The 72089-nt window shown below is 41.5% G+C and overlaps 1 protein-coding gene and 1 long non-coding RNA gene across 3 annotated transcripts; one reads left to right on the top strand and one right to left on the bottom strand.

Annotated features, from left to right (window-relative positions):
• Positions 1 to 39546: 39546 nt before the first annotated feature.
• LOC138793860 (uncharacterized) lies at positions 39547 to 56170 on the bottom strand. The gene is made up of 3 exons (XR_011363365.1): positions 56012 to 56170; positions 47859 to 48126; positions 39547 to 40200 (listed from the first exon to the last, which is right to left on the bottom strand). It is a non-coding gene; the product is annotated as an uncharacterized lncRNA (long non-coding RNA).
• Positions 47496 to 71176, top strand: LHX1 (LIM homeobox 1). Of its 2 annotated transcripts, none has more exons than XM_069972578.1 (5): positions 47496 to 48204; positions 51021 to 51253; positions 52493 to 52728; positions 67506 to 67671; positions 70244 to 71176. In XM_069972578.1, the coding sequence occupies exons 1-5, from the start codon at positions 48035 to 48037 to the stop codon at positions 70621 to 70623; spliced, it is 1185 nt and encodes a 394-aa protein (XP_069828679.1). In that variant the 5' UTR covers positions 47496 to 48034; the 3' UTR covers positions 70624 to 71176. The 2 variants fall into 2 exon arrangements, with proteins under 2 accessions (XP_069828679.1, XP_069828678.1); XM_069972577.1 differs by having other exon boundaries at positions 52454 to 52728.
• Positions 71177 to 72089: the final 913 nt, after the last annotated feature.

The following is a 72089-nucleotide window of genomic DNA, read 5'->3' as shown; positions in this document are numbered from 1 at the left end:
AAAACCTCCCAAATAAAAAGAATCGCATTTTATTTTCAATTTCACCCCACATTTAATTTCTTTCTGGTTTCGCATTGTACTTTATGCAAAAATTCAGCCTGTCATTGCAAAGTACAATTAGTGACGCAAAAAATAAGGGCTCATGTGGGTTTCTAGGTGAAAAATGCAAGTGCTATGGCCTTTTGAGGACAAGGAAGAAAAAACTAAAGCGCAAAAATGAAAATGAGTTCTGTCCTTAAGGAGTTAAAAGGAAAGAAGGAAAAAATGCAAACATTGAAATTACTAGGGTACTAGGGACATATTTGTATATGCGCAATCAAGGTACCGATAGTAAAGTAAACATCATGGCGCAAAAAATGACACCTCACACAGCCCCATAGACCAAAGGATAAAAGCGCTATAAGCCTGGGAATAGAGCGATTTTTAAGGAACATATATTTGTTAACAATGGTTTGATATTTTTACAGGCCATCAGATAAAAGAAAAGTTATACATGTTATATATCGTTGTAATCGAAACGACTTGAGGAACATATATAACAAGTCAGTTTTACCCCAGGGCGAATGGCGTAAAAACAAATACCCCCTAAAAAAAAGAAATGCTTTTTTTGTTCAATTTCACCACACATTGAATTTTTTTCTGGTTTCGCAATGTACTTTATGCAAAAATTCAGCCTGTCATTGCAAAGTACAATTAGTGACGCAAAAAAGAAGGGCTCATGTGGGTTTCTAGGTGGAAAAATGCAAGTGCTATGGCCTTTTAAACACAAGGAGGAAAAAACGAAACCGCAAAAACGAAAATTGGCTCCATCCTCAAGAGGTTAATATTAAAAAAAATTCCCTCCCATATTAAAAGTCATCCCACTTTTTCCATTTCTCATATAACAAAAGGTAAGCCAAAAAAATATATATTTTTTATTGCCACATGTAGTATTATCAGTCACACATTTGCAATATTCAGGGCTCCAGATGGCGACCAAAATGGTCGCCAATGCGACTGACATTTTGCAAATGGCGCCCAGATTTATTAATCTGGGCGCCATTTGCGACTGGCCCCGGCGGCGGCGCGCTGTCTCTTTAAGTCCGGGCCCCCGGCTGATGCGCGGCTGCCGGGGGTGTCCCGTCCTATCCCCGGCAGCAGGGCCGGTTTTAGACTAAATGTGGCCCTGGGCAAAGTTGAAGGTGGGGCCCCATATGCTGAAATATTGTAGCAACAATTTAAGGTCCCCATACATTTTACACTTTTGTTGGTGGTAACTGCTGCTCGTGGTGGGTTCGGCCATCAGTGTAAGGTGTATGGGGCTCTCTGGACAGTCTGACAGATGACATCAGTGGACATAGGGGGTCGGACTTGATGGAAAATCAACACCCAACCTCTTTGTTGTCAGAGAGATAAGCCACCATCAGATCTGTCTGGCTATAGCTTATCCCTCTTATAGAGGACACAGGAACACTTATCTGTGCCGAACATTCCTGTGTATGGGGAGGACGGGGCCGGATGGGAGAGAGAATTGTCAGCTGAAGGATTGTTCAGCCAGCAGCTACTGAAAGTGTACGGACAGTATAAGGGCCGTACTACACGGCCTGATATTCCGGAGAAGTGAGCGCCAATCTAGTAGAATGGAGCTCGCTTACAGAGCCAACCACATGGCTCAATTATTGTGCAGCAAAGGCTGTATATATATAATCTATCATTAGTGATGTCTGTGCAGCCCTTGCTGTATATAGTAAATAATTAAGATATATATATACTACCTGATCACGTTCCCTGGTGTCCTCAGGCCTTGTCTGTGGGATCCTCCAGTCACCGCAGCTGCAGCTCTCACTTCTAGTCCCCTCTCTGAGGTGACAGGCCGCTCAGGCAATCACTGGCCGTAACAAACAGACAAAGCCTGAGGACACCAGGAACATGATCAGGTAAGCAACAGCTTTATTATTTTATATGCACATCAGCCAATGATTTTTAAACTTGCCAAAAGAAAACGATCAGTTGATGATTGTTATCTTTATTACACAGAGCGATATCGTCCAGATTCGAACAATTTTCGCTCCTTGTATTAGGGCCCTTATTCACATTGAGTCAGTTCAGAAGGTTACATGCCAGGACTGCCGCTAGTGTACATGCCGGGACTGCCGCTACTGTACATGCCGGGACTGCCGCTACATGCCGAGACTGCCGCTACTGTACATGCCAGGACTGCCGCTACTGTACATGCCAGGACTGCCGCTAGTGTTGTAAACACAAGAACTATTTATATGAATTGTTTTAAAAAATAAATTAAAAAAAATCACTATATCAGGACCAAATATTACCTCCAAACTGTTATTGAAGAAAACACACTATATACAGGCCAATATTACTACCATAGAGTGACCACAGCGTAATGACTCTATATACAGACCAATATTAGAACCATACCATGACGCCACATAAAGACTCTATATACAGACCAATATTACCACCATAGACTGACCACCACATAATGACTCTATATACACTATATACAGACCAATATTACCGCCATAGACTGACCACCACATAATGACTCTATATACACTATATACAATCCAATATTACCGCCATAGACTGACCACCACATGACTCTATATACAGACCAATATTACCACCATAGACTGACCACCACATGACTCTATATACAGACCAATATTACCACCATAGACTGACCACTGCATTATGACTCTATATACACTATATACAGACCAATATTACCACTATAGACTGACCGCCACATAATGACTCTATATACAGACCAATATTACCACCATAGACTGACCACCACATAATGACTCTACAGTATATACAGACCAATATTAGCACCACACCATAACCACCACATAATGACACTATACATTCTATATACAGACCAATATTACTGCCATAGACTGACCACCACCTAATATAGTTCTGTATATAATGCATACATACGAGTCATTATGTGGCGGTCAGTCTATGGCAGTAATATTGGTCTGTATATAGAATGTATAGTGTCATTATGTGGCGGTTATGGTGTGGTGCTAATATTGGTCTGTATATACTGTAGAGTCATTATGTGGTGGTCAGTCTATGGTGGTAATATTGGTCTGTATATAGAGTCATTATGTGGCAGTCACTCTATGGCAGTAATGACTGTATATAAACACTATATACAGACCAATATTACCACCATAGACTGACCACTGCATAATGACTCTATATACAGACCAATATTACCACCATAGACTGACCACCACATAATGACACTATACATTCTATATACAGACCAATATTACTGCCATAGAGTGACCGCCACATAATGACTCTATGTATGCATTATATACAGAACTATATTATGTGGTGGTCAGTCTATGGCAGTAATGACTCTATATACACTATATACAGACTAATATTACCCCCATACAGTGACCACCACCAGTGACTGAATACCACCTTATTTTTTTCTCAATAAAACACACCGCATTGCCTTAGTGACATCATCATACACTATACATAGGAGCTGCAGCCAATCACTGGCCTCAGTGGTCACCTGCAGCAATTACATAGGACGGATGAGGCCGGACAATGGCTGCAGCTCCTATATACAGTCTATTCACTTCTACACCTCTGTTGGATAGTGGAGTCAGCAATGCTAATACACACACACACACACTATACAATATATATATATATATATATATATATATATATATATATATATACACACACACACTAACACATCCATGAAAACACATACAAATCAAAACCATACAGTCCATACAGTACACAGACATGTAACACACACTAGATTCATCCCTCATACACCTACATTTATACACACTACACACTACATATACAGTATACTTACTACCACTAGCAGCATGCTGGAAGTAATGGTGCATCCTCTAATGTCCATGCAGCAGCAGCAGGCTGGGATCCTCACACTGCAGCCTGCAGCCCTCTCCTCCATGTCCCGACTACTGTAATATTACACCATGTGACACAGAGGAAGTCACAAGGTGCAGTGAAGCTGGAGGGAAGGGGAGGGGGAAGCTACACACTCCGGAGCAGAGCGGGTCCTGCAGCCTCTATGTGACCCCTGATATCAGCCATCAGCTGTAGCCAGGGATCACTGCCAGAGCCTGCAGGACGCTGTCTGTGCACTCCTGCCCCTGACACATACTGTAACTGCCGTAGGGGGCCCCCAGGGCATGGGGGCCCTGGGCTTTTGCCCTGTCTGCCCCCCCCTAACGCCGGCCCTGCCCGGCAGCGCGGCGCATCAGTGAGCTGCCTGGGGCCCTGACTTCCGGCACAGGAAGCGCACGTCAGAGACGCTTCCTGTGTCAGAAGTCACAGCCCCGGCGTACAGGGAGCTCACTGACGCGCCGCGCTGCCGGGGATAGGACGGGACACCCCCGGCAGCCGCGCATCAGCCGGGGACAGCGCCTGAAGAAGAAGAGGATCGCCGGGGGAGCGGGTTGTCAGGTGAGTTTGTGTGTTTGTTTTTTTTAAATACTGCTTAGCATAGAGGAAAGGGGGGGCATCTATAATGGGGGGAGAAGAGGGGCCATCTTCAAGGGGGGGGAGAGGGGGCCATCTATAATGGGGGGAAGAGAAGGGGGGGCATCTATAAGGGGGGGAGAAGAGGGGGCATCTATAATGGGGGGGGGAGAGGGGGTATCTATAAGGGGGGGAGAAGAGGGGGCATCTATAATGGGGGGGAGGAGGGGGCATCTATAATGGGGGAAGAGGGGGTCATCTATAAGGGGAGGGGGCCATCTATAAGTGTAGGGCAAACTGGCTGCAGACACTGGGAGATAGATATATGCACAATTATTATTATCAGGGCCCCTCAGGTGTCTGTATTGTAGGGGGTCACTTGCATTAGTCACTAGGTGAGAGATATATCTATTTATATACACATCTTGTGGGGGGTCACTATGGCTGCAGTCATAAGTCTAGCTCAGTATGTATAGACTGTTGCAAGCTTTTAAAGGGAACCTGTCACCCCCGGTGACGGGGTGACAGGCTCCCAACCCCCCGTTAGAACCTATACTCACCTCATCGCGCCGGGTCCCGCTTCTGAAGATGGTCGGGTCACGGAGATCTCAGCCGCTGCAGCCCGACGCGCACACTGAGAGATGAGTCCAATGCTCATAGAGAATGACGGAGCGCTGGACTCTCCCGTCATTCTCTATGAGCGTTGGACTCATCTCTCAGTGTGCGCGCCGGGCTGCAGCGGCTGAGATCTCCGTGACCCGACCATCTTCAGAAGCGGGACCCGGCGCGATGAGGTGAGTATAGGGGGTTCTAACGGGGGGTTGGGAGCCTGTCACCCCGGCACGGGGGTCGACAGGTTCCCTTTAAGTTCAAGTTCAGAAGAGTAAGCCTCATTAAAAGGCTAACCAAGTGAAGCTGAAGTACTGAGTCAGACTGTAAATGGTTGTCAAGTTGCAAGTTTCCATGTTGAACGTTTTCAAACTAAGAAAAGAAAGAATCTAAAGGAGGAGGATGCTGCCGTGGCCTCTGCACACAGTAAGTCCCATTTAACATAACATTAATTTTACATGGTTTAAAATGTTGGCGACCAAATATTCTATTTGGCGCCTAAATTTTTCAGGTTAGGAGCCAATGGCTCCCAGGTAAATTTTTTAGTCTGGAGCCCTGATATTGCATTTTTTTTCCAGTTTCCCAGTATATTTTATGAAAAAATATACAATAAATACAGGTGTCATTACAAAGAAAAAAAAATTTAATTAAAAAACTAAAATTGTCCTTAAGGGGTTAAGATATACAAATAGCATTATAAAGGCTACAAATAATACACTTCCCCCTGGTTTAGAAAGTACCCCATGCTGACGTATTATACCCCCCCCAGGCAATTAGCTTTATGTTGCCCTTTTATCATTACACACATGTGAAATCTGTTTGTACATTTCTTATCCTACACAAGTGTGATCCGTGGCTTCTTTGTTACAGGAGATGACATCTATTTACAAATAATCTTCTCCATATGCGTCTGTTATAATCACTAGAATGTGAAAGTATATCAGATGTAAAAAGGCCGAGATAATATAAGGAGTTATTTAAGCTTCTTCTCATTCTAGTCACATTTCCACCTTTTAACAAACACTGAAAGGTTACAGGGCAACATTCACACCCATCATACGTGTGTTTGTTCCCGGATGATATATAGCAATGTCATGTTTGCTGTCAACTCCGTCCCCCTATTTCTTCTATATGACATTTACACATAAATACATGTTATATTTTAATTATTCCTTGTATCAAACATTTTCTACAAAGAGTTAAAGAAGGATATTCCTACTATCAAACAGTGAAAGAAAATCCACATTAGATATTTATATGTTTTCCTAAGTGCACATAGAAATTAGTCCCAATTTAGGTGGGGGTCAGCGGCTGGGGTCCTCAGTGTTGCCCTTACTGCCCTATTTTTTTCACAGTTAGCAACTGAAGAACCTATGTTTTCAACCATACACCTTGGGGGACAATTATGAAGACTCTTCGGCTCTATGGCTGCCCGTCGTCCATCTTCGGCTGTGCGGCTCCCCGTTGTCTAACTTCGGCTGTTCGGCTCCAGGTTTATGTTACTGCCCCCTAGTGGCTGATCAGTGTATAATGTACACTAATCAGTAACTGGGGTTAGCAGTTAGGTTTTCTTTTTCTCTTTTTTTTTTAAGGTGCTCTACCGCCGATGAGTGCTGATCAACGCAGCACATAAGTGCAACGCTGATCAGCAACTCCTCCTTTTTGGCGTAAAAGTTTTTGCCCTCTCCTGGTTAAAAAATGGAGTCTTCCTTTGAAGTTCAGGAGGGACTCATCTACTGAGATGTATTTCTCTGGAATATACATCTCAGTAAATTTAGATGAGAAATGATCTATTACCGGCCTTACTTTGTACAGGCAGTCATAAGAGGGATCATCTTGTGGGGGGGCACCTTGCATTGTCGTTATAATGCAAGAATTTTAGGAGGGCTTTGAATCAATACTGTCCCATGGCAATACTGTAAAGTGGGGTATTAAATATAATATCACCACTCCAGTATTGCCGCATTGTGTTTTTTTTTTAACGAGGCCCATGTGCAGCAGGAGCCCCCCAAATTTTCTTATTTTGGCTGCATCAACAGGGGTCCATGCCATGGGCCTAGCAAAAGAAGAGGAGGGTTTCTGGGCTAGAAACTGGTGCGCGTACAAGTTTGTTTGCGCCACCATCAAATTTATAAGGTCATCAGAGAAATAGAGCTTGAAAAAGTCTATTTCTCTGAGACCTGTGAAGTTAATTTTTATTCCCGCTCGTGCTACAAAGCCAGGATTCTGGAGCTCATGATTTTGCGGGTCTGGGGTCCAGATGGGGTCACCTGTCTGGGGGCTGAGGGGCGGGATGGGGTCACCTGTCTGGGGGGCAGGGGGCAGGATGGGGTCAACTGTTTGAGGATCAGGCGGCAGGATGAGATGATATGTCTGGGGGGCAGCTCGAGGCGTCCTCCTTTGACGCCTACGTGGGTATTCATCATCACTGGATGATGATGATGAATAGAGGGAAGAAGGATTGCCCGGAGGCAATAAGAGTGTATGTCTCCTCTGCCGAAAACACCCTGTGGGCCATTTTTATATGGGGATTGGTATGGGGGGTATGTAAATGTGTAGTGTAGTGGTGTAGTGTAAAACTTTATTTCAAGTAGTGTAGTGTAATGTGTAATATAGTGTAATATAGTGTTTTTTACGTGTTTTTTTTTCACAGTAAGAAAAAACCTACGCCAAAAAAGGAGTTGCTGATAAATGCTGCACTTATGTGCGGTACTTATCAGCAGACAGTGGCGGTAGGATATGGGGAAAAAAACTGTTTTTCCGCCAGTACCTTCCCAATAAAAGATCACGGTATGGCGTGAAATTATTCAAACTCTGTGAGAGTACCTCAGGGTACACTTACAGATTTAGGCTGGGTTCACACTATGTATATTTCAGTCAGTATTGTGGTCCTCATATTGCAACCAAAACCAGGAGTGGATTAAAAACACAGAAAGGATCTGTTCACACAATGGTGAAATTGAGTGGATGGCCGCCATATAACAGTAAATAACTGCCATTATTTCAATATAACAGCCGTTGTTTTAAAATTACAGCAAATATTTGCCATTAAATGGCGGCCATCCACTCAATTTCAACATTGTGTGGACAGAGCCTTTCTGTGTTTTCAATCCACTCCTGTTTTTGGTTGCAATATGAGGATCACAATACTGACTGAAATATACGTAGTGTGAACCCAGCCTTAGAGTATATGAGGGTAGGGACACCCAAATGCAGCCCCCAGATGCCCCCCTATCCTCGGAGTTAGTGGGAAGATCGTTTGGGAACTGATCTTCCCACTGCTGGATAAAGGTTATCACCTGTACGTTGATAACTTTTATACCAGCATCCCCCTGTTTCCGTCCCTCGCTGCAAGAGCTACTGTAGCTTGCGGCACGATCCAAAAATATCAAAGAGGCCTCCCAGGTCATCCGGTAAGACAACTGATGCAAAGGGGGGAGAGCAGGGCCTATGCCTGTGAAAATATGTTGTTGGTCAAATATAAGGATAAATGTCATGTCCTTATTTTGACCACAATTCACAGGAATAGCACCACCCCTGTCCCTGTGCGAGGTGGTGCACAAACCTGATTGTGTTCTAGACTACAATCAGTATATGGGAGAAGTTGATCTCTCACATAAAGCCCTCAAACCATATAACAGAAAGTGGTACAAAAATGTGGCCGTACATCTGGTCCAAAAAGCGCTATACAATGCTTTTGTGCTCTACCGATGTGCCGGCCACCCGGGGAAATACCTTGAATTTCAGGAAGCAGTAATTAGAACCCTAATATTCAGCAGCCATGGAGAGGGCCCCAGTGCTTCTGGATATGAAGGACCCCCTATCATACAGGGACAGCATTTTCCAGGTGAATTACCCCACACTGGAAAAAAGAGAGATCCCAAAAGAAGTGCAGAATGTGCCACAAAAGGGGGACCAGGAAGGACACCCCGGCCTCTGCATAAAGGATTGCTTCAAGACGTACCACACGTCATTGGAGTTCTAAATTTTCTTAATCCTTTCCCTTATTCCTATTTCAGGGGTCACGTTGATCCGGGGACTATTTTAATTGTCATTATGGAGTCGGGAAGGAATTTTCTCCCTGTGATGAGGCTACTGTCGTCTGCCTTACGAGGGTTTCTTGCCTTCCTTTGGATCAACACAGGTTGAATTTGATGGACACCTGTCCTTTTCAACCTTATAAACTGGCATAATACCCCCAAATAAATTAAAATTGTCCCTTTTTCCCAACTAAATAGGCATGGCCGCCATTCCCATTAGAAGCTTGCCATGATGCATTTACAAAGCCTCTGTGCTGCCAGGACAGTAGAAACCCCCCACAAGTGGAAACTACACCACTTAAGGAATCTAACAAGGGGGGCAGCGGGGATATGGCCCCCTGGTGACGGCCACATTTGTGCCGTGAAAATGAAAAAAATTGTATTTTTCATCTTCACAGCACATGTTTTTACATATGTGCCCATCACCAGTGGGGTTTATATGCTCACTGCACCCCTTGTTACATTCCTTGAGGGGTGTAGTTTCTACTGGGGAGTTTCTACTGTCAGCACAGGAGCTTTGTAAATGTGACATGGCCTCCATCCTCCCTTCCAGCCTCTAATTGGCGCTCTGTCCCTTTGGTGGCTTGCTCTGTGCCCATATGGCCCATTATGTCCACATGTGGGGTATTTTTGTACTACCCTACACGTTTTGTGTTTTTTTTTCTCTTTTAACCCCTTGTGGAAATGAAAAAAAATCAAGGCTAGAGCAACATTTAGTGTAAAAAAAACAAACATTTCACACTAAATCATTGATCTAGTCTTTATTTTTTCATTTTCACAAGGGGTTAAAAGATAAAAAAAAAAACACGAAATGTGTAGCGCAAGTACAGAAATACCCCATATGTGGACATAAAGCGCCATGCAGGTGCAGGGTAAGCCTCCAAAGGGAAGGAGCGCTATTTGGCTAGAATGGATGGTTAATGCCATGTCGCATTTACAAAGGCCCTGTGTTGCCAAGAAAATGGAAACCCCCCAAAAGTGACCCCATTCTGGAAACTACACCCCTCAAGGAATATAATAAGGGGTGCAGTGAGAATATGGACCCCTTGATGACAGGCACATTTGTGCCGTGAAAATAAAAAAACTCAATTTTTCACTTTCACGTCACATTGTTCCACATTTGTGCCCGTCACCAGTGGGGTCCCTATGCTTACTGCACCCCTTGTCAGATTCCTTAAGGGGTGTAGTTTCCAGAATGTAGTCTCTTGTGGGGGGTTTCCACTGTCCTGGAAGCATAGGATCTTTGTAAATGCAACATGGCCCTCAAAATCCATTCCAGCCAAATCCAGACTCCAAAAACCAATTGGCGCTCCTTCCCTTTGGAGGCTCGTCCTGCGCCCGCTTGGCACTTTATGTCCACATGTGGGGTATTTCCGTACTAGGGAGAAGCTGCGCTACATGTTTTGTGTTTTTTTGCCTTTCATCCCTTTGTGAAATTGAAAAATGAAGGCTAGAACGTTTTAGTGTAAAAAATAAATTTTTCCTTTTTCACGCCACATTGTTCTGAAAATCTGTTAAGCACCTGTAGGGTCCAAATGCTCACCGCACCCCTTGTTACATTCCTTGAGGGGTGTAGTTTTCTAAATGGTGTCCCTTTAGGGGTGTTTTTTATGTTTTGGCACCCCAGAGCCTCTGCCAACCTGAAGTGGTACGGTCAAAAATAACCAAATATAACGTAGACGTTGAAATTTACGAGGCGCTCCTTTAAATCTGAGGCTTGTGGTTGCGTCAAATAGCGCAATAGGGCCACATATGGGGTATTTCTATAAACTGCAGAAACGGGGCAATAAATATTGAGGTGCATTTCTCTGTTAATAGTTTTATAATTATGAAAGATATTGGATTACAATAAAATTTTCAATTTTTGTACACACTTAGGTTTTATTTCTGTGACTCACCTAAACGGTTAAAACACTTTCTGGATGTGCTTTTGCGGAGTTTGTGGAATGCAGTTTCTGAAATGGGGTGCTTTGTGGGGCTTTCTAACATATAGTCCCCTCAAATACACTTGGGAAGGGGTAGTGCGTCGCTAAGAAATTACGGACGCGTCATCAGATGCTCAGCCTCGATTGGCTGAGCACAGTTATGCTCAGCCAATCGCGGCTGAGCAGCCGATGACGCGGCAGAGGGGGCCAGCATCAGGGACGGCTGCAGTGTTTCGGCCGGCCTCCCGAAGATTACGTCGTTGACAAAAGATCGGGGTCGGGGACGACGCGCGTCAGGTATGTATGGTACACTACACTTCCGGGTCCACATGCGGGGGTGGGGGAACACGGGGAAGGGGGCGATTCACATACATAACATACATTACAAAGTTGTATAAGTTTGTAATGTGTGTTATTTTGTGAATAATTTCTTAGCGCTGCACTACCCCTGGTTTTGAAATTTTACTGAAAATTTGGAAAATTGATGCTAATGTTTTAAGCTTCCTATTGTCTAAACAAAATGAAAGATCGTTTAATAAATGCTGCCGACATAAAGTAGACAAGTTGCTAATGCTATTTAATATATAATTTATGTGGCATAACCATTTTCCATATAAGCAGAAAAGTTTCAAAGTTGTTTAACTATTCAGTGAATAGCGGCCACAGAAAACCCTGTCCGTGCACACTATAGAGCGTAACATGTGCAGTGGGGAGTTCTGATGCGGGCGCACACGGATGCGGGCACCCTAAATATCATCCAGACTGGTACTGCAGTACCTTGCCGGGATGATCTTTTCAGAGACCAGTCGTTCCGTGACCCAGCCAGTCTCTTACATTGTGTGAACATAGCCTTAGAGTGGACAGATGTGGCAGATTTATAAGCAGTCTGCATGACATTGATAAATGTGTTGCTTTCTGTCTTGTCTAGAAACATAGAAAGTTTTTGCAGATCAATGAGCCATTGAGCTTGAAACATGTGGCTGTTGCATTTAAAACTTGTGCACATCATTGTTTGCTCTAACATAGACTAAATAAAAGCTACGTTTTTAAGGAACTCAGGAGACACTAGATTTCTCCTTTGTATTTGCGTATAGCCAGATCAGTCCTCTATGGACTATCATTCACAGCAGGGGCATAACTACCACTATAGCAGCCATAGCGGCTGCTACGGGGCCCGCCGTCTCAAGGGGCCCTGTGGCCTGCCTCTGTAATACACTGGGCCTCCTGAGCTGTCATCATTTGGAGCACCAGGCGGCTGAGCAGGGCCTTTCAGGATCTGCAAATGTCCCTTTAACTGAAAGCACTCCTGACCAGCACTTAGTGGTCATTTGGGAGGAGGGGGCCCCTCTCCTGCCCTCAAGTGGCGGAATAAAATTACTTTTTTTCCCTGCTGTAAAGTTACCGCTGACTTTTTTCCCTGCTGTAAAGTTACCGCATGGCTGGTGGCTACAGGGAGCTGTACAGCAGAGCTATACTGTGCAGCCGCGAACCACATCAGCACAATCGTACTGATTGGTTCCCTTTAAATGAGAAGTTTGAAAATCCGGCAGCCGACAGGGGCAGGGGAAATTTGATAATAAGTTGGCACTTACCTCCCCCAGTGCCTGCGGTGAGCGTCAGCAACGGCCTCAGGAGCCCGCCGGAAGTCATTTGCTACTGAGTTGTGATGGGCAAACTGCCCATGACTTACTGAGGGGCCAGTCCATCAGCTGGGTCGTGATGTGTACACCCTGGAGCCTGGCAGGGGTCCCGAGATAAGGTCATATTCATCACTTCACCACAGAAATTCTGCTGTAGAAATAAGAAGCATCTCATTTATCCCTGTTCTAAAAGTGTTTTCCTTAGGGCAGGATGAAGACTAGTGAAGTTCCAAGTCTTACATTGTGTCTAGTTTTCCAAGCAGATATCTCATTTTTCAAAATCCAAAGAGCGATTGTAAATATAGAAATTTGTCTACAATTGCGCCAATCTCTAAATGCAGAGTTCCCCTTCCCGGCCACTAAATTGTCCTCGTACCCTTTGATAGGATTTATATGGTCAGAGGGTCCGGGAGGGCTGGTGTCGTCCTTATATCCCCACCTCATCACAGCGGTGGTAGTGTCCGCTCCTCTGCCAGCATTACATAAAGTCTCTCCTCCCTGACCTCGATGGGGAGGATTGTGAGGCCTTGATAGAGTACCATAGACATGTTTCACCAGCGGCTAATAATAAGTTAACCCAGCTATATTATATTCATCAAGTGTGTACGCTTGTATCGCATGGGCTGTATTTCAGCGTCCTGTTACTTTTGGCACATGGTCTGGATGTGCTCTGCCATCTCTTCCTTTGGGGGAGGGGTGACTCAATTGTTAGCCTTAGTAATTTCTTTTCCTGTGCTGCTTTTACCCTCTGTATGTCTGTTCAGATTGCTGGATTAGGAGGACTGGATGCATCACACGTGTGTGTTCCTGAGAGAGACACTGTTTATGGCAAGAAAGTCAATAGCCATTAGTAAAGATGAGCGGGACTTTCGGACTTACGGTCCGAAAGCCGCTCGCTCCAGTGTGATGCCTGTGATCCCGGGTGCATAGTTGCGCTCCCGGGAATCTGCGGCCAGGATCTTCCAGGGAATTCAAGATACATACCCTGAAAATCCTGGAGATCCTGCCCGCAGATTCCCGGGAGCGCAACTGTGCACCCGGGATCACAGGCATAGTAATTGAGCGAAGATGCTGTCGGACCAAAAGTCCGATGTTCGCTTATCCCTAGCGATTAGGTGGATGGACCCGTGACCTTCCACTCTCCTGATGTGGAAGAAACAGGTTAAGGTCGGGTTCACAGTATGTAAGACACCATTGCACATTGCGCACTTTCCATTGTGTGAACTGACATGTCTGTGTGGCCGCTATTCAATGAATAGTGGCCGCACAAAACTGATTCATTCAAATACAACATATCTTTTGCATAAATCACAACCATTGTTGCAAGTTGCAACAAAGGCCGCAATTTATGCAAAAGATTTGTTGTAGAAACATGGTCTAACACAGTAATATTATATGCAAAAGTTCTTCATTTACATTGCAAATGTCCTTAAAAGTTTACTAAAGTTTGGGGTGCGTGGTGCGATTCTCCCTTGACAACAACCCATTCTACTGAGTCTTAGTTTTTGTTTTCATGTAGTCCTCTTGCCTCTGTGTGTTAGTCTGTGTTCTGTTGAACACATAGGGGGAGATTTATCAAACATGGTGTAAAATGAAACTGGCTCAGTTGTCCCTAGCAACCAATCAGATTCCACCTTTCACTTTCCAAAGAGGCTGTGAGAAATGAAAAGCAGAATCTGATTGGTTGCAAGAGACAACTGAGCCAGTTTTACTTTACACCATGTTTGATAAATCTCCCCTATAGTTTCCGCCATGTTCCTACACCATGAGACACCGGCCCTTCCGTGACCCGGACAGTATCGCCGGATGATCTTTACTGCCGGTGAATTCGGATGCGGGCGCATCAGTGTGCACCCTCATCCGAATTCCCCACTGCATACAATGGAGCGTGTGGCCGGAGACACATGCTCCATTGTGTGCACTGACAGGTTCTCTACGGCTACTATTCAATGAATGAATGAATGTCAGTTTTTTGCGACGCCGCTAGGGATCCCGGCCGGATTGCATACAATGTGTATACGTTCCGTCCGGGATTCCCTCAACCTACAGAACAACATAGGTTCCGTAGTAATCACGGCCGTTGTTGCCGATTTTCAACAACAGCCGTGATTACTACAAAACTTACATTGTGTGAACATAGCCTAAAGTTGATTGATCTCTCACTTCTATGGACGTGTTATGCCCTTCATTTGTATTGTGCCCAGATTTCGGCACTACTGTGCTTGTTATTTTGTTGGTTGTACATGGGTCTATCATGTCTGTATTGTCATTGTGTACATCCTCAATAAAAATGAGTTTAAAAAAAATATAGATATTTGCTGAAAGGAGCAAAAGTCTAAAAAAAAAATCATTTCTTAAACAACTAGTCCTTAGACTACTGGTTTCAGCCTGACCTAAATTTAAAGGATTCTTTGTAAATGTAATGCGTACAGTCTGCTTGTAGTACAATCATTTAGGTTAAAGGTTACATGAAGGTCACAGTTTTTGCAAGTGACAAATCCCCACAGTGATCTAGGTTCAACACACTGGTCATACCGAACAACTGGGTGAAAGTTTTCCAGTCACAGTGTGAACCACTCAAGGGTCAGTATCCCTTTAATTATTTTATGGTCTGTCACTTTTACAGTTACACAGTGACAAAGTGTGGTGGATTTCTGGTAATATAAATAAACATCAATGTCCTTTATGGTCTCCCATGCAGAGCACATGCCTCTTGTAAGGATATGTGTCTTTTATAGGTCTTCGTCATAATAAGCACTGAATGCTCATATATAAGTTGCGTCTTTGGTAAATAGCAATAAATATTATTACTTTATTACCTAAAATTATGTGTTTTTATTGCAATTACAAATTACAAGTAAATAGAAATCCCCAATTACTGCTTCCATCTGCCATCTTTCCACAGACTTTCGGTCATCCCTCATTGTAACAGCCAAGGAGATCCATACTTGTAGTCACCCTCTTTACAGTTTGACCAAATAGAAGCTTCTGAGGCATCTTAAAGTGTAACTCTCAAAAATACAACTAGGTGTTGGGTTGAAAATCTGAGTAAATATAGGCTAGAGAACAGAAGGCTCAAAACCTGCAGTGGCAGTTAAAAAGAATTAAAAAGAAAAAACTCCTGTGTGTTTCCAGCCTCATAGATGTCTGTTATCCCCTTAGCTCTCCGCTTTGAAGGAACACGTTAATGGGGAATCAGCCATCAGAAATATGGCCATTGTCCCATCGTCCGAAACTGGCGAGGTTCGGGTTCGTATGAACCCGAATGCTCGGCAACGATTCCCGCTGTCTGCCCGCTCCGTGCAGCGGGTGGATACAGCGGGAGGACCGCCTGGAAAACTGGGATACAGCCTATGGCTATGGCTGTATCCCAGTTTTCCAGGCGGTCCTCCTGCTGTATCCACCCTCTCCACGGAGAGGGCAGACAGAGGGAATCGTTGCCAAGCGTTCGGGTTCGTACAAACCCGAACCGAACTCGGTTCGGACCATCCCTGCTTTTTATCAATCCATCAACATAGCCATGCAGTGTCGGACTGGCCCACCAAAGGACTGGAGCATCCTCCAGTGGGCGCCCAGGTTTAGAACCTGCACTAACACTGACTGACATGTCGTTTTTCACTGGTTCTTTATTGGTGGGCCCCAAAGATCATTTCCTCTGGTGAGCCCCAGATACCCCAATCCGACACTGTAGCCCTGCAACATATACAACATACACAGGGCACGTTTACTGCAAGACCATTTAAAGATTCTATTTGCTCTGTTTTAGGGTACATATAATATATATAGATTAGGTTGACATAAACAGACTCAACAGGCCAATATTGCCCGCAACCAACCACATTCCCTACCCCTTCTGGGTCACCTGCAAGAGTTCAGGAAAATGTCCTCTTTCTCCCGAAGCCTAGAGAGGACCAATATTGCCCACCGTTCCCACCTGAGGGTCAGCCCAAGTGTGCGCCAATGGGCAAACCATACACAGGGTGGCTATCTCCCAAAGGAGACCCAGGGTTGCTGGGAGGCAAAGAACACATATAGCCTCACCTAGACCTCCAGGGGGACACCCAAAAGGTCGACCGCAACCTGAAAATCCTTGTGATAAACCCAGTCACAAAAGTAATAAATAATAAGATGTGCGTCGTGAAGTACAGCCCAGACATCTGGCCGGATCTATAAAAATTTCTTATAACTCTCAACAGCCAGAATCCGGAAAATTAGAGGTGTGTGTTTAATGGAGTGATAGTGAATTACTCAGGACTTTCACTCAGTGGGATCCCACTCCCAATGAGTTACAGCACCCTGGGGTCACCACTCCCAGAGCACTTCTGGCACCTCGGTTCTCAAGCCACTGGCTTAGATCCAGAGTGTCATAGCATCTTGGGGTGCCTGTCCAGTCCTACAGCCAACCCCTCAACCCTTATTCCCTCTGTGTGGTTCTCTGCTCCCAAAGAACAGTTACTAGCCAAAAGGCTGAAACATACACATTTATTGATATTTTTCCTTTAAAATAGCAAATAGATTTCTACTCTCGAAGCTATACCCCCAGAAAGACATTATACTGCTTCTTCTCCAATCAATGGTGATTACTCGTTTTCTGCTGAGAAACTCAAAGTATAAGTTCAATAAAGCCATCTTATTTCAGATTCACTATACATCCTGTTACATACTCACCAGACATAATCAATAATTTGAGTAAGTAAGGTTTACTTCTCCTGACCTTCACTTACACCTTTTGAACATACCCCCTACAGCCTCCAATGATTTGCATATAAATAAACATCGCAAATCAAAACATGTTGAAGTGATGGCTGTGGTGCTACAGTGATAATGAGATTACAGATCTGAGCAGAAGGTGATTCCCAGTCACAAATCAGTCCTTAAGGGCGCCTTCACACAGTCTCCTTCTTGCCTAAAAATGCTTTTTAAAAGTAAGTTTTTTCAAGCAAGATGAGCTTTTTTTCATGTTATATTTGAAGCATTCCAGAGACATTTATAAATACCAAATGACACACACACCACAAATAAAGCTAAGTGGAAAAACTGACTTTTTTAAAAAATAGACATAAAAAATGATCATGACCATTATTTGGATACATATCTCTCTGAAATAACGGCCGTTTTTTCACTTACATGTTCACACAACATAAAACAATGGCCGTTGTTTCACACGCCCGTTATTTTGAGTGTCAAACAATGGCCATTGTTTAACATATTCCTCTGGCCAATATTGCATTATTTTACACCTATAGAAGTCTGCTGGCTGTATAAGTGTGACTGAAAATCAATGAGCCATTGATTTCCATTCACACTATGGCTGGCAGTACAGCCACGCAGTGTGTGAACAGTCTGTTGTTCGCGAACAACGGCCGTAGAAAATAGACATAATCATTATTTAGAATGGCACAACAATGGCCGTTGTTCTATTGAAATCAATAGAAATCAATGACTTTGGAATCTTACAGCCATTGTGTTCAATGACCACTACGGCCGTAGGTTTCCAAAGTCATTACAGTGTGTGAACATAGCCTAAAAGTCTATGATTAAAATTGCCCTATTTTTACTTCTATAACCCTTTTATTTTTCCACCTGCGGGGCTGGTCGAGGGCTTATTTGTTGCGCCATGATCTATAGTTTATTATGATACCATATTGGTGTAAATTTTTTATCAATTTTCATAAATACAAAAAGTCAGTAATCCTGGCCTTTTTTTTCCTCTTTCTGCTTACTTGCAGGGACAATATTATTATGTGAATTGTGCACGCTTTAATACCACATGTGTTTATTTGAGTTATTTTTACGTATTTTTATTTGTAAATGAGGGGCCTTTTTTTTTTTAGGCTATGTTTACACGTCAAAAATAGAGAAAAGGCGGGCGCATTTGCAATTTAAAATAACATCCGTTTTTGCAGCGATTTAACTGACTGCAATGGCGATGCATTGAAATCAATGGAAAGACGGACATCCAATGCACACAATGTATTGAATAACGTCAATTATTGCCGCGGACGTCATAAAGATGTTCATGTTCATTATTTTCAGACGTCTTTTACGAACTTTTTCAATGGAAAAGTGGAAAAGACGTCCGTTATTCCATAGACTTCAATGCATTTTAGTCAAGCCAATTTAAATGATGTAATAACGGACGTCTTTTAAACACAAAAAGTGGACGCCTTTTTCCTTTTTTGGACGTTGTGTGAACATATCCACAGATTGGTTATGTTCACACATTGTTTTTTTTTAGCTAAGAACGGACGCTGATTGCAATGGCATCGTTTTTTACTGCAGGGGTGCATTGCATTGAAGTGTTCACATAGCGGTACTCTTAACGTCCATTCTTTAGAACGGGTGTTAGAATAATGTACCTGCCAATTATTTACGGACGTTGTTCAGTGAACAGCGTCCAGAAATAACAACAGTCCTCACAATGTAATGTGCAGCGGTGGCCGCACATTACATTGAAGTGAATGGCTAATTGATTTGCGGGCACACCCGACGGTGCCTGCAAATCAATAGTAAAAAAAAGAACGTTCCTGCAGCCTCCCGCATCCAGTCCTATCCCCGGGAAACACAGGTACCAGGCAGCTCAGTGTCCGCACCCAGCCTGTACTTCCGGCACAGGGAGTGCGTGTTAGAGACGCTCCCTGTGCCGGAAGTACTAGCCCCAGTGGACACTGAGCTCGCTACCTGTGCTGCTCGGGAATCCCTGGGACACCCTCCCAGGGGGCCATCTATGGGGGATACTACAGGGGGTCATCTTTATGGGATAATATAGAGGGCATCCATGGGGGATAATACAGGGGGCCATCTATAGGGGATAATACAGGGGGCTATGTATGGGGGATAAAACAAGGGACCATCTATGGGGGATAATACATAGAGCCATCTATAGGGGGATTATACAGGAGGCCATTTATAGGGGGACAACATACGGGGAGCATCTATAGGTATACAACATAAGGGGCCATCTATTGGGGGACAACATAAGGGGGCATTTATAGGGGGACAACACAAGGGGGCCATCTATAGGGGAAAACATGGGGAACATCTATAAGGGGGAGGGACATCCCAGGGGGGTCATTTTTAAGGGGGACAACATGGGGGGCATCTGTAAGGGGGAATAAACAGAGGGGGGGCCTTCTATAAGGGGGACAGATGAGGACAACATGGGGGGCATCTGTAAGGGGGAATACACAGAGGGGGGCCTTCTATAAGAGGGGATAAACAGAGGGGGGACCATCTATAAGAAGGAATACACAAATGGGGCAATCTGTAAGGGAGACTACACAGAGTGGGGCCATATATTTAAGAGAGACTACAAATAGGGGGCCATATATAAGGGGCACTACACAGATGGTGACATTTATAAGAGGGACTACACAGAGGGGGGATATATACTATAAGGGATACACAGATGGGGACCATCTATAAGGGGGACAACAAAGGGGCCATCTTTAAGGGGAACTACACAGGGGTTGCGTATACAATAGGGGATGCACAGTGGGGGGGCATCTACTATAGTGGACTACACAGAGGGACCATCTATAAGGAGGGGCTACAGAGAGGGGAGCATATACTTGGTAATGCACAGAGGATGTCATCTACTATTGGGGGACTACACAGAGGGGGTCTCTCTAGGAGATGCACATGGGGCCATCTATATGGAAGACTCAACAAGGGGCCATCTATAGGGTGGCTACAAAGAGGGGGGCATTTACTATAAGGGGGATCACATAAAGTCAGCCTACCCACTAAATTGGGGTGTAAAGGGGCCAATACAGATGTGCAGTTTGTAGAGACATGAGGATGGTGCCAGAGCGAGGAGCCTAATATGTTTGTCTGGCAGGTTCTGGGAATTTGTGGCTCAGAGAAGTTTTCATAATGGCCCAGGGCAGATGGAGAAGAAGATGAAAAGGGAAAAACTCTGATCAGAGAGGACATCCCCTGTGAGTCACTTTATATAACTGCACTGTAATTTATATGGTGTACAGTACCTGTGTCGAGCTTGGTGTGTTGATGGCATAGTGGTCTCTCGAGGGGCCCAGACATTTCTAGTTACGCCCCTGGTTAATCTATTGCATTTCTTCTTTCAAATTTTTTGTATATTTCTTTTTTTGAAGAGATGTATAAACAAAAAAAACAAAAATTAGAATACGTTACTGCAAGACACATTAGGACTCCAGCGGTATGCCATCTATTTGCACCTTCAAGTAATGAAATATTAAAAAATTTGAATGAAAAAATGCAACAGGTTACTGCAAGGCACATTAGAACTCAATTGACAACATACCTGAATTTCTTTTAATTAAATTTTTCTTCATTTCATCCCTTGAATGGATGTGTAAACAAAATATACAAAATTAGAATTAGTATTTAAATATTTTCTGAGTTCCAAGCATCATAATGAATAATGATGCTGGGAGCTCCGAAACTGTTTAAATATTTAGTACGGTAGCAGGATTTTTTTTTTAAGTTTTATTTAACTTTTTTAAGTTATCAAAACATAACATGACTACTCGCATGAATATCATTATTGCACAACAAGGAAATGTGACACAATATGAAATTGTTAAGCATTTGGAGGATCAGGGGGTGAAGCCTGCAGGTGCAGCCTCAGAGAAGTCCATCAGTAGCGATTTATTGTAGGATTAAGGTTTGCAAGATAAGTCCAACAGTAAATCAAACTAACTTACCTCCAAACACATACACATTCATTCGGGCACCCTCCCCACCCCCACATCCAGAAGCAATAATCAGTGCTGACATCTAGCACCCAGTGTATCCAAATTTGTTAAAATTTTTGTGGCCATTTACGATTCTCATAGAGAATTTGATATAGCGGGACATACTATGCAGAGTGATTACTGCAGGGCAAAACAGCAAAATACAATCAGAGTCTGGTGATTGCTGATAATAGTGTAAAAAAATGTAAAAAGTATTTTTTTAAATATGAAAGCCCCTCCCCCAATAAAAGTTAAAATCGCCTCTTTTTACCACTTTACAAAAAAATATATATATTGGCGTAAGACACCTGCTGTTCTGTGACCGAGCCGGTTCAGAGAATGGCCAGTGTCAGAGAAGAACATCCTGGCCAGTACTGCAGTATTTCTGATAAATTGGGATGCAGGCACATCAGTGTGTGCCTGCATCCCAATTCCCCGCTTCACACAATGGAGAGTGCGGCCAGAGCCGCACGCTGCATTGTGTGAACTGACATGTTCTGTAAGGCCAATATTTAAAGAATAGCGGCCATACAAAACTGACATGTCAGTTTTTTTAGTGGCGGGATGGAATCCCTGCCGGAGTGTATACTATGTGCATACGCTCCGGCCGGGATTCCATTCATTCAAATGCAACATATGTTTTGCATAAATCACGGCCGTTGTTGCAAATTGCAACAATAGCTGTGATTTTTACAAAACATACGTTGTGTGAACATGGCCATAAGATACATTCTTCCCTATTTGCTTTGTCTTTGCAAAACAGAGTAAAACCATGAAGATTAACATTAATGTGTTCCCCCCAGCAACAATACCTCAAGTTTCTCATTTTGTTTGCTAGACTTCTGACATTTGTGAACATGTACTTCAACTTGCTGTGTCTTTTTAAAATTCTGTTTGAGGAATGCAATCGACTGTAATTTAGTGGGAAATGATGCGTCTAATCAATCTTAGAGATTCAAGGCTGTAATGTATTTTACCTTTTAAATTGATACATTGGCCTCTTAAATTGCTTTAAGGGAGTGTCCTGGATTTTTCAATAAACTAGCACTGCATTGACTTCTGTGGGTGCTGTATGTTCTATATACTCTATGGAGGGATTTACGAAGTGTACGCCACAGGCGTACATCAAGGAGAAGGTGCAGATTCGATGGGCGGGCTGGTGGGCGGAGCTTGCGGGGGCATGATGGGGCGGGCAGGAGGTGTGGCCTCCTCCCGCACCTCATTTATCATGATTTGATGTAAATCATGATCAAAATCTACACCTGCTAGAAGCAGGTGTAGATTTTGTATGCCGGGCGCAGATTCGGGCGCCCAGCCGGCCAGATTCACTAAGAGGCGTGCGCCGGTTTGCGTAAATCCCCCCCCCCCCTTTATATCTTTTATTTAGAGAGTTTATTGTGTTCTCAGACACATAAGGGGGCATTTATGAAAAGGTGAAAATGCCTTTTTTAGGCGCAGATGGGGCAGATCGGTGTAAAAATATTCACAACCGTCGCCAGTGGGGCGGAGAGGGGGGGTCAGTACCGGGGGGTGCGGTAGCACACGGAGGGGGCGCAGAGTCTACATTCGCCGCATTTATCATTTTTCCAGCTGAAAAATTATACTGGAACCTACACCAGCTCTGGCGTCGTTTTCAATATTTGCGTTTGGGATTTATGTAGAGGCAATGCACCTCTACATAAATCTCCCGAGCTACGGGGACATTTGTAAGCCCGGCATAAAAAACCCCAGACTTCATAAATTTCCCCCATAGCCTCTACCTGTGTTTTCTTTATTTCCTGTGATGTCACAATCCCTGTTTCCTGTTCCTTTCAGTGAACACAATAAGAGTCATCAGGTGGGTGGGGTCATGCATCCACATTGATTTATCCCCACCCCTGTAGGAGGCGCTAACATCAGAGCCCAGTAGAAACTGCAGCAGTAAGGGCAGCATGACATGGAGGAGACCAGGGACTGATAGCAATGTTGTGGGGGGAACAGAGGTTAGCCATGCTGTAGGGGGCACAGGGGTTAGCCATGTTGTGGGGGGTACAGAGGCTAGCCATGTTGGGGGGTACAAGAGGTTAGCCTTTTTGTGGAGGACACAGAGGTTAGCCATGCTGTGGAGGGCACAGAGGTTAGCCATGCTGTGGAGGGCACAGAGGTTAGCCATACTGTGGAGGGCACAGAGGTTAGCCATGTTGCTTTGTAGCACTGGAGGTCTGGGTTAACAGCTGCATGTATGTCCCCCTATGTTTGCATGGATTTTATTACACACTCCAAAACATTGTGAGCCCTATAAGGGACCAATATGAATGACTACAATCTCTCCACTAACTAACTATTGTATTTGAAGAACAGGGGCGTAACTACCACTATAGCAGCCACCGCATCAGGGGGCCCCATGGCCTGCTCCTGCAATACACTGGGCCCCCTGAGCCGTCATCATTTGCCGCACCGGGTGGCCCTGCTGGTCTCCTGGGTTTTGCAAATGTCCCTTTAACTGCAAGCACTCCTGACCAGAGCTAGCAGTTATGTAGTTATGACTTGACCGTCACTTGACCGTTTAGTGGTCAGTCGGGGGGGGGGGGGGGGCGATCAAAAGTTTGCTATGGGGCCCAGCCATTTCTAGATTCTAAAGATTACAGCACTGCAAGGAAACAGCACTTACCACTGAGACAGACATTTCCCTGCCTATGGTTAGAGTAGGTGGAGCTAGACTATGGGAGGAGGGGTGGAGCAAAAGGCTTGCAGAGCTGTGATGTCACTGCTGACCCCTGTGACCTGTAAGTCTGTTATGTAAATAAACAAACTAAATAATAATACGCCAACAGATTCTGTAGCGCCAAAAAGCAGCAACAGAGGATACCCAGGGACACAGAGGTGATAAAAAGTTGGAAGAAACAACTAAGAAAAAGGGACAGAATATAAATGACTCTCTATTCCACTAAGGGAAAATGGTTGGACAACCTCTTTAATGAATCTGTCAGTTGCAGCAGGTAAAGGACACGCCCACGTCACTCCCACTTTTCGGGTTTTTGGAAAAAAATGACGAGTTGGTCATAAAGGAAAGCCTGAGATTTCTCCTCTTTTCAAATCCATTCCTGGCTTTGGCCTCAAATCTTTAGCAGATAATCTGTCAGATAATCTTTCTGTGTAAGTGGACCCTAAGGGCCCTATTCCACCAAACGATTATCGTTCGCATAATCATTAACGATTAACGATCTCAAACGACCGCTATTGCAAAAGACCTGAAAACGTTCACTCATTTCCATGGAACGATAATCGTTACTTATGATCGTATGTGCAATCGTTTTTTTCTTCACTATTTCTTCGCTATTGCGTTCGTATCTACTGCGAACGACCGAACGACGTCTTATTCAATGCGAACGATTTGTGAACGTTTTGCGAACGAGCAATGATAAAAATAGGTACAGGTTTTCTAAAGCGATCAAAGATTTCTCGTTCCGTCGTTAATCGTTAACTGCATTTCAACCGAACGATTATCGTTTAGATTCCAATGATTTAACGATAATCTGAACGATAATCGTCCGGTGGAATAGGGCCCTAAGCCGCCAGGAAAAATGGACCCAAACCCGGCAACATTAGTAAATCAGCCAAACGACTTTATTCTGCTGCAGACCAAAAAGTTAACCTACAGATGAATGTCTTAACTATTGTATCCACCTATATTTGTTTGTGAAGGTTTAACAAAAATGACAACTAAAGATTGAAGAAATTAATTGAAAAAGTATAAGAAAATATACAGAATATTCCCATAATTCTCCTATATTCACGGAATCAGGTAACTGGCCATTGATTATGCCCATTGATGGACAATGTCCATTTATCTTTCATGATGTGTGTTCCCTTTGTAATATATGTTTAGATATATATAATATTACATTACAAAGTGTGCATGCATTTCCTAGTAATGCAGATTATTATATAGAATGGATTTGCAGTTGACATCATGTGCATCACAGAAATAAATTAAACAAGATTGTCCTCATTTTTATATAAAATTATTATAAAAGATTTTTTGAGTAGTGCCATACTAGATCCATATGGCCATAAGGACCAACTCTTTTAAGGGAAAAAAAAAATCTTTTTTTTTCCCCTGCTGAATTGGCCGTGTTTTTGAATTTATGAAGAAAGATGTTTTAGAAGAACCTCCCAGGGGTCTCTCATCAGCTTTAAATCTTTGCTCTCTTCCCCCTGCAACACTTGATGACACAAAGCATGCCAAAACAGCTTCCTTTTGCCTATGCATTAGCAATCTGTTTTACCTTTTTGACATCTCTCACACATAAAACCGTAAGAGAGAAATAAAATATATGTCTCTAGGTGAAAATAAAGCTTTGCCTCCCTCCTGATCTATAGGATATAAAATAAAGCTCCGGCTTTGATAGTGGCTTTCCCTTATTTTGAAGTTGCCTTTGTATGTAGGGAGACAATGAAGATGGATTATGGAGAATTGGCCTTATTCTCATGGGGGCTTTTTTGCCCTGTCTTGTTGTATATTCTTTCCATTTTGATCTTGTTTAGGTGTTTTGTCTTTTATTTGCCCTTTAAGTAGAACTTTTTTACTTTCTACATACCAAATATTAAATTTCAGTTGTGGCTTGCACTGTAGGTTATATAGATACCAATTTGGATTCCATTCCATATTCCAATCAATTTGCACGTGTAATGTCTATGGTCTCATTGACTACTTGATTTGAACATTTAGAGATATCATTTTTTTCTAATCATCCTATAGAAATGGCAGTGATTTAGGTACATTATTGGATAGGTTTAGTAGTATTATTATATACAGTGGTGCCTTGGATTACGAGTATAATTCGTTCCGGGACCGTGCTTGTAATCCAAATCCACTCTTAATTGTCCAGCAACCCCTCAGTTCATACTATGCACTTTGCATGCCGCCGTGGCTAAAGTACAGACAAAAATAGAAAAGTACAACAGCAACCTGCAAGTGCCAGGACTTACAACATATACTCTATCTACTGTACACACAATAAAAGCCTGTTCTAAAGATTAAAAAAAAAAATAGGTTCTTAGCAAACTATTTGACGAGACAGACTGTCTGTACAGAGATAAGTTGGATCCTTGTTGCTCAGTTTGTAGGCTTAAAGTGTCGCTGTCGTCGAAAGTTTCAAAATCTAAATCAACAGTAGATGTGATATAAAGCAAGTTTGCAATTTGCACTTTTTTATCATGGAAAACACTGCACTTACTGCAAGTCCAGTGTTTCCCAGGTCATCTGGGCTCACAGAGAAGGCAGTCATCTGATTGACGGACACATTGAGCCGTGACACTCTGTACTGGTAAGACTTCATGTGTCTTTTTCAATCAGTGCAAGTCTAAAAATCTGCCTTCAGGAGACTGGACCTGGATTTCTCTGTACAGCTTTGTTTTTTAGCATGATAACAACAAAAAAAATATATTTTTTTTAAATTAGATTTTGACAACAACAAGGACACTTTATTGTGAGGCCAAGAGAGGCCATTGTTTGGCATGGTAAGATGGCACATTCTGTCTGATCAAATAGTTTGCTAAGAACCTGATTTTTAAAAATCTTTAGAACAGGTTTTTATCATGTGCATGCTAGAGGGAGTATGTGTAAATCCTGGCACTTGCAGGTTGCTGTTGCACTTTCCTGTTTTTGTCTGTACTTTAGCCATGGTGGCGTGCAAACTGCATTGTGTGCAATGAGGTGTTGGAGTGCTGGCCAATTTTTGGCTTTTATGCCATGAAGATTGGATGTCAAAAGTTTGGATTGGTCTGGATCTGATTTTTCAGACCTGTACAGATCGGGAGAAGACCAGGCTAAGCACAATCCTCTGCCGTCTCTGTGTCATGAGAGCCGAGAGCATCACGCTGAGCTCGGTCCTCTCCCAGATCGTTCTCCCATTTTTACAAACGCCAGTGACACTTTAAGGCCCCCATGTTTGAAAGGGTGTAACTAATGTTACCAGAACTAAACGCTGAGCTGTGATTAGTTCCACAGAGATCCACTAGGTTGGGTCACTTATTGTCAGATCCTTACCTTGCCTTGCTCCAGCAACGTCCTCTTTGACCTCCAGGAGTGCACTCCAGATCTCCAGTACGGCATCCCTTGGCCAGGTGACGTCAGAGATACCCACTGAGTCCCTAGCAACCTGGGCCACTGCAGGTCCATGTCACTCATTTTAGCAGCTGTGCTGCAGTTTGTGTTGTGCCTGCCAGTCAGTCAATCACATTCTGAAACCCTGTCCCCCTGTCCTACATAACATCCCCTCATTCTCATAATCCCCACTGGCTAGACTTTTTTTTTTTAATCTTTATTTAAAATATCTTTTATAATAGCAAAATAAAACGCATACAGGCTACAGAACAGGAATTTGAACAAACAGAAAACAAATGGCTTACATATCTAGGAAGCGTAGCCAAGAATACACAATGGGGAAGATTTATGAAAGGGTGTAAATATACACCTGGTGTAAACTGCCCCCAGCAACCAATCACAGCTCAGCTTTCAGCTCTGGTAAAATAAAAGAGGAGCTGTGATTGGTTGCTGTGGGCAGTTTAAACCAGGTGTATATTTACAACCTTTCATAAATCTTCCCCAATGTGAACATCAACAACCATCAAGGCCGCTAAAGTAAAGCAGCCTTTGCAAATACCTGAAGAGAGAAAAGAAGAAAACCAGAATGAGAGCAACGGGAGAAAAAGAAGGAAAAAGGGAGAGAAAAGAGAGAAGAGGAGAGAAGAGGGGGGGGGAGGGGGGGAGGGGCATAATAGGAACTCCTGAACCATCCAAACAACTGTCTCTGGGGTAGCCACTAAATTGTCAACAATTGCTGATAATCCGTAGACCCCTCAAAGACAGCCCAGGATGTCCAAACAGAAATACATTTATCAGATCTTTCCTGCAGATCCAATGACCCACTGTAGGTGGGATCCTAGACTTCCAGTGAGCTGGAACGCAAGCTCTAGCCGCATTGACTAGAAATTTTAGTAAAGACTTTGTATATCGTTTTGTAGGGATGTTTGATAGGTGCGCTCTCCCCTCAAAGAACTGACATGTCAATTCTTTGAGCAGAGAGGGGAGGAAGCAGAGGCGCGAGCCCTCCCATTCAGTCACTGCAGAACACTGAGCATTGCGGGATTCCATGACTGAGAGCTCCGCTGTTTTTGCTCAGTGTGAACTGGGCCTAACTGTTCAGTTTAATCCCATTCACATTATTTGTCTGATTAGAACTGGCAGTTGGCTTTCACTCACATGCAGCAAGCGGCATTGCAGGAAAGTGTCTGCACTGTTGCATGGCAACCACAGGGTCACAGTTCAGAGAGAAAACCAGGAAGACATCAGATGCAATGGAAGGAAAAATGGTCCAGTGATGTAAGCTTCTTTAATAAAAACAGCGCATATGATCCCCTTTACATACATGTATGTGGTACACATCTGATTTAAAATTCTTTGCTTTGTGACACCTCCCCTTTGAGTATTTTTTAAAGCTTGAATTATATCTTAGATTTCTGAATTTGTTTCCGTTCCATGTACAAATGTACAACATTGTCTTCCATATTTTTATGTAGCATTAACAGTAGCAATGTTTCATGCTCCCCCCATACTTCTTGTCATCCATCCTGGGATAATATTTACTATTACATAAAGCTGCCTGAACGCTGATCCAGTGCTACTAGAGAGTTTATATCTCTGTCTGCATGAAGAATAGAGATTTGGAGTTGTTTCAGTCAGAAATGAAGCACTTGCAGTTAAGTAGCTGATCGTTCAGTGCATTCACAGTCAAACACATCCCCCCAGTTTTGACATTGCCCTGATGAACAAATTAGCATTCCTGATTTGTGTCCTTATATTGAAGCATGCTGGTAAAACACCATCTACAGAAAAACATCCACTGCAATTACTTGGTGGTATTCGAACAAAGCAAAAAAAAAATGTTAGGCAGATATGCATTAATGAGTGAATGTTTTGGTGTCAATTTAAATATATATATTTTTTTATATTTTTTTTACAATGTTTGACAAATAAACTGGAAAAATAGTGAAAAATATGTGAGATATGAAATTCCATATGTATACTACATAGTAATCATTAGATTCTTTTTCATGAAGTTAATTGCACTGGTAAAATCTAGGAGGTTTCTCATATTGCCACCATTATGAACTAATAGTGTGGATAGGACAAAATGAATGCTCGTATCTTAGTAGGTTTATGGTGCGTTCACACCTACAGGATCTGCAGCTGATTTTCTGCAGCAGATTTCATTTAAATAACTGAACACAGCATCAAATCTGCTGCAGATCTTAAACTCCCTGATGATTGCTCCTTCCTGTGCAAGAAACACGTTGGATTTTAATACATGCACAAGACATGATAAATGGTTAAGCGGATGGGGACTTATAATAAAGTAGATGAAAAATTGACTAAGTAAAATATAGAACGTCCAGGAGTCTTGCCACATATAGCCCTTAATGGCCAGCTTGGAAGTGCATTGACTCTGTATCAAAGAGTAAACAGAGGGGTCTGCATGATGTTCACTTGGGGACACTTTTCATGTTTAAGCACTATGGTGGTGAATTTTTAAAGTACTCCTGCACCAAACATATTTCACCTTCATAAGGCTAGTAAGAAAAAGGGTCTGCCCTGCTCCCCCTGCCTACTGGGCACTCCATTTCCCCATCATGGTGTTGGTAAAGTACAAGGACAAGAATTCTTGTAAAATATACCCCTATGTTCTGTCCATTAAAGGGACACTCTGAAGAATAAAAGGTACTATAACAAACTCTCAGATTGCAGCTTTAAGTGTCCTTCAGGGGAAAAAAAGAACAAGAATGTAAAAAAAAAAAAGTTTCAGAAAAATTAAAAATAAAGGGGGATATTTACTCACAAATCTAAAAACACGATTTTGTCAAAGATGTTTTGGCATAATTTCCGATCTAATGTGTTAAGTCAAATTTATGTAAATTGTCTAATAGCATGGTAAATGTGTCTTAAAAATAATGGTCTTTTAATTAGTCTAATAAATTCACCTAGTTCGGAGCAGACATAGCGATGCGCCAATATATGCGAATTTTTTAAAAATTGAGCAGTTAATAAATTTTGCTAAAAAAAAGAATTCTGCCGCACTTTCGAGCTAATTAACAACAAAAATCTAATTCAAAAAGTCGCATCTAATTTGGATAGTCTTGTCTAAAAAAGCTTAATAAATTCATGTTAGTTCATGTCATTTATTTTGAGCGCAAACAAGATATATTAGACTAAAAACAGGCGCAATAAGTTTGATAAATGTCCCCCAAAGTGTTAAAAAAAGTGTTAATATTTCCAAAATGTGAACAAACATAACAACCTGTACTATTAAACTATTATGTTAATAATCCTAAACAGTGAATGCTGTAAAAAAAAAAAAAAATAAAGACATACAAGACATATGAATTTGGCATTGTTGTAATTGTAATGACATGCAGAATAAGGCTATGTTCACACTACGTATATGTCCGGCCGCGGCCGGACATATACGTGTAAAACTCCGGCCGGGATTTACGCAAGTTGCGGCCGGCTACGTACGGTCCGCGAACTTACACCCGTAAGCTACGTACGCTTCCCGAGCGGTGTACGTAGCGATCTGACAGCGGTGATTTGGACTTTTATTAATGGAGGGGATTTTTTATTAATAAAAATACTTTTTAACTTTTTTTTTACATAAACTAGAAGCCCCCCTGGGGGACTTGTATATACACAGCACTGATCACGGATCTCGGAGCGATCGGAGCCACGGGGGGGGGGGGGAGGGGGGGCGATCCGAGCAGCGGCGGGTGGGGGTGACGATCGGAGTGGCGGTGATCGGAGCGGCGGCGGCGGCGGGGGGCGATCGTAGCGGCGGGGGGAGCGATCGGAGCGGTGGCGGGTGGGGGTGGCGATCGGAGCGCCGGCGGCGATCGGAGCGGCGGTGGCGGGGGTGGCGGCGGCGGGGGTGGCGAACGGAGCGGCGGGGGTGGCGATCGGAGCGGCGGCGGCGGGGGTGGCGATTGAGCCGGCGCAGGGGGCTGCGGATGAGCAGGGAGCCGGGCTGCGAGCGGGGCTGCGGGCGGCCGGACTATCGCACGACGACTGTTTACACGGAACGATCGGCGAATATTTTGCGATCGGCGAACAACGATTTATGAACCTGTTAAAAGATCAAAATGAACGATTTTTCGATCGTTCGCCGCGTTTACACGTACGATTATCGTTCGAATTCGATTGTTATCGCGAAAATTCGCCCGATAATCACTCCGTGTAAACCCAGCATTGGGGTGCGTTTACACAGAGATATTTATCTGACAGATTTTTTAAGCCAAAGCCAGGAACAGACTATAAACAGAGACCAGGTCATAAAGGAAAGGCAGAGATTTCTCCCCTTTGCAAATCCATTCCTAGCCTTGGCTTCCAAAATCTGTCAGATAAATCTCTCTGTGTAAACGCACCATTAATTGCAACCCTTAGAGTCCATTGTCCAATTACTTTTGGTCTTTTGAAAAAGAGGAGGCTATGCATTACAGAGCTATGATTCCTAAACCCTTTCTCCGATTTGGATGTGGAAACTCTCATATTGCAGCTGGGAGTGTGCACTTTCAGCCCATATTATATAATTGTATTTCTAAACAAGTTTTTGTAAACAGCTATAATAACAAAACTTGTGTCACTGTCCAAATATTTCTGGCTCTAACTGTACATATACATACATACACACACACACACACACACACACACACACACACACAAATCTCAGTAATTAGTAGAGCAGAAACAGAACAGGAATAGGATTTCAGCCCAAATAATTCACCATCAGCAGTGCTAAAGTTGATTACAGATAAATGTAATGCCTTTTTTTTTTTTTTTTTTTTAAGAAATGTTGGATAGCTACTGCACCACAGAGGACACCATCTCCAGCAAGGAGCCCAGACCCTCCCACACCACCTCAAGTGATAAACTTAGACCCTAATGGTAGGTACCTTCGGGTTTACAAAACCCCACAAGCAGGGCCGTTTTAATACATTGGTGGGCCCAGTGCACAGCCCTCAAGAGTGGGCCCCCCCCCTTCCCTTTCGGCACATTGTATAATGTACTGAATTTGCCCCCACACTGTATCAAGAGCCCCAATACATACAGTAGTTACCTTATAACACTATTTCCACCATACAGTGATTACATATTACATAAAAACTGCACTAAACAAAACAGAAAGATATCACCAATGATACCATTACATAATACCGCCACATCATGACCCCTAACACTACAACCCTATAACAGAGTGCAGTTACATCCAGTGACTCACCGGGGGGCGTCTTCTCTGATCCGAGTCTGTCACCTTTTCTTTTTCTCTCCATCCAGCCTGGGCCACCTTGAAGTCTTCTCCTGGCTGTGAATCTTCTCTCCAGAATCTGCCAGAAAAATATTTTAGGCTCCAACACATACAGTAGTTAGGTCCCTTGTACCCCTATACAGTAGTTACACCCCTCTTTGCCTCCATAGTTTTAAGGTGTCCCTGTAGTATATACAGCCCTCCTGTGCGCTCCCCCATTAGTATATAGCCCCCCTGTGCACTCTCCCCAGTAGTATATAGCCCCCGTGTGCTCTCCCACAATAGTATATAGCCCCCCTGTGCTCTCCCCCAATAGTATATAGCCCCCCTATGCTCTCCCACAATAGTATATAGCCCCCTGTGCTCTCCCACAATAGTATATAGCCCCCCTGTGCTCTCCCCAATAGTATATAGCCCCCATGTGCTCCCCAATAGTATAAAGCCCCCCTGTGCTCTCCCCCATAGTATATAGCCCCCTGTGCTCCCCAATAGTATATAGACCCCTGTGCTCCCCAATAGTATATAGACCCCTGTGCTCCCCAATAGTATATAGCTCCCCTGTGCTCCCCAATATATAGCTCCCCTGTGCTCCCCCATAGTATATAGCTCCCCTGTGCTCCCCAATAGTATATAGCACCCCTGTGCTCCCCAATAGTATATAGCCCCCTGTGCTCCCCCATAGTATATAGCCCCCTGTGCTCCCCAGTAGTATATAGCTCCCCTGTGCTCCCCCATAGTATATAGCCCCCTGTGCTCCCCAGTAGTATATAGCTCCCCTGTGCTCCCCCATAGTATATAGCCCCCTGTGCTCCCCCATAGTATACAGCCCCCTGTGCTCCCCCATAGTATATAGCTCCCCTGTGCTCCCCCATAGTATATAGCCCCCTGTGCTCCCCCATAGTAAATAGCCCCCTGTGCTCCCCCATAGTATATAGCCCCCTGTGCTCCCCAGTAGTATATAGCTCCCCTGTGCTCCCCCATAGTATATAGCCCCCTGTGCTCCCCAATAGTAAATGCGCTCCCCCTCCCATATAACATTTAAAAAAAAAAACACTTTTACTCACCTGGGTCCACGCGTTCCTCTTCTCTTCCCTCTTGTGACCGCACTTCCTGCGGTCACAAGAGTCTGCACTCCCCTTACCCTCGCGCCGACGCTCCAGTGACGTTGGGCGCTAGAGGGAGAGTGCGGCCTCTTGTGACCGCAGGAAGTGCGGCCACAAGAGTGACTGACAGGGAGGGAGCCAATGGCTCTCTCTCTGTCAGTATCGCTGCTGATGAAGCGCCGCAGCAGCAGCGGGCGGGCGGGGGCAGCGGCGGACGGGGGGGCCCTGCAGGGGGCGCCATGGAGGGGTAAGTAGATTACCCATCCATGGCGCTCCCCCCTGACAGGCTGGTGGCCGGAGCCCTGTGCGACCGCACTGGTCGCACATAGCAACGGCCGGCCTGCTCGGGGGGGCCCCTTTAACCAGTGGGCCCGGTGCACGTGCACCATGTGCCCTCTGGTTAAAGCGGCCCTGCCCACATGTCATGTTCAAAATGGACTACAGACAAACATCTAACTGCCCCAGATGTAGCATGGATGAAGCCCCTTTCTTACATATGTTTTGGGACTGCCAAATTTTAAATGACTATTGGGAGTACAAGATATTATAAAGAGATTATAAAACCTAACGTTACCCTTGATGCCTATTTACTATATCCTTAGACTGCTAGAGGCGCTACTATGGGATGATTTTACTGTTCGGGGTGTTCAGAGAATACTGTTCCAAGCAAGAAAAACGGTGGCCTCCAGATGGGTCGACTCTAAACCCCCTGTCATAGAAGATTTTGTAAACAGAATGAATATAAATATTAGATTGGAAAAGGAAATCTATGCTAAGAGAAAGTGCTCCCGTAAATTTGAGATAATCTGGGGTCGATGGTTAGACGCCCCAGGGATACCCAGCCAGATTCTTCTGCGTATGTGTAGAAACCCCTTCGAACAATTTCTCAACGCAAGATAGATTAGTTAAAGACGAGTAGCTCCATTGTCCATGGTTCCAGGTGTATATGGTTCATGCTCTTACGTTCTTGAGGACAACAGGTTGATAGCCTCTGCGACCTCGTAGGTTCCCTGGGGTGCAATGCGGGTTGCTTGGCTCCTGTTGAGCTGAAAGGTTTTTTTTTGTTTTTTTTCTTTCACTTTTTTTGTTTACTACAATAGAAGGTTATCTCTGTGCACTTCTACTGTTACGGGATATTCGCTACTCTCTTTATTTGAAGTGTGCAAAGTGGTGGTACAAGCATGTAAAGCATGAGGAAAATACAGAAAACGGAGTGGACTCATTGCATATACATCCACCTTCACGTTGGTTTTACTGAGTGCCTTTATCCATGATGCTGAATGTACTTGTACTAAACAACTTTCTTCTTTTTTCTTTTCTTTCCATATTCAATGCCTTATTTTACTGTATATGCACCTGTTATGCAATGAGTTGGATAATAAAAAGTTATATGATTTAAAAAAAAAAAGATGGGAAAGAACATAGCAGGGACCAAACCTGCTCTGAGACACTGACCAATGTGCTACAGATGGACCTTCCTTCTACAATATATATGCTGTTATAACGGAGGTCGGCAAAAGAATGTAATTGCCGGAGAATATTAGGAGTTACCCACAATACATATTCCAATCACTTGTAGGCAAAATATAGTGGATTTAATACTTCACAAAAATAGGTACAAAAATCATATGAGCAGGATAGCAATAATGATAATAAGAATAAGGCAAGAGTCTTACATATGGCCCATGAATGTCTCTGAGGTTGCAAGTCTTTAGAGTCCCAAAATGATGGTAGGAATAGTAGTTTCCAATGGCGGTAAAATTAGCCTGAACAACAATGGACTCCTTGAGGTGAATTCCAAAGGTGGGGGTAGATGAGTCTCAGATGTCCAGTGAGGGTTCACTGTGATTTTAGCAGCCAATAAGACCCCTACACCTCAGCAATGACGTTTCTGCTCTGCACTGATTGGCTGGCAAAAAAGGTGCTCAAACACTAACTCAAACGCTAACTCAGTAAAATGTTTAGTTCAGTTCGAGAAAATCGAGATGTTCGACTCGAGCTTAACTTTTCTCGAACAGTTCGATCAATACTACTTACGACTACGAAAGTAGATTTCAGTTGGCTATATCAATTTCACACAGCGCATTATGTTGGCACCTTCAGCCTTAAAGGGGTATTCTCATCTATTAAACGTTTTTTGAATAATCACAAGAAATGCAGATAGGATGGTGAAAAAATAAAAACTTTGTGTGAATGACTAAAAAATAATGCCTGCTGTTTGCAATAGACATCCGAAAATAATTGTAATGATGATCATTATTTTGACACCTACGCAGACAACGTCCATCATTTTATACACTGTGTGCATTGGATGTCCATCATTCCATTGAAGTCAAATACATTGCAGCAATAACGGACATCTTTTTAAATAGGAGTCAGTATTCTGTCTACCGCAAAGCTCGTAGCATTATGATTTATTAGGAATCCAGGAGCTCTGAAGCTGTTTAAAAGTTTGTGCTACTGTACTGACACAGCTGCACAAAGATTTAAACTTATTCTGAGCTCCCCGTATCAAAATATAATAAAAAAATATAAATAGCAAAATGCTAAATTAGGGGGGAAAATCACCAAAAATTCTTAAAAATATGTCTGGGTTAACACTGCATTTTTGATGTTTGTTTAACGTATCCATTTAATGGGGAAAAAAATGGATAGAAAACTGATGCACACAAATGAATCTGTTTGAATCTGTTTTTCCATTGACTTCCATTATTTAAAAAAATTATTTTTATTCTTTTGGTTGACCGCGTTTTTATGTATGTTAAAAGTAACCACTTAAAAAAAATTGGTCATTTTATAACTACACATTCCCTTTAATGCCAAAATTGGCTCAGTAAAGAGGAGGTTACAAAAGAAGTCACAGTCCACAGCCAGACATTTGCCTACCTCAATGGCTTTGATTGCAAATCTCTTCCTGTAGGGGAAGTCATGTGAATAACTGGATGTAACTGCACTGTAATCATTTAAATATGCTGATCTTATGCTGTGTAAACCAATATGACTAAATTTCTAAATATTGAATCAAATCTGTAGCAGATGTACCTGTGAATGTATACTAACTGCTCCACTATATTCAATTTGTTATGTTACATTAGCTTTTAGACTAAAGTACCAATGTTCCTGTGTTAGTTTTCAGTCTGCCCAACTTTGCTTGAACATTTTCTCAGCCCACTTGGCATTCCGCTCATCAGTGGCTAAGGGCCCTATTACACCAAAAGTTGTCTGACAGATTTTTTTCAGCCAAAGCCAGGAACGGACTATAAACAGAGAACAGGCCGTGAAGATAAGACTGAGATTTCTCCTCTTTTGAAATCCATTCCTGGCTTTGGCTGAAAAAATCTGTCAGATAATCTGTCAGACATCTTTTGTTGTAATAGGGCCTTTAGGCTTAGAGGGCGCATTGGCGGGAAGGTTTGGGGGACTGCCCTGATAATTCTTGGTTTAGGCAGCATAAATGTAATGACAGATTGTTTTTAAGCACATAAGCTCTTACCTCTGCATGACACATGTAAATCCATTCCAAGGTCTGATGGTGCCGATGAGCTCTGATCTACAGCAGTAGAAACAGAAAAGACCCTACAGGACAGCAATACTGTCTTTAAAGAACAACTTTTCTGAAAATGTTTTTTTCCCAGTAAATGAAACACATTACAAAATTATATAACTTTGTAATGTGCTTCAATTACCCATCTGCCCCCCTTTCCTAACTTTCCCCACCTCGAAGTTCCCCCACCTGGGAAATGTGGGAAATACATACTTACCTCAACACTGTCGACCGCAGGATTCTTCTGCTGGCACCATCTTGTGTCAGTCTCATCATCAAGAGGGCGGCTGGCCTAACTCCCAATAGTTAGTTAAACCAGCCCCCCTCTACTATGTCGCCCAGATGATTCTCAACTCCGAATGGCTAAGCAAGCTGTCAGTTATCTGTTGATCTCCAGGGAGATCAGGCTGGGCAGGAGAATGATGCAACAGAACGCAGGACCAAGATGTAGCAAAGATCCAAATAAGGTGACCGTCGATCAGCGGGGTCCAGGATGGTGGGATTTCCAGAGGAAAAAGATACAGGAGTGAGAGTAACATGAGAATTCTGAAGCTTTTCTTTTGGGGGGGGGGGGGGTGGAGGCGCTGGAGTTGTCGTTTAAGTGTCACAGTCAATAGTGAATACAGCAATCAACTGCAACTCCATCGACAATTGTCAACATGATGTTGGTGTGTTACATTGCATGCCAACAGTTCTACCATAACCTATTACTTTATCATATCAACTTGCAAAAAGTAAGAAAAAAAGAAGGATACAGCTCACCCAGATAATGAGTCCACAGCAGCAGTTGAACTACACAATAGGTGCACAAGCTCCTAGGGATTGGCCAGAAACCAAAGTGTAGGAAAAAGCTAGTAGCAATGGGTAGTGGAGTCGGCCGTACTCCATAGTAGGACCTATGCGTTTCGTGACGATGCGCTTAATCATGATCTGATTACTTTATCACTTTATTTCTGACAACCAAAACTGCTCTGGTATACTATGGCACATTTTATCTCAGATTGCAACCAATTGCAGCTCAGCTTTTGTTTCTCAGTATAAGCTGTGATTGGTTGCTATCTGTATGGGACAAAAATGTGTCAGACTTTTGTCTCAGGCAGATTGATAATTCTTGATCAACAGACTGAATTGTGAAGTTCCCTAATAGGACTAAAAAAAAAAAAAAACATATACATGCACACATACCAAAAGAAGAAGAAACACTCCAGCGGAACCAAATAAATATGGTTTGTTTGTTTACTTACCCAGTGTTACAGTAAAAGTGTACTTATTTTTCATGTGTACATATAAGGAGTACCACTATATCTAGCCTTTATTAATCTTGTATATGGCATTTTAGCAGATTTCTAATCTGCAAGTTGTCTTTTAGCTATGTTCTTCTCCACCCTCCTCCCTCTTCCATAGACTTGTAGTTAGCTCAGGGATCAGATTACAAGTCATAACCCGTAAACAAAAGTCATTGCCATTAATATTCCTGTTGTTTTGGAACAACCGCCGACATTTCCTCATTGTGGAAACAAGTTGATTTTGGGAGTAAATGACAGTTAAGCATGAAGGGAGAAAGAGAAAATGACTGATAACAGGAGAAGGAAGCATTTTTGTCTGATAAGATATATAACACAGTTTCCTATATTCACTTGAACTATTGATCTGTGTGAGTTGATCAATAATTACTAATTAATATGTACTCCAAAATATTTATATTAAAAACAACAGCACGGAAAAAGTAAAAATGTTATGGCTTTTACGGCAGCCATGCAAAAAAAAAAAAAACTCAGTTTTGAAAGGGAGTAAATATGTTTTCTCTAGTACATTAAACTGTCTGACATACAAAAGTTATGTTTAGCCAGTTGATTTCTGAGCCAGGCACAATTGATAATTAACACTGTATACACTTTGTATACTTGTCTAGTGTCTATAGCCAGAGGTAAAAAGTGCATTCCTATTTCAATTTCAGGAAAATCTCCAGCAGCAAAAATTACCACTAAAAACAATGACCACATCCTATTATATAAAGAAGCTAGAAAAAAAAAAAAAAAAAAAACACGCCAAGATGTACTCTCACCTTCTTCGGTTGTGCTTCAGGCAGAGCATTGTTCTTTGCCCTTGGTGGTTTGCAGCATGTATCCACCCCCATTCTAAAATATGTATTGTTTAAGGCTAGGGCTACATTGTGGCTTTGGTTGAGTAACACAATGATTGTGCAATCTTGCACCTAATCATAGTGAATGGCGCCACACTGCAGCATAGCGCAACTGTAACATGTCAAAGGCAGATCGCATGCAACTTTGCTACCATAGACCTCAATGCGACTGTGACTTGCTTGTGACTTCTTTACCACTTTGCTTGCTATCACATGACTTTATTAAACAAGTCGCAGATAAGTCGCATAAAGTATTTTGACCAAAGTCGTCATTTAGCCCCAACCTTAAGGTTTAAAACCATTGAGGATATTGAAAATGATATAAAATGTGGCATCTTTAAGGAAAAAATTATTTTCTTTTTTTTACAGCACAAGAGTTTTTGTTATAGTACATGACATTAAGCCATACAAAGAAATAATAATATATGGGACAAGAATGAATCCAACAATTTGGAACAAAAGAAAAAAAAAAACATTATAGAATTTTGGTATCCAATTTTTAAGGCAAATATGCAAATAATGGAATAAGGAATATGAAACCCGCAGTTGCACATTTTGCAGGAGATCTGCAGGCGCCCAAAGCAAAATGCGCGGCACTGATAATTTGTTGCTGAATTTTTACTTCCTCATTAATGTTAATTGAGAGAATCTGAAAGAAAAAAAAAAAAAAAACCTGGTCAATCTTACAACAAACTTGACGTGCTGCAGATATTACAACTGCTCTGGGGTCAATTTCATGCAGATTTTTGTAAATTTTGGTCCTCGGTGTGTGACGGATACCATCCATTTTGCTGAAACGTTTTGTGTGACCATTAGGCCTTATGCACATTTTATTTTGCTTGGTAACATGGGCACAATGCTAGTTAGCCAATAGACCAATAAACACCTCCCTTCATGGTTTCATATTTTCATATCTCAAAACACTGCATGGTCCATAACAAGGCTATGTTAACACATAATATTTGCATCAGTATTAGGGTCAGTATTTTTCCAACCAAAGCCAGGAGTGGGTTGAAAATACAGTATGGCTATTTTTACACAACGTCAGAAAAAGAGAAAAGGCGACCACTTTTTCTATTTAAAAAGAGGTCCCTTATTGCCGCGATTTAATGGACTTCAATGGGATGACGGACATCCAATGCTCACATTGGATAAAATGATGGTCGACGTAAAAATAATGATCATGAGGTTATTCTCACACTATGTATAACACTGTCCATTGCATAGAGTCCTAGCATCGTTCAGCACATTCCTGCACCCGATGGCACATTATCTTTTTACAATTGAATTGCGGGTGCCATCGGGTGTGCCCACAATTCAATTAATCATTGACGACAATGTAAAGTATGGCCGCCGGCCATACTTTACATTGTGTGAACAACTATTGTTTCTGGACGCTGTTCGGCAGTGTCCAGAAATAATAGGCATGTTCATTACTTTAACACCCATTCTAAAGAACGGACATTAAAATAACGATGTCGGATTTCATTGCAATCAGCGTCCGTTCTTTTTTTTTACAAATAAAATAACATTGTGGGAACTTAGCCTGGCAATATTTATTTTATTTTTTTTGGACGTTATTTTTTTAGTTGTTCACACATAGTTTTTCTTTTTTCACTGCCCTTTCACCATTTTTACTATTAAATTCAATGGAATTTTTAATTAAAAACACGACCAAAGGGCAATTAGCCCACCTGAACTAGAATAATCTACCAACAGCTGTCACTGCACTGACCGGCGGCCAAACAGCGAAATGGCAGACATCATTTTAACCTCAATGTCACTTTTTCTTTTTAAAAACGGAGATGAAAAAAACGTTGTGTGAACATAGCCAACCTGTTATAATAATCTATTATAATTTTGCCCTGTCAGTTCCTCTCCTGGTTTTGTTCGCAAAGGTACTGTCCAAAAGACTGCTGGATATACTATGTGTGAACATAGCCTAACAGCGATTCCTAATTTACATGTATCTGACATGTGCATTAAGGATCATTCTTTGTTACTGCAATGTGGGAGAAAATATGAACAAAAATAGTCATCGTGAAACAGCAGCAGGCTTGGAAGTGACTAGAATTGTGACATTAATACTGATCTGAATGTAGATAAAACCATTTGCACCTTTCAGCTCCATATACAACTATCCTGTGTAGAAGGCCTTTGCCTTTCTACACTGTTTTTGCAGCACTTTTTTGTACAACCAATCCAGCTTTATTAGACAACTGATGCATGAAATTACATCACTTTTCCTCCTTTGCTAATCCCGCTTTATTTACAGGACACAATCAGGTAGAATGGTGATTTTTTTTTTTTATATATTATTTTTTAATTTTTATTTATTTTGTTTGGGGGGGGGCTGTAAAAAAATATATATATACATTTATAAAAAATTGAAAACTGAAATATTTGTTAAACTAGTTTTCATCTTGTAACAATAAATGGGATCTATTCCTTCATGGTTTGTTCATTTGTTGTTGTTTTTTTTGTTTGTTGTTGTTTTGTTTTTAGTAAAATATTGATACCTATTCAGATGAATCCAGTTTGATAAGAGGCAGGATATTACTCTTCTTTTATGTTGATGAAATCTACATTGTGTTTACTGTATCATTATATTATCTATACGTATATCTACATTGTGTTACTGTATCATTATATAGTATATATGTATATCTACATTGTGTTACTGTATCATTATATAGTATATATGTATATCTACATTGTGTTACTGTATCATTATATAGTATATATTTATATCTACATTGTGTTACTGTATCATTATATTATCTATACGTATATCTACATTGTGTTACTGTATCATTATATAGTATATATGTATATCTACATTGTGTTACTGTATCATTATATAGTATATATTTATATCTACATTGTGTTACTGTATCATTATATTATCTATATGTATATCTACATTGTGTTACTGTATCATTAGGTAATATATATGTATATCTACATTGTGTTACTGTATCATTATATAGTATATATGTATATCTACATTGTGTTACTGTATCATTATATAGTATATATTTATATCTACATTGTGTTACTGTATCATTATATTATCTATAGGTATATCTACATTGTGTTTACTGTATCATTATACTATATATATATATATATATATATGTATATCTACATTGTGTTTACTGTATCATTAGGTAATATATATGTATATCTACATTGTGTTACTGTATCATTATATAATATATATGTATATCTACATTGTGTTACTGTATCATTATATTATATGTATATCTACATTGTGTTACTGTATCATTATATAATATATATGTATATCTACATTGTTACTGCATCATTATAAAGTATATATGTATATCTACATTGTGTATCATTATATAGTATATATGTATATCTACATTGTGTAACTGTATCATTATATAGTATATATGTATATCTACATTGTGTAACTGTATCATTATATAGTATATATGTATATCTACATTGTGTTACTGCATCATTATATAATATATACCTATATCGTATTGGTGATGCTGTTTTCTAAAATTATTCACTCCTGGTTATTAATAAATGCATAAAACTGAGTACAACAAAGGTTTACAATGTGAATACGGTCTGTATTTTCCTTTGGTACTGTTAATAATCATTGACACGAGTTCTGAAAGCGGTCAACCATAGATCATTCAAGATTCAGTGGAGATTTAACTGTTTACAACCATTGTGCCATGTGAACACATCCTGTCTGGGTAGTCACCGTATTGTAACATGAAGTAAAAAGCCCCAGACAAAGGCGGCTGTATTTTTTTTTTGCTTCTCGTGGCTTCTTCTATAAACTTATAAAAAGAGCTAAGTAATGCTGAGCTTAACTAATTGGTGGAAATAGATAATGATTCAGGTCTTCAGTGCAATTATTGGTTTTTCCAAGTGAAATAAACAGCTGTTTCAATGACAAGGCTGCAGATCCATAGAAAGCATTGGATTTCTCAAGCCCGGGTTTCAAAGTCATAAAAATATTTGCTGTCTCTCAGGTCAATGATATTTGTCCTGGCAGATGGCAGCTGTGTGTGGAGCTTGGGCACAGGCATATCATTCTAATATTAGGTTTCCTCTGTAAGAACTGAAGGAATCTAGTGACCATCGCCTATTGTTTGTAAGGGAAAAGTCGTATCTGGATTTAGTATTATAATACATAGTTACATATATACAACAACAATACAACAAATATAGCAAGCAGGAAAAGCAGTGACACTGGCACCTGCACATCATATTAGCTGGATGGGCTTTGTGTTTCATAGGTTTGGACAATGCAGTAATTGGATAGGTGTGTGGGTGCTGTGGCAGGCTTGTGAGGGCTGCTGGGTTAATACACTGTGTGGCATGGATGGAAGCCCTTACTTAAAATATTCCTCAGCAAATAATTGAATTGCCAGCTTGCATTAGCAGGAGGATGAGTGCAGAACAGTCTGTGCGGCTTCTTCTTCTTCTTCATTCATCCTGTGCGTCCAGATCATATTTAAAACTTCGTGGCAGAATATGGCACGTCTATGGCTGACCCCTGAAGAAGACGAGCCTGGAGATGAGAAGACATCGGGGTATTTGCTGGGCTCCATTAGAAATCGTTATTCTCAGAAATGCCCTACTAGCAGGAGAAGGAGATGCGAGGAGGAGAAGAAGGACTCCTATCTGGGAAGAGATCACTGAGCAGTTGCTATCAGTGTCTATGAAGCGGACACACAAGGGTGATCACCGGTCAGAGCTTAATCACCGGGGACGTTTCCGCAGCCAATTGCTTCCTACTCTGTGCTGTGCCTTATCTGTACTACTCATTAACCGCGTGGAGTCACAGGCTACAATTCTATGCACACATATACATAGTGTATATAGACCTGTTGCTGGCTGGCAGAGGGCAGGCTGTGGTCTCAGGCAGCTGATCAAAGCCCTGCTGCTCCTGGCTACTAATATTTCTCACTTTATTACACGTGTCACTTGCAGTCTTGCATGCCTGGAGATCACACAGGTAACCGGGGGGCAGCTCGGGATCGCCGGGGTGAACTCCATTCAGATTGATGAAGAATCCTCCTTACTTCAGCACTGGAAACAAACTTTACACTTGAACTTTTCAACTCTGAGGTTGCCTGCACCGGCGGAGACACAAAGTCCACTGGGTCAAGTACAGAAGAGGAGAAAAGAGAAGCCCTCCCTGGCATGGCTAATGGGCAGGAAGGTCCATGCGGTTTTATCTATATCAAGATCCTCGTATATTAGGGAACACGTAAAGACTAGTTGTTGTGTTTGTAAGGATATCATAAAAATAAAATACATATATTGAATAGAAAGGAATCAACTATCTAACTAGAGTCCAGAGGTTTTCTCTAAGGCCACATATCAGGTGCAGAGTGTGAACAGGATCCAGCCAGGAGGGGAGACAAAGCTTCTGCCCCTGCACCACAGCTTGAGTTCTCCAGTATAACCGCGTCCCAGTGTGTACTGTAGCCTGCCGGGGAGGGCTGCAGGTCATTGCCGTGTTTAATGACGCGCTCCAGTAACCGCAGGAACCACCGACTGCCTTATACCCCGGCCAAAACTTGTAGCTAATTCCTGGCCAGGAAATCCTGACAATAAATCAATTCGCCATTCAAAAAAGTGGGATCAAAAGCCGAATGTTGTACGGTGGACTGGTCCCGGCGCTTTCCAGCTGAATGATGACAAGGAGATGATTTCCTATGAAGCTGGGGGTCCTGGGGGTGGTGGGTGCAGGCAGCTCCGGGGGTAGGGGCTTCCTAGGAGGGTAGGCTATACATCCAGATTATAGCAAACATAGGCTGATTTACATGAGCCCATCATATACATGAGCCCCTAGATCATATATGCTGGGACTGAGCGCTGACAAGAAGCTTCCTGTTTGCTGAGGGAATAAGCAGCTACTTCAGAGCAGCCATTAGAATAGAGGAAGAGATGCTCATCTCCTGTATCTCATTCATCCGTGAGTAGCACATGTCAGGTGGGGCTGCCAGAGAAAGGGAACAGTCCCCTGACAGACGCTGCAGCTGTCGCCCTATGGGCTCTATAGGAGCGGGGCATCTCCTTCTCACCCAGCACTCCTTACCCTCTGCTTTACATGAGAAGCAGCACATATGCGGAGAGGAGAGGGCGGACACGGGCTGCACTATTGATCTCATCTTTTACCGTTTACCAATAAACTAGCAGAGAATCCAAACAAACAGCTGAGGGGGACGACACGGGGCATTGTGGGGGATTGTGGGGGGCCTCCGTCTACACAAAGGACAAGGGAGACTGCACAAGGGAATGCACGGAACACATCCTAATAATAACGCATCCCAGAACCGCAAGTCACCGCACAACGCTGCGGAATATACGGAAGAACTGACAGAGAAATAGAAATATCAGACAGATGGTGAATATCACCAACACCAGACTAGCCGGGATATATATATATATATATATATATATATATACACACACATATACACACACATTATATACACCATATATGTTATTAGCCGGGGACCCCGATCAGTACAGAGAGCTGCGGCTGCAATATTACACACCATATATATATATATATATATATATATATATATATATATATATATATATATATATATATATATATATATTACACACCACAATATTACACTGTATACACACTGCAATATACACACTGTAATATTCACACCACAATATGCACACTACTATATACACACTTGAGTATACAGACTACAATATACACTAATATTCACACTACAACATGCACACTACAATATAGACTAATATTCACACTACAATATTCACTAATATTCACACTACAATATAGACTAATATTCACACTACAATATTCACTAATATTCACACTACAATATAGACTAATATTCACACTACAATATTCACTAATATTCACACTACAATATAGACTAATATTCACACTACAATATAGACTAATATTCACACTACAATATAGACTAATATTCACACTACAATATTCACACTACAATATAGACTAATATTCACACTACAATATAGACGAATATTCACACTGCAATATAAAGCAGTCCCCAGAATATTGGCGCATATTTCTCTCTGCGCCTTTTGCTCTCCATTCCCATTGCATGTTGTGGAGTATACAATCCCTTCGGTCATCATTCCCATGGTACAGTAAAGTCTTGTCTCCATTCCTAAGCAATGTGCCAGTCCCAGGAACAAACAGCTCCCAGCAGAGCCCTGCCTTACCCCGGCAGATCCCTTGTTTAATGAACAATCAACACCTAATAGTGACCGGGCAGACAGAGAACAGCCGGGCTTGTGTGCAAATGTTTATTGACACTCTTCATTATACATCCCAGTGCATGGCTTCCTACCCCTCCACCCCCCAATGAGTGCCAGGGACCTCTCCTCCTCACCCTGCCCATAGCTGCCACTATACAATACACACCTGGACTTCTATAATAACCTCCTGCTATTTCTTCCCCACATCCCATCATGCAAAAAATCCCATCATCCCAAATAGATCTGACAGTCTCCTACAGGCTAGAGAGTCTCTCTAACCAAATCCGTATAACCACAACAGTGAGAAGTGACCAAGTTCTGTGTGTATAAAATATATAGGCATCCATACATTACCTGCCATGTTTTATCATGTCTGCGCTGGAAGCAACCTGTACACTTATCATACTGGATGTATTATTACCGCTGTGTTATGGATCCACCTCTTCAATATATTGAGCAAGTATAAAAAATGGAAATCTGACATTAGCTCTAAGGTTTTGCTTTCCCTATTTGTAGGTATGATGTTCCAGTACTATTAGAGCTTGGTGTGGTGGTTAATGGTTTAACATGAGCACTGGAGGCCGCGGATTGGCTGCTGCCGGCTGTGACGTCACTGAGTTGGGCATAAGGCGAGCTCTACAGCAGCTGAGAACATGCAGTCCAGGGAAGACCCTTCACATGGGAAGAGCAGTGACAGACCTGGAGGATCACAGGCAGCTCACCTCTAAAGGCAGATCATTACTAGTATTATATTATTATTATTATCTGCTCTGCACAACCAGCTGGAGAATACCATCTTGCTCTGCGAGGACTGTATCATTGTAAAGGAGCAGACCTGGAGAACCTTCATGGGCTATAGAGACCTGGGATCCGAACCTAGAACCAAAGATCCCCCCATCACAGGGAGCTTTGGGAAGCTGACAATGCTGGGACAGTAAAGACAACCACTGGGCATTTGTTTTGGGAAGCAGAAGCACTTTCACCCCTGACTGAGCTACCTCACAATGCAGAAAGCCAACTGATCGCTCTCACCTTCTCTCTTCATATCCTTCATTTGGGATCTGACTTCTTCCCGAAGCTGCAAGAAGCCATTGGGCTCATAGGGAGAGCGGCCCGGACAGCCCCCTGGTGCCCCACACCTGCTGAGAGATCGGGGCTCCTGCCACCCGGATCTTCCAGTAATCCTCCTCATCAGCCAACCAAAGACAATGGTGCACTGTGCGGGATGCGAGAGGCCCATCCTGGACCGCTTCTTGCTGAATGTTCTGGACAGGGCTTGGCACGTCAAGTGTGTACAGTGCTGTGAATGTAAATGCAATTTAACAGAGAAATGTTTTTCTAGAGAAAGCAAGCTTTACTGTAAGAACGACTTCTTCAGGTGAGTGCCGATACCCCAGACAGGCATTACAGGGGGGCAATATACTGACAGCCGCCAGGTACATAACAATCTTCTTCATGGTTGTGCATCGTGTGTGTGTGTGTGTGTGTGTGTGTGTGTGTGTGTGTGTATATTACAGCTACTAGATAAATAGATAGATATGTAACAGCTACACATTATATGGAGATATATATATATTACAACTACACATAATATAGCTATATATATATTACAGATACACTATATATATATATATATATATATATATATATATATATATATATATATATATTTATATTTTACAGCTGCACATTTTATGGATATATATTACAGCTACACTATGTATATATGTATACATATATAACAGCTACACACTATTTATATATATTTATTACAGCTACGCTACACTGTGTATATATATATACAGACACACACACACATACACTATATATATTACAGCTACACTATGTATATATGTATACATATATAACAGCTACACACTATTTATATATTTATTACAACTACGCTACACTGTGTGTATATATATATATATATATATATACACAGACACATATACACTATATATATTACAGCTACACTATGTATATATGTATACATATAACATATATAACAGCTACGCTACTCTATAAATATATACACATACACAGTATATTACAGCTACACATTATGTGGGTACATATTACAGCTACACAAAGTATGTATGTGTATATATATATATATATATATATATATATATATATATATATATATACATATATATATTACAGCTAAACATTATCTATGGATGTTGTTACGTATAACCTGTATAATATATCATCTATTCTATAATAAGAGAATGGCCCAGTCTACACAGGTTTTTCTGGCTGATAATCCGCGTCCCGTCCCATCCTTCCATCTCCGGCTACAAATCCTCCGTGTCAGTGGGAATTTATTTAGCATCTGATGAATATTTTAGTGGTGACAAAGTAGAGATAAAGACTCCTTGGAGATGTCCTGGGAATGGCGGTAATGTCGGCGATGATCAGCAGATGCACACCATGTATTTAGCCGCAGCCCCGTCCCCCAATGGTCGGGGAATTCTATAGCCCGGGACGCGGTTCTCACGCAGCGTTTTCCGAGGTCAAGCGGCGAGTTTAAAATGATAATTTGATGGATGAAAGTGACAAGTTTTGCTCAGATAAAGAGCTGATCTTTCCTGATCCTTTCATGTCAATGGGCTCGAACAGGCCCAGGGAAAATGTCATTTTTGCTGTTCTTGACAAGACACGAAAATACGGCTCTATACCGCAGCATACAGATGAGGAATACATCCATATGTAGCAGCCCTGGAATACAATCTCTGGCCGGGTATTATGGTCGCACTTTGTTTTCTTACATTCAGTATTTTACTAGTGCAAAATGTGCCACGTATTATAGGAAAATGAAACAATGAAAATAGTGCAAGAGAGAGCAGTGATTGTGTGCTGGGTGTGTACAGGGCCCAGCAGGTCGGTGCGGATCCGCAGGAGGAAGTGACACCTCGGCCGGGGCTCAGGCCCAGCTCTTGTGGATTTTAGGAGAGAAGTGATAACTGGATGTGAATAGCAGAGGTGTTTGAGGAGGAAACCGCACACAACCGCATGCACAGAATCAACATTACACCTACTTATCTGCGGCCACAACTCACTGATCTCTGCTTATTTTCATGCCTAGGTTCCGAAACATGAATACAGGAATACACGGACCCCCCGGCTTCACATACAAACACAGACAAGTCACAGACAACAACACACACTGCACTCACAGACAACACATAGTGTACACACAGACAACACATAGTGTACACACACTGCACGCACAGACAACACACACTGCACGCACAGACAACACACACTGCACACACAGACAACACACACAGACATTACCCACAGCACACACAGACAACACGCACTGCACACACAGACATTACCCACTGCACACACAGACAACACGCACTGCACACACAGACATTACCCACTGCACACACAGACATTACCCACAGCACACACAGACAACACACACTGCACACGCAGACAACACACACTGCACACACATACAACACACACTGCACACACAGACAACACAAACAGACAGCACATACAGACAACACACTGCACACACGGACATTACCCACAGCACACACATACAACATACACACTGCACACACAGGCATTACACACTGCACACACGGACATTACCCACAGCACACACATACAACATACACACTGCACACACAGGCATTACACACTGCACACACGGACATTACCCACAGCACACACATACAACATACACATTGCACACACAGGCATTACACACTGCACACACAGGCATTACACATTGCACACACAGACAACACATAGTGCAGACATAGACAACACACTGAACACACAAACAACACACAGACTGCACAGACAACACACATTGCAGACAGACATGCGGCTAGATAGATATATACATGAGTGTGTATTATTAAACGCGGCATTCTGAGGTCACACACTTTGAATTTAAAACAGGACCATGTGTAATTATCACTATATAATATATATATATATATATATATATATATATATATATATATATATATATGTGTGTGTGTGTATCGATATCTGTATATGGACTAATCTGTATCATAAAACCAAGCGGAATATGTGAACCTCCATATGTTTTATATATATATATATATATATATATATATATATATATATATATATATATATATATATATATGATCCGTGGATGGAAGAGCTGATGTGATGTCTCCTCTTTCCCCCCTGTAGACGCTTTGGTACCAAGTGCGCCGGCTGTGCCCAGGGAATCTCCCCCAGTGACCTGGTCCGGAGGGCGAGGAGCAAAGTGTTCCACCTGAACTGCTTCACCTGTATGATGTGTAACAAGCAGCTCTCCACCGGGGAGGAACTCTACATCATCGACGAGAACAAGTTTGTCTGTAAAGAAGATTACCTGAACAACAACAACAACAACGCGGCCAAAGAAAACAGTCTTCTCTCAGGTAACGAGATAGAGACACAGCTGTGTATATAATTAATATATATATATATATTACATATACATACCCCTCCATAAAGGATAGGAGCACATCTATCCTCCTCCATACAGAATAGGCGCACAGCTCTTCGTGTTTTTCTTCCTTCCCTGCTGAATATATTGTATACATAATAAATATATATATATATATATATATATATATATATATATATATATATATATATATATATTACTGTGTCTATTGTAAATTAAACTGTTAACATGTAAAGTACTGCACAGAAAATATTACAGACGGATAGATAGATAGATAGATAGATAGATAGATAGATAGATAGATAGATAGATAGATAGATCGGGTCCATTTACACAGAAAGATCATCTGAAAAATTACCTGCCAAAGATTTAAAGCCAAAGCCAGGAATGGAATATAAACAGAGAACAGGTCATAAAGGAAAGACTGAGATTACTTCTCTTTTCAAGTCCATTCCTGGCTTTGGCTTCAAATCTTTGGCAGATAATCTGTCAGATAATCTTTCTGTGTAAACGGACCCATAGATAGATAGATAGATAGATAGGAGATAGATAGATAGATAGATAGATAGATAGATTAGGAGATAGATAGGTAGGAGATAGATAGATAGATAGATAGATAGATAGATAGATAGGAGATAGATAGATAGATAGATAGATAGATAGATAGATAGATAGATAGATAGATAGATAGGAGATAGATAGATAGATAGATAGATAGATAGATAGATAGATAGATAGATAGGAGATAGATAGATAGATAGATAGATAGATAGATAGATAGATAGGAGATAGATAGATAGATAGATAGATAGATAGATAGATAGATAGATAGGAGATAGATAGATAGATAGATAGATAGATAGATAGATAGATAGGAGATAGATAGATAGATAGATAGATAGATAGATAGATAGATAGATAGATAGGAGATAGATAGATAGATAGATAAATAGATAGATAGGAGATAGATAGATAGGGTGCGTTCACACGTACAGGATCTGCAGCAGATTTGAAGTTGCAGATTCAATGCGAAGTAACTCTGGGCCGTCCAATCTGCTGTGGATCTGCTGCAGATCCTGTAGGTGTGAACGCACGCTTTATCGATAATTGATGCGGTCCCGGTGCGGTTTCCCTTTGTCTGATCTGATCCCTTCTTCTGCTCCTGGCATAGTGACAGGCAGTGACCCCAGTTTATCTCCTGACTCCCAAGACCCATCACAAGACGATGCGAAGGATTCTGAAAGTGCCAACATCTCAGATAAGGAGACTGGGATTAACGAGAACGACGACCAGAACCTGGGGGCCAAGAGGAGAGGACCCCGCACCACCATCAAAGCCAAACAGCTGGAGACCCTAAAGGCGGCCTTCGCGGCGACCCCCAAGCCCACCAGACACATCAGGGAGCAGCTGGCCCAGGAGACCGGGCTCAACATGCGGGTCATACAGGTACACACAGCTGTACTATACAGATATATAGTATCCACAGCTATACCATGGGTATATTACACCAGTGTACTGACCATCCACATGTATACCACCCATATACTACACCAGTGTACTGACCATACACATATATACTACACCAGTGTACTGACCATCCACATATATACCACCCATATACTACACCAGTGTACTGACCATCCACATATATACCACCCATATACTACACCAGTGTACTGACCATCCACATATATACTACACCAGTGTACTGACCATCCACATATATACTACACCAGTGTACTGACCATACACATATATACTACACCAGTGTACTGACCATACACATATATACTACACCAGTGTACTGACCATACACATATATACTACACCAGTGTACTGACCATCCACATGTATACCACCCATATACTACACCAGTGTACTGACCATCCACATGTGTACTACCCATATACTACACCAGTGTACTGACCATACACATATATACTATCCATATACTATACCAGTGTACTGACCATCCACATGTGTACTACCCATATACTACACCAGTGTACTGACCATCCACATATATACTATCCATATACTATACCAGTGTACTGACCATACACATATATACTACCCATATACTACACCAGTGTACTGACCATACACATATATACTATCCATATACTATCCCACTGTACTGACCATACACATATATACTACACCAGTGTACTGACCATACACATATATACTACACCAGTGTACTGACCATACACATATATACTACACCAGTGTACTGACCATCCACATATATACTATCCATATACTACACCAGTGTACTGACCATCCACATGTATACTACACCAGTGTACTGACCATACACATATATACTACACCAGTGTACTGACCATCCACATGTATACCACCCATATACTACACCAGTGTACTGACCATCCACATGTATACTACACCAGTGTACTGACCATACACATGTATACCACCCATATACTACACCAGTGTACTGACCATCCACATGTATACTACACCAGTGTACTGACCATCCACATGTATACTACACCAGTGTACTGACCATACACATATGTACTACACCAGTGTACTGACCATACACATATGTACTATCCATATACTACACCAGTGTACTGACCATACACATATATACTACACCAGTGTACTGACCATACACATATATACTACACCAGTGTACTGACCATCCACATATATACTATCCATATACTACACCAGTGTACTGACCATCCACATGTATACTACACCAGTGTACTGACCATACACATATGTACTACACCAGTGTACTGACCATACACATATGTACTACACCAGTGTACTGACCATACACATGTATACTACCCATATACTATACAACTGTACTGACCATCCACATATATACTATCCATATACTATACCAGTGTACTGACCATACACATATATACTATCCATATACTATACCAGTGTACTGACCATCCACATGTATACCACCCATATACTACACCAGTGTACTGACCATACACATGTATACTATACCAGTGTACTGACCATACACATATATACTACACCAGTGTACTGACCATCCACATATATACCACCCATATACTATACCACTGTACTGACCATCCACATATATACTACCCATATACTATACCAGTGTACTGACCATACACATATATACCACCCATATACTACACTAGTGTACTGACCATACACATATATACCACCCATATACTATACCACTGTACTGACCATCCACATATATACTACCCATATACTATACCAGTGTACTGACCATACACATATATACCACCCATATACTACACCAGTGTACTGACCATACACATGTATACCACCCATATACTACACATGTATATACTACACCAGTGTACTGACCATACACATATATACTACACCAGTGTACTGACCATACACATATATACTATCCCGGTGTACTGACCATACACATATATACTACACCAGTGTACTGACCATACACATATATACTACACCAGTGTACTGACCATACACATATATACTACACCAGTGTACTGACCATACACATATATACTATCCCAGTGTACTGACCATACACATATGTACTACACCAGTGTACTGACCATACACATATGTACTACACCAGTGTACTGACCATACACATATATACTACACCAGTGTACTGACCATACACATATATACTATCCCAGAGTACTGACCATACAGGAAGCTCTATTATTGCTGCACATGGTCACATAGCAAAGAAAGGTTTTCCTATTCCTTATATATATCTCCAAAATAAGATCATTCTGTCTCCATAACATGTGCAGGATGCAGGGAAATCCTAGGAGCAATACAGCAGTGACAGGACAGACTTGTATCATCATCATCATCGTCATCGTTTGTATAGTCACCATCATTACCATAATAATAATAATAATCATCATCATATTAATAATAACAACAACAATAATAATAATAATAATAATAACAATAAGCATCATCATCCTCGTAATAATAATAATAATAATAATAATAATAACAATCCTAGTAACATAATATTCATAGTAATTACAATAACAACAATACACATAGTAATATTAATAATATTCATCATCATAGTAATAGTAATATTATCATCATCATCATCATAGTAATAGTAATATTATCATCATCATCATCATCATAGTAATAGTAATATTATCATCATCATCATCATAGTAATAGTAACAATAACAACAATCATAGTAATAATAATAATCATCATCATCATAGTAATAATAATAATCATCATCATTATAGTAATAATAATAATCATAGTAAGAATAATCATAGTAATAGAATAATCGTAGTAGTAATAATAATAATGACATAGCTGAGCCGCAGTGAAGCCGCAGCTGCGGTATGAACAGGCGCCTAGCTCCCCCGGCCTCCTAGGATTACACAGGGGCATCAACCTGCAAATGGAGTAGAAATTAATAAGCATAAATGTGAGGGGTTAATGGGAGAATAAGGATGACAATGAGGCGGCCTCATTCCCGTTGTTATAGAGCGGCGGGGCTGGGGGTAATGGAGGGGTGAGGGGTCATTAGACGGGGTTACCCGAGGAGGAGTCCTGTCAGAGTCCAGAGGATTAACTCCATCAGCGCCGGGCGGCGGGGGGTCAGCCCTGAAACCGCACCGTGTAAATAGTGCTGAGGTGATGCCGCCCTCAGCTGCCGTGTATACAGTATCGGTTATACACACACTATATACTCATGCCTACACACACCTTTATTATTATCCGTATGTATGCCGTCTTCCTGACAGGAAACATTAATATGTAACTATGGGGTGATGCACACGTATCACGGCTCCAATATTCACTGTAATGAGCGGGAACACGGCCATAACTGCTCTGCTTGTGTCAGTGTGAGGCGTCTCCTAGCGGCCGACGGGCGCCTCTTCTTTGCGCATGCGCGAAGTAATGATTCCCGCCCAAACGCTCTACGGCAGGATTTTACGTCAGCTGTGTTGCCTGTACTCATCACCGAATGTTCTGTAGTGTCCTCCCCATCCTGTCACCAAGTAGCTTCACCTCACCATACCTGCTCTACCAGCCATTCTGTAATCCTTTAAGGCTGGGTTTACATATATAAGTTGGCATCAGTTGCGTTTTTTGCCTAAAAACTGACCACAACTGATGTCACAACTGATGCCTAAAATGCATCAGTTGTCATCAGTTTTTCTATCCTTCTTTTCATTAAAAACCATCAGTTTCCATCAGTTGTCATCAGTTTCCATCAGTTGTCATCAGTTGTCACAAGTTGCGCTCATCAGTTGAAATTTTTTTCCCCAGTATGTTTTCCTGTCATTTTCAATGGGATTTGCGGGGGAGCGCACGGGGGCTATATACTAAATTGGGGGAGCTCACAGGGGGGCTATATACTACAAGGGGAGAGCGCACAGGGGGGCTATATGGGAGGGGGAGAGCACATAGGGGGGCTAATTGGGAGGGGGAGAGCGCACATGGGGGGCTATATACTATTGGGGGAGAGCGCACAGCAATGCTGTATACTAATTGGGGGAGAGCACACAGGGAAGCTAAATATTACTAGGGGGGCAACAGGGGGGCTATATACTACTGGAGGAGAAACAGGGGGGGGTGATATACTACTGGGGGACCAAGGGGGGACTATAGGGGAGGGGGAGAGCACACAGGGGGAGATATATGTTTATTTTGTGTACTATTTGCCTGAACGCCGGATGCCAGAGCCGAACGACATGCGTCCTGCCCGGCGAGGCATCCGGCGCTCTATTCCATTGTATTGGTGCGGCGCCGCATCACCGGAGCGGCGGTCCGCCAGGACGCTGCAAGATGCGTCCTAACGCACCGACGGTCCGGCGATGCGGCGGCCACTATTTCCCGCCGCACATTTTGAACGATCCCATTGAAAACAATGGGATCAGTTCAAAGATGCGTTTCCCTCCGGCGCTTTTCTCCTGCGCCGGAGGGAAACGCCGCCGCACCGCCGGACATATGTAAACCCGGCCTAAGATTTCTAGATGTTTTTTTTTTTTTTTTTTTATATCAGGGAAAACCCTTAATAATATGCACCAGAGTACTCAGTGCCATTTACCCCTCTACCCTCCTGAATATCCCCATAAGATTCATAGTGGAGGGACATGGGGCACAATCTGGGCAGCCCCTCCATGGGGGATTCATGTATGTGTAAGTAAGGTTATTTCTCCTGCCCTTACCTCATGTGCACCCCGAATGGACCAGGTGCGCCTCCTTCATGAATCTACAGAGGTACCTAAGTATGAGGGAGATTGTTACAACATTTCTGTAAATGGGAAAAAACTTGCAACAATCTTAAATTGTCACATCTGATAAGTCTGCTACCTCCATGATAAGTGCTACCTCCATGATAGGTCGGCTACCTCCATGATAGGTCGGCTACCTCCATGATAAGTGCTACCTCCATGATAGGTCGGCTACCTCCATGATAAGTCTGCTACCTCCATGATAGGTCAATTACCTCCATAATAAGTCTGCTACCTCCATGATAGGTCAGCTACCTCCATGATAGGTCGGCTACCTCCATGATAAGTGCTACCTCCATGATAGGTCGGCTACCTCCATGATAAGTGCTACCTCCATGATAGGTCGGCTACCTCCATAATAAGTCTGCTACCTCCATGATAGGTCAGCTACCTCCATGATAAGTCTGCTACCTCCATGATAGGTCAATTACCTCCATGATAAGTCTGCTACCTCCATGATAGGTCGGCTACCTCCATGATAAGTGCTACCTCCATGATAGGTCGGCTTCGGCTACCTCCATGATAGGTCGGCCAACTCCATGATAAGTCTGCTACCTCCATGATAGGTCAGCTACCTCCATGATAAGTCTGCTACCTCCATGATAGGTCAATTACCTCTATGATAAGTCTGCTACCTCCATAATAGGTCAGCTACCTCCATGATAAGTCTGCTACTTCCATGATACCTTCTTGATAGGTCGGCTACATCCATGATAAGTCTGCTACCTCCATGATAGGTTGGCTACCACCATGATAGGTCGGCTAACACCGTGATCAGTTGGCTACCACCATCATATGTCGGCTATCGCCATGATAGGGCGGCTACTACCATAATAGGTTGGCTACCACCATGATAGGTCAGCTATCGCCATGATAAGCCAGTTACCACCATGATAGGTCGGCCACCGTCATGATAAGTCGGATACCACCATGATAAGTCGGCTACCACGACAAGACTCGCACTTGTGACAACTATACATATAAAGCTGTGTAAATACAACAATGAATCCCTCCATGTCTTTGTAATGCCAGGACCCCTCATACACGACCACACTGACAGCTGACAGGTTCTCACTAATACATACACAATGCAATACTGAAAGGGATTTGTGCATCTTTTTGCTGTTACTTATCTCTGGCAGTGCGACTGCCCCGGAGGATACTTCCACAATAGTCTTTGCTTGTGTTGATGTCTATGGTGCAGTTGCATTGATTTGTGAGTGTGCCATGTCTGCTGGCAGTGCCCGCTGTATCTGCAGGACAGAGGTGGATGATCTTTTGGAGGAATCAGTTCCTTTCAGTTTAGTTTAATTTAAATAAATATATATATATATATATATATATATATATATATATTTACTGTTATTTATTTATTTATATTTATATATTCTCTCCAAAATGTTAGCATAGATGGCACAGGGAACAAAGATAGAAAGATGTGAATGGACCCTCATAGTGCCCTCCAGATGCCTAGCGTAGGGCACAGACTGCATATTAGAAATGGCAGGTGCCCGCTCTGACAATAGTGAGGGTGGTGTCACACACGGCCAAAGCCAGAAGTGCATTCACAAGGGATCAGACGTGTAAGAGATTACCAGCCAAATGTATGGAAGCTGAAGCCATGACCACACAAACACACACACACACACACGTGTGTGTGTTTGTGGTTGTATGTATATGTGGGTGTATAGATGTGTTTGTGTGTGTTGGTGTTTAGGTCTGGGCGTATATAGATATATACGTGTGTGTGTGTTTGTGTGTATATACATAAACACCAACACACACATACATACAACCATACATACATACATACATACACCCACACATATATATTATATATATATATATATATATATATATATATACACACACACACACATAAATATACGCATACACACACACACGTCACCTAGCATGTAAGGCCAAACTGGATGAATGGATTTATTATAAGTTAAATTTGATCATTTACATTTTGAACAATAAAACTAAAATCGTGTTTTATTTAAACCCCAGAGACATTGCCCATTACATTGCAGCTTTTTTCAGCATAAAGACTTGTAATAGATTCTAGAATAACAATCTTCATCACAGGAAGATTTATTTGTAAAGGCCTAATAACGGCACATTTACTGACACATAGTACACAATTTACTGACACATAGTACAAATCCATGTGACCCTTCTTACCCAGTCTGATGTGTGATAGAAGGGCAGATCTCCCTAATGAAGGTGAATACATTGTAACTAAGCAGCAACTTGTAGAGACCTGTTTTTATTTTTTACATTGAATACTACCCCATTCAGTGTCACCAACCTGCACAGCAATTCAATAGGTGGATCAATGGCACTGTCAGAAAGAGGCCGTAAACCATGAATGATGAAACGCTTAAAGGGATCCTGTCATGTTGAACATGCAGTCTGACCTAAGGGAATTACCTTATAGAGCAGGAGGAGCTGAGGAGGCAAATATAGTTTATTTATTTATTTATTTATTTTAAGATTCCCTATAACTTTTATATTATTAATGAAATCACAACATGCTTAGAAGTCTGTTGATGTTTAGGAGTCCAGGGAATGCTTAGGAGTCCAGTGGATGCTTAGGAGTCCAGGGGTTGGTTCGCCATCTCTGTGTGCATACGTATGCAGGGAAGGCAGTACATAACTAGGTGACCCACCTACTGGACTCCTAATCCCAGAATATGTAGTAATACAGACAAGTTATAAGGCCCCTTACACATTCCAGAAGGTCCGTCGCAGTTTCCCTGAGGTTTGGACTGAAATGAATGGGAAAGTTTAAACTATCCGGCACTTCAATCTGGATGTCGGGCCGTACTTCGCAATTTATAGTGTTCTTGTGTCCGGCGTCTCCAAAAACTTATAATTAATGAAAAAAAAAGGATAGGATGCCTGATGAGGACTGCTGCATTTTTGTTGCCTCAGTTGTCATCAGTTTTTGGTAAAAGAAGGATGTCGGACTGCCTGATGTGTGTGAACACGGACTAAGACAAGTTATACCGAATCTTCTCCAACAAAACTATTTGTCAGTCTGCTCAGCTCCTCCTGCTGTATAACATGTGGCCTCCAGACTGACCAGCATTATAAATGTGTCAGGTTGTTCACACACAACGAAAAATAAAAGTAAAATACAGCCGTAATTTTGAGGTAAAAATACAGCCGTATTTTTAATATAATAATGCGCTTCATCGCAGGGCACTATAATTGATTATGACAGTCCAGATAGTGAACATTCTCATTATTTATGACCGTTTTAGCAAAATACGGATGTGCTGTTTTATTTTCACTTTACTTTTTTTTTTTCACTCAAAAGTACAGCTGTATTTTGGTATTATTTTACTGCGTGTGAACATAAGGTCTGTGGATGAGAAATATTGTCATTCTGTTGGTGCTGTTATCACAGCAGGTGGGCACCTCGTGTGATATCGGCTAGGTTCACACCACTGGTTACCTTTCTGTTGTTTTGAATGCATGTATAACCAGATATACATTTTAGTCTACATTCACACACATACAGGATCTGCTGCAGATGTAACGCAGAATACAGGCTATGTACCCACACAGTATTTTTGCTCAGTATTTTGCAAGCAAAGCCAGAAGTGGACTAATAAAACACAGAAAGGCCATGTTCATACACTGTTGAAATTGAGTAGATGGCTGTCATTTGTCATTATTTTAAAACGATACCCATAAAAAAAACTCTGTAAAACAACTGTAAAAAAAAAAAAAAGTGTCCATAATTTATAATAATAGAAACAGCTGTTTGTTTGTTTTGTTTTGTTTTTCAACTACTTTTATGCCCATACTTTTGCCTTATTTTTTTTTTAGCTTATGGCTATTTTCCCATGACATCTTTCCCTCTCTGTTTTTGAAAAGAAAAAAATTAAGTCCATCATTTTGCTGTTTGGCTATGTTCACACAACGTCTTTTGAGCTCCGTTTAAAATGACGTCCATTATTTTGAGTCTAAAATAACGGACGTTATTCCTCTGTCTGGCCTCTCCTTAGTTTGAGGTTACTAATTGCCCTTTGGGTGTGGCTTAATTGAAAAGTCCATTGAATTTAATAGTAAATAGTGAACAACCAATAAAAAACATCCGCTGTTTGCAAAAGACGTCCGAAAATAATGATCATTTTCATTATTTTGACGTCTGCGGTAAAAACGTCCGTTATTCCATGCATTGTGTGCATTGGACGTCCGTCTTCCTATTGACTTCAATGCATTGACATCGCAGTCAGTTAAATATGAAAATCGGCCGCCTTTTCAATATTTTTGACGTTGTGTGAACATAGCCATAGGCTGCCCAGCAATGACAGCTGCTGGTACATTATTCTAGTTTAGGCGGACTAATTGCCCTTTGGGTCTGTCTTTAATTGAAAAGTCAATTGAATTTAATAGTAAAAATGGTGAAAGGCTATGTTCACCCAACGTCCAAAAAAGGAAAAAAGCGCCCGCTTTTTGTGTCCGTTATTGCATTATTTTAATTGGCTTGACTAAAATGCATTGAAGTCTATAGAATAACAGACGTCTTTTTCACACATTGTATTGAAAGCATCCGCTTCAAAAGACGTCCATCATTCAATACAATGTGTGAAAAAGACGGCCGTTATTCCATAGACTTCATTTTATTCAAGTCACTTAAAATGATGCAATAACGGATGTCTTTTTAAACACAAAAAGCAGATGCCTTTTTTCTTTTTTTGGACGTTGTGTGAAGATAGCCAAAAGATGGTGAAAAAAAAAACCTGTTTGTGAACAATTAAAAAATAACATCCTGTGTTTGCAAAAGACGTCTGAAAATAATTGTCATGATCATCATCTTGCTGTCTGCGCAGACAACGTCCGTTATTTAATACACAGTGTGCATTGGGCGTCCGTCATCCCATTGACTTCAGTGCATTGCATTGAAGTCAATTAAAATGGACGTCTTTTTGAATAGCAAAAGCGTATGCCTTTTCTCTTCTTCTTATGTAGTGTAAACATAGCCCTATGGCTATGTTCACACAATATTTCCGTCAGTCTTTTTTTACCTAGAATCAGAATTGGAGCTGACAGGGCAAAAAAACAATAGGATAAGTTCAAAGATGCCTTTCCCTTTAACATTCATCTGGAAGTTTCCGTCCAGTGCAGTAAAAAAGCATCGGGCTTTTTACTGCACTGGACGGAAACTTCCAGATAAATGTAAACCTGGCCTTACACTTTTCATCAAAAGTTTTTTGTTTAATTGATCTATTAAAAACACAGCTGTTTTTTAACTTTTTTTTGGCCGTTAAAATAAAACCATGTGTGAACAGGTAAAATAAAACATAGTTTTAATAAAAACTGGTGTAAATATTGTCCATGTTTTTCCTCTACTGTGTGTGCACTGATGCCCAATTCGCCATGTACTTTAATGTAGTACATTGTTACGATGGAAAAAGTGGATTTTTTTTTAAAGTCAATTTTAGGGTCCTAGGCTCACACAGTATTTTTTTCAACCAAAACCAGGAGTAGGTTAAAAACAAAGAAACTATGCAAATCTTTCCATTATAATTCTTCTCTGCCGGTTCCATTCCTGGTTTTGGCTGCAAATACTGAAAGAAACACTGACCAAAATACTATGTGTGAACATAACCGTAAAGTAAAAAAGCTTGCCCCAGTCTAGACAGTTCATTTACTGAACCTAAAATTGTTAAATCGTGGCAGTAAAAGGTTTAAAAAATAAAACTAAAATCTTATCACTGTTTGGTATCATTATCTCATCACTTTGTATCAAAGAAGAAAAAAAACTAATCCTGTCATCCCATCCTTAGGCTATGTTCACACACCGTCTTTAGGATGGATATGTAGTTGAGGCCAAATATCTTTCTTTATTTTGTAATGACGGCCATGATTTTACAAAATAAATATAAAATAACAGACAGCCTTAAAGACAGCCGTTAAATGGTTCACACACAGGATTTTAGGCCCTATTTTCTGGACGGTTTTAGACGGTTTGTGTGACAATAGCTTTAGGTAAACTAAAGTAGATTTTGGGTGAACTGTAAATACAACTAGATAATAAAAATGGATTGAATGCATTCTGCATCAGATTAGTCATAACATATGTATGTATGTATGGCTATGTTCACACAACGGCAAAAATAGAGGAAAGACGGCCGATTTTGATATTTACAAAAACGTCAGTTTTTGCTGCGATTTAACTGAATGCAATGGCAATGCATTGAAGTCAATGGGAAGACGGACGTCCAATGTGTACAATGCATGGAATAACTGACGTTTTTACCGTGGACGTCAAAATAATGAACATGATCATTATTTTCGGACGTCTTTTGCAAACAGCGGCTGTTTTTATTTAGTTGTTCACACAGAGTTTTTCTTTTGTTACCGTTCTTTCTTCGTTTTTACTATTAAATTCAATGGACTTTTCAATTAAACCACAATCAAAGGGCTATTAGCAACCTAAACTAAAATAGTGTGCAAACGCCAGTCATTGCACTAAGAGGAGGCAGGACAGCTAAATGACGTCCGTTATCTTGGACTCACGGATAGATAGATAGATAGATAGATAGGTATGAACTGAACATTAGTTTTCGCAAGGCTTCTAGAGGTCTGAGGCCTGTACATCTTTATGGACAGTTATTTGGCCGTCTGACCTGCTTTTGGCCAGGCGTGGCTGTTATAACTCTGACTAGCATAGTACAAGAATGCTGAAGCCGATGACAAAGCCAATGCCATAGTTTTACCATGGGAACTGTTGTGCGTCCTGTGCTGTGAGTTGTTACACCAGACAGGAATAAGTTGCAGGCAGAGTCTTTTTGGCCCAGGTACAAACACCGGCCCATTGCGGAGAGTGGGCAACTTTATCATCAGCTGTGTCTGGCTGAGGGAGACCCAGGTATAGCTGATAGATAGGGATTCTGCCTGGCTGGGCCTAATACAGACTGTGGATGGGCTGATTCATAACAAGTGCTTCCCAGACATCAGTGGGCCTTGCCTAAGAACTAAGAGATATTACTAAATATCTAGGAGGTAACTTTTATATTACGTTCATTTGTTCATTTATATAATAGACATCTACTATCTAAGGTTATTGTTCTATCCCTAGGATCAGTCCCTAAACCAGCTGAATATTTAGAACAAGCACTTAAAAGAGTTTTCCTACCTCTACCATTCAGGGTATGACATAAATGCATCATAGACCAGTATCTTCTCCAATATATATATATATATATATATATATATATATATATATATATATAAAACAAAGTTAATAATTATCTATGTATGGAAGCTGTGAAGAAGTTACTTTGAAGTCCCTTTGGGGGAGGGGGGATTGGGGTCCCATCAGTTGAACCCCTATCAATTGTACATATGTGGCCTACACATGTGGTGCTGGTCTCTCTAATGCTGTACCAACCCCCCACCCCCCAGTACAAATGTTCTGGTGTAAAATACTTCAAATGTACTCTTCGCTCATTCCTTTTGGTAACATGTCTGATGAAGGGCCCTATGCTCTGAAAGGCTGCAGTAACTATATTATTGGCCTCATTTATTTTGTGAACCTTTTTGCGCCCAACTTAAACATAGTAATATAGTTTTGCAAGGCTAAAACAGACGTATGTCCATGCAGATCGGATTGTTCTCTAAAGGAATCAAAAAAAAAAAAAAAAAAAAGATTGCAAAAGAGTTATGTTTTATGCAAAACAAAACTTGAAAAAACGGGTGCATTTGTGTGGCATCTGTTTTGATCAGTTTTTCCACTGACTTTAATAATAATAATAATAATAATAATAATAATAATAATGATAATAAAAGGATCAAAATGGCATGTTTTTGTGTATGTGAAAAAAGAATGCATTTTGATGTCTGATGAAGGGCCCTATGCTCCGAAAGGCTGCAGTAACTATAATATTGGCCTAATTTATTTTGTGAACCTTTTTGCGCCCAACTTAGACATAGCAATATATTTTAGCAAGGCTAAAACAGACGTATGTCCATGCAGATCGGATTGTTCTCTAAAGGAATCAACTCTTTTGCAATCTTTTTTTTTTTTTTTTTTTTAATGTTTTATGCAAAAAAAACATGAAAAACGGGTGCATTTGTGTGGCATCTGTTTTGATCAGTTTTTCCACTGGCTTCAATAATAATAATAATAATAAAAATAATAATAATAATAATAAAAGGATCAAAATGCCATGTTTTTGTGTATGTGAAAAAAAGGATGCATTTTGATGTTGTTGTTTATATATATATATATATATATATATATATATATATATATATATATATAAAATGGAGCTCAATGGAAAAAATGCATGCATAAAAATTTTACATAAAATGGATGGAAAGAAAAAATGGATTGCAAAAACGCAGTGTGAACCCAGCCATGAGGGAAACAGAAAACGTTCATTTGCACCATTTTTATCATTTTATATTTTTATCTTGGTGTTTCTGGATGGCACGGCTAGTAAGTGGTGTGACATTTCTTATGTTATGTGCCTTGTTTAGATAGATTTGGCGCAGTTTGTGCTGTTTCCACCATCTTGTACAATGCGGCATCCTAGGACACCCTTCATATTATCGGCCACTGCTTTACACTGTACATAGAGGCAGGTTTGCTGATCACTTGTGGCCTAGGAGTCACCAACCACTGATAGTTATTATCCCTTGATGGTTGGTTCAGTTTGGATAAGGAAGGAAGCCAATATGTGGATCATATCAGCCTGTTAATATAAGGGGAAAAACATGTTTTGTTTTTTTATACTTTTAGTTTAGTTTGAGAATCTGAGCTCAAAGATGTACAAAGCAAAGAAATAAAGAGCAAACAAACCTTGATGTCAGTAATGATATGGAAATGAAATGTAAAGCAGCATTATCTATAGTCAAAGCTCCCGATTCCGCACTCCTGTACAAGTATTAGACATGCCGCCTCCTGTCATGTAGATGATGCTGGAAACAAACACAGTGTCACCATATTACACTGGCAGCACTGACCCTGATCCTACCTGCTGCCTGCTCAGCTCTGCTACATCTGCCTCCTATGTATTCCTATATGATATCATACAGGGAGAGAGCACTGGGAAAGCCACAACTACTACTGGGACAGACCATCAGAGTTATGGATGGCTTTTATTGAGAAAGATAGATATGTAGTTACATTGTGTGTTTGTCCTGCAGTTGCTGTGCAGTCAGTCTATTGTTCCCTGCAGTACGGGCGAGGCCGAACACAGTGATACTGCCCATAGCCATAGCATTAACCCCAACCCATACACCCCAATAATCCATACCCCCCAATCCATACATCCCAAACCATACTCCCTAATAATCCATGCATATCAATCCATACCCCCTAATCTATTCACCCCAACCAATACACTTCAATCCATACACCCCAATAATCCATTCCCCCAATAATCCCTACACCTCAATCCATACCCCCAATAATCCATACCCCCAAAAATCCCTACACCTCAATCCATACACCCCAATATTCCATACACCCCAACTCATACACCTCAAAAATCCATACCCCCCTAAATATCCATACACCCCAATAATCCATACATCCCAATAATCCATACACCCCAATCTATTCACCCCAACCTATATAGTCCTCAGAGTACTGATAGAACAAGTGTCCCTGATGGTTACTGATAATAAAGCTGTTCCCCACTACTGATGAGGAGGATGGTGGTGACTGTATAGATGTATATATGACTGTATACATGTATATATATGACTGTATTTATGACTGTATACATGTATATATATGACTGTATTTATGACTGTATACATGTATATATGACTGTATATATGACTGTATACATGTATATATATGACTGTATTTATGACTGTATACATGTATATATATGACTGTATTTATGACTGTATACATGTATATATGACTGTATATATGACTGTATACATGTATATATATGACTGTATATATGTTGGTGTTTCAGGTTTGGTTCCAGAACCGGCGATCCAAGGAGCGGCGGATGAAGCAGCTGAGCGCGCTGGGGGCCCGGAGACACGCCTTCTTCCGGAGCCCGCGGAGGATGCGGCCGCTGGTGGACCGGCTGGAGCCCGGGGAGCTCATCCCTAATGGACCCTTCTCCTTTTACGGAGGTGCGTATAGTGCGCGTATTCTGTATGCGAAACACGGCCGCACCAGGGGATGGTGGAATTACCCCCACCTGGTACCCCTGTATGTGTGATCAGCACCCAGTACCCCTGTATGTGTGTGTTGTGGCTGTGTGTGTCTGTATGTTGTGGCTGTGTGTGTGTTGTGGCTGTGTGTGTTGGGCTGTGTGTGTGTTGTGGCTGTGTGTGTTGGGCTGTGTGTGTGTTGTGGCTGTGTGTGTTGGGCTGTGTGTGTGTTGTGGCTGTGTGTGTTGGGCTGTGTGTGTTGGGCTGTGTGTGTGTTGTGGCTGTGTGTGTGTTGTGGCTGTGTGTGTTGGGCTGTGTGTGTTGGGCTGTGTGTGTTGGGCTGTGTGTGTGTGTTGTGGCTCTGTGTGTGTGTGTGGGGGGGGCTCTGTGTTGTGGCTGTGTTTGTGTGTTGGGTTGTGTGTGTGTGTTGTGGCTGTGTGTGTGTGTTGGGCTGTGTGTGTGTGTTGTGGCTCTGTGTGTGTGTGTGGGGGGGGGGCTCTGTGTTGTGGCTGTGTGTGCGTGTTGGGTTGTGTGTGTGTGTGTGTGTGCGTGTTGTGGCTGTGTGTGTGTGTTGTGGCTCTGTGTGTGTGGGGGGCTCTGTTTGTGTTGTGGCTGTTTGTGTGTGTGTGTTGGGCTGTGTGTGTGTGTTGTGGCTGTGTGTGTGTGTGTGTGTGTGTTGGGTTGTGTGTGTGTGTGTGTTTTGGCTGTGTGTTGGGCTGTGTGTGTGTTGTGGCTGTGTTTGTGTGTGCGTGTTGGGTTGTGTGTGTTGTGGCTGTGTGTGTGTGTTGTGGCTGTGTTTGTGTGTGCGTGTTGGGTTGTTTGTATGTGTGTGTGTGTGTGTATGTTGTGGCTGTGTGTGTGTTGTGGCTTTGTGTGTGTTGTGGCTGTGTTTGTGTGTGCGTGTTGGGTTGTGTGTGTGTTGTGGCTGTGTGTGTGTTGTGGCTCTGTGTGTGTGTTGTGGCTGTGTGTGTGTTGTGGCTGTGTGTGTGTTGTGGCTGTGTGTGTGTTGGCCTGTGTACAGTTGTGGCCTTTGTCGCTTCCACTATTGCCAGATATTTACATATTAATTGCAATGTCTTTTTTTTTTATCACTGGAAATGATCAGCGACAAATCCCAGTGATGTGATGTGATGCATGAAGCGGCGGGGTAATAATTAATGCTGCGGATGGGGGAGAGGCTGAGGGGGTCCTGCACCAAGTCTGAGACTGAGGGGCGGCAGAATGATAATAATATAAATAGTATAATAATAATAATAATAATAATAATAATAATAATAATAATGCTGTATACTAATAATAATAATAATAATACTGTATACTAATAATACATAATAATAATAATAATAATTATTATTATATTAATAATATTAATACAGAGTATAATACTACACAGCATTATTATTATCAGTAGTAGTATACATTATTTTTATACAGTATTATTATCATCATATAGTATTATTATTATACAGTATTATTATACAGTATTATTATATAGTATTATTATACAGTATTATTATTATTATTATTATTATTAATATTATCATATAGTATTATTATACAGTATTATTATTATCATTATTATTATCATATAGTATTATTATACAGTATTATTATTATTATCATATAGTATTATTATACAGTATTATTATTATACATTTATTATTATTATTATTATGTAGTATTAATATTAGCATTATTATATAGTCTTATTATTATTATTATTATTATTATTATTATTATTATTACTACTACTATTATTTTGAAACACCTGTGAAACTTGTAGGATATATTAATACGTCAAAACATTATTAATGCTACTATTACCAATAATACCAATAATAATATTATTATGTAGAAGCTAGAGACCATTTTTAGCCGTTTCTTTCTGATGTAACATCCATTACTACTATTATTATTATTATTACTATTATTATTACTATTATTATTACTATAATTATTACTACTATTATTATTATTACTATTATTATTACTACTACTATTATTATTATTATTATTACTATTATTACTACTACTATTATTATTACTATTATTATTACTATTATTATTACTACTATTATTATTATTATTACTATTATTATTACTACTATTATTATTATTATTACTATTATTATTACTACTACTATTATTATTATTATTACTATTATTACTACTACTATTATTATTACTATTATTATTACTACTATTATTATTATTATTACTATTATTATTACTACTATTATTATTACTATTATTATTATTATTATTACTATTATTATTACTATTGCTATTATTATTATTACTATTACTACTATTATTATTATTATTACTATTATTACTATTGCTATTATTATTATTACTATTATTACTACTATTATTATTACTATTATTATTCCGATGTCCCTGGGGTTATTGCCACCACTGCAGGACCCTCTCACCATCTCCATGTTATTATTAGGTCATGTTGTTTTCTGCTCAGTAATATCCTCATTATATGTATGTGTATATACATATATATCGGCCGTATTCTATCCCCGTGTTTTTGCTTTTGCAGATTACCAGAGCGAGTATTACGGGCCGGGAAGCAACTACGACTTCTTTCCCCAAGGACCCCCCTCGTCCCAGGCTCAGACCCCGGTGGATCTGCCGTTCGTCCCCTCCTCCGGACCAGCCGGGACCCCCCTCGGTTCCATGGAGCACCCGTTACCGGGACACCACCCGTCCAGCGAGGCGCAGCGCTTCACCGACATAATGTCGCATCCTCCCGGGGACTCTCCCAGCCCGGAGCCCAACCTGCCCGGCTCCATGCACTCCATGTCCGCCGAGGTGTTCGGTCAGAGTCCTCCGTTCTCCTCCTTATCGGTAAATGGCGGAGCCACGTACGGGAATCACTTGTCGCATCCGCCAGAAATGAATGAAGCCGCAGTCTGGTAGCTTAGTGTGAACAATGGACTAGAAGCGGCCGTCACTCCTGACAATGCTGTACAGAACTCTGGGAACCATCTGTGGGAAGCGACGACATTGTCTGGATTGAAAGTGGAATTCCCGGGACACGCGTGACTGTTCCACAGCTAAAAGAGTCCAATGCTGCAACAGCATGGAGAGTGTCTATAGCTGCACCTCAAAGGGGAGACCTAAAACTAGCAGTCATATATACTAATCTATAGGGTGGGACACAACCTGTTATAGCCAAAATATCAGACACAACGAAGCTAAAGCGCTCAGTATCAACTCTTCTACCTTGTCACAAGCTACGGACACCAAGCGACTCAGACTGACTACCACACAGACTGACTACCTTCACTAGGGAAGACTATGGAACTCAAGCAGTCAACTGTTTACTACGATCACCTCTTATTCAGGAGCCTGAACCTTTTAGTAATAATCCAACTTTTAGAAACCTCGGTGAAATCTCCAAAAAACAACAAAAAAATAGAAAAAACGTTTTGAGCAATCAACCAAATGATGAATTCTTGTTTAGTTTTGTTTTGTGTGGATGGAAGGGACTGACTGAAGGGATGTGCTACACTGCTAGTAAGAGAGTGCTACACTGCTAGTAAGAGAGTGCTACACTGTGCTAGTAAGAGAGTGCTAGACTGTGCTAGTAAGAGAGTGCTACACTGCTAGTAAGAGAGTGCTACACTGTGCTAGTAAGAGAGTGCTACACTGTGCTAGTAAGAGAGTGCTGCACTGTGCTAGTAAGAGAGTGCTACACTGTGCTAGTAAGAGAGTGCTACACTGTGCTAGTAAGAGAGTGCTAGTAAGAGAGTGCTGCACTGTGCTAGTAAGAGAGTGCTAGACTGTGCTAGTAAGAGAGTGCTAGACTGTGCTAGTAAGAGAGTGCTAGACTGTGCTAGTAAGAGAGTGCTGCACTGTGCTAGTAAGAGAGTGCTAGACTGTGCTAGTAAGAGAGTGCTAGACTGTGCTAGTAAGAGAGTGCTGCACTGTGCTAGTAAGAGAGTGCTGCACTGTGCTAGTAAGAGAGTGCTAGACTGTGCTAGTAAGAGTGCTAGACTGTGCTAGTAAGAGAGTGCTGCACTGTGCTAGTAAGAGAGTGCTAGACTGTGCTAGTAAGAGAGTGCTACACTGTGCTAGTAAGAGAGTGCTACACTGTGCTAGTAAGAGAGTGCTGCACTGTGCTAGTAAGAGAGTGCTAGACTGTGCTAGTAAGAGAGTGCTACACTGTGCTAGTAAGAGAGTGCTACACTGTGCTAGTAAGAGTGCTACACTGTGCTAGTAAGAGAGTGCTGCTACACTGTGCTAGTAAGAGAGTGCTGCTACACTGTGCTAGTAAGAGAGTGCTGCTACACTGTGCTAGTAAGAGAGTGCTGCTACACTGTGCTAGTAAGAGAGTGCTGCTACACTGTGCTAGTAAGAGAGTGCTGCTACACTGTGCTAGT

This window comes from Dendropsophus ebraccatus, chromosome 5 (genome assembly GCF_027789765.1).
Source record: "Dendropsophus ebraccatus isolate aDenEbr1 chromosome 5, aDenEbr1.pat, whole genome shotgun sequence".
NCBI lineage: Eukaryota > Metazoa > Chordata > Amphibia > Anura > Hylidae > Dendropsophus > Dendropsophus ebraccatus.
Note: the sequence above shows the minus strand (reverse complement) of the source record. Positions and strands in the feature narration are given on the sequence as shown.

Coding starts and splice junctions, on each gene's coding strand:
- LHX1 (XM_069972577.1), top strand. CDS start 48,035: ATGGTGCACTGTGCGGGATGCGAGAGGCCCATCCTGGACCGCTTCTTG. Junction 48,205..51,020: donor TGTAAGAACGACTTCTTCAG/GTGAGTGCCGAT, acceptor TCCCCCCTGTAG/ACGCTTTGGTACCAAGTGCG. Junction 52,729..67,505: donor TCAACATGCGGGTCATACAG/GTACACACAGCT, acceptor TTGGTGTTTCAG/GTTTGGTTCCAGAACCGGCG.